Source organism: Antechinus flavipes, chromosome 2, assembly GCF_016432865.1.
Source record: "Antechinus flavipes isolate AdamAnt ecotype Samford, QLD, Australia chromosome 2, AdamAnt_v2, whole genome shotgun sequence".
NCBI lineage: Eukaryota > Metazoa > Chordata > Mammalia > Dasyuromorphia > Dasyuridae > Antechinus > Antechinus flavipes.
In genome coordinates this window covers 464,625,768-464,697,856 of record NC_067399.1, presented here as the reverse complement: position 1 = coordinate 464,697,856, position 72,089 = coordinate 464,625,768, and the positions used below count along the sequence as shown (strand labels likewise).

The following is a 72,089-nucleotide window of genomic DNA, read 5'->3' as shown; positions in this document are numbered from 1 at the left end:
ATAGAGAATGAGATAGGAATCTTTCTGGGAAAGCTCACCCTTTCAAGACCATAAAGAAAACCAAGTTGGAATTAAGGCTAAGGTCATGCATCAGATATCCTAGAAGAGTCGTGCAGCAGTTATTAAAAGACTGATTACTTACCCTACTTCGAAGTTCCTGCTAGTCTGAGTTTTACTTCATTCTGTCCATTTTCAGAAACCCGCCATTGTTCTATGATGAGAAATATACCCATAGAGATCAGTAACCTAGCTCTGAAAAAGGAAAATGTCTACCTAGGGAAAGAATTGAGTGCAAATGAATATAAAATCAATGAGATTCCCGAAGGAGCTGTCCCCTGTCTGGGCTAGAGGAGGTTGGTTCAAAGTGTGCTAAAGCTGAGACTTTCTCAGACATTCCCATTATTTTCCTTAGTGGAAACTCACATAAGTCTTTTTCAGCAACTCCTAGGATTAGACACCCAGAACAGCTGTTTTTTTTACTGACATCATTCATGATCTAGGCAGCTGCTGGTAGCATCCTAGGAGAGAGTGACCACACAGTGGGCATTAAGAATTCAGTCGTAGCCACTTAGAATTTTACTTTGGAATAAGAAAGTAAAGATGCCTTTATTTCACAAATAGTCCTTTGACTCCTCAAATACCCCCAGGGGTTTAGGTGAACATTCCTAAATCTGAGTCCTTAGAGATGTAGACAAAATCTCCTCCTCATTATCTCTCCTGCCATCCCTTGGAATGAAACATTAGCAACCACATTCCAAAGCCAATAATCTTGAACTGAGGGGTCAAACATGCAGGGCACATGAGGACTACCACACTCTGGCTGCCAAACTAAATTAAATATAATTAACAAAATAAATAAAAATACATCGATAGGGTTATTAGCTGGTTTTCAATATGTATCCTTAGGGATCCTTATGCACAGTTTAGTGGCTTTAAAGGATGACAAAACTTTTTCCTTTTTTTTTTTTTTTTTTTTCGCTCTCAATTGGCTTTATTTTTTTATCCAAAACTTTTCTGTAAAAGTCATATTGTGAAAGAAAACAGATTTCTTACCCTAATTAAAATACAAACCCTCAAGAAAAATAAAATTTAAAAAAGAGATAGAGAGAGAGAATGCTTCAATCTACTCAGAACAATCAATTCCTTCTTTAAATATAGATAGGATGTTTCATCATAAGTCATTCAGAGTAGTCATGGATCATTGTATTACTGAGAATAGCAAAGTCATTTACATCTGGTCATCCCAGACCATCACTCTTACTTTGTATACAAAAAACCTTCTTTTCTATGGAGATAATGTGGAATAAAATACAGACTCTAGGTGAAATCACAAGGATCAACAGAAATTGAGTTTAGCTATTACAGCTAAGATCAAAGTTAAGGCTCTCTGCCCTGAAGATCTCTACCTATTTTCCAAATCCAGTGTGCTTTTAAACCAAATTCTTTTCTTTCTGCACCTCAGAGAAGCTGTCTTTCCTCAAAAAAGTGATTTTTCAAGCAGAATTTTATGGATATATAGGTGGCACAGGATATTGAGCATTAAACTGGCAGTCAAAAAGACCTCATTTCAAATACAGATTCAAAAACTTATTAGCTGTGTGACCCTGGGTAAATAATTTAATCTCTATCGACCTCAATTTCCTTATCCATAAAATGGAGATGATAATAGTACCTATCTCCTACAGTAATTAAAATAAAACATTTTTCAATTTATTTGTAAATCTTCAAGCATTATGTAAATGATGATGATGACTATTAACCTATAACACTATAATACTGCCTATAACACATCTGCATTATTCTTCTTTCCCTCCCTGATAATATTATTTTAAAAGAAAGAATTAAAAAAAAAAAGGAAGAGAAAAATATCTGTAAAACTGATCAACACACCACAAACTATAACATCATATGCAGTACTCTATATACACAACTATGCACCCTATCTTCTGCAAAAGCAGTGGGGTTGATGGGAAAATCTTAAATCTCTTCTTTGGGGCCAAACTTGTTCTTTATAATTTTTCAACATGAAATTTTTATTAATCTGTGGTAGTTATTTGCATTTACATTGTTGTAGTCATTGTGGATATTATTTAATAGGGAAGCTCAGAAGAGGGAACGATTAATAATTTCTGTTTCAGAATCTGAGATACCTACAGGACATCTAGTTCAAAAATTCAGTGAGAAGTTGGTGATGTGGAAGTGAAGCTCCTGAAAGACTTGGGCTAGATAAATAGATTTGGGAATAATGTGCATCAAGATGATAGTTGAATCCTCCTCTGAGAGTTTATGAAACCATCAAGTTGGAAAGCACAGAGAAAAGAAAAAAAGGAGCCCAGCACAGAGCCTTGAAGATACCCACATTTAATAATAATAAATTGTATCTAGGCATGACATAGGTGAAGGTCCATCAAGAAAGAAAGAGAACTAATCAGACAGGTATGAGAAGAACCAAAAGAGATCAGAGTCATGAAAAGTCAGAGAAGAGAGCTGATTAAAGGATGCATTGAAGTAAAAGCTTTTCTTGTTGAGTGATTTTTCAGTTGAGTCTGACTCTGTGACCCCATTTAAGATTTTATTGGCAAAGATAGTACAATGGCATGATATTTGCTTCTCCAGCTTATTTTACAGATGAGGAAACTGAGGCAATTGGAGTTAAATGACTTGTTGAGGGTCACATAGCTAGTGAGTATCTCAAACTGGAGTTGAACTCAGGAATAGGGTTTTTCTGACTCTAGGCTTGGCATGCTACCCATTGTACTACCTAGCTGTCCTTTAAGTGATAGAAGTATAGAGTAAGTGTTGTGGGGATTACAAAGAGAAATTGGATAGCTATTTCAAGTACTTTGAATATCAGGCTAAGTAGTTTGGGTTTGATACTGTGAATAATAAATGAGGCTTAATTCAGGATTATTTACAAGGGAAAATTCTTTAAGCCAAAGGTATAGCTCTCTCTAATGGCAGTATCTCAGGCATTAGTAAGCTGAAGAAAGATATTTAGGGAAAGCAGCTGGGCCTTCCAAACAAGCCTTAGATCTTGTGATTTATAGAACAGGCAAAGTGAATTATAGATATAAATATCAAATTTGGGGTTATGATGTCAAATCAGATCTAGACTTGATTTGATTTGATGATTTGAAAGGAGATTATCTCACAACATCTGGAACTCATGAACAAGTCCCTAACTGGGGGGAAGGGCGATGAGTCTACTATGTATCTTTCATCTCCTTTGCATTAACTTTGACTATCATGGTAATATGGTGACAGAGAGACTAAAAAAGAGAAAGATAGAGAAAAACACAGAGGCACAGAGAGAAAGATAAAGTGAGTTGATAAAATATTAGCTGGAGCAGTGGTTAGGAAACAGGACTTCCAAATTGGAAAAAGAGATGTCTATATTGGAAAAATTATCAATTCTTGTTATAAATTTCTGAAAAGAAAATTTGATTTTGGTGAGGCTACATAGAAACAAATATGCTTCTATCATGGTAATTAGACTGTAAGTTTCTAAGATGTTTTTGGAGAATAAGCTTGTAATATACAATAATTTACAAAATTATTTATAATCTTTGTCCCCATATTCTTACTGCTAGGGATATAATCTAAAGGTGCTATTAATAGAGAAAAAGACCAATCTCTACAAAAATATTCATAATAGTTTAATCTGTAATAGCAAAAAAAGGGGGGGATAGCCCATATTTTTGATGATTGAAAAATGGCTAAATAAATGTAGTATGTCAATGCAGCTGAATTTTTTTTGCTGTACCAAATAACAAACATGAATTCTTCATGCATTCAATATGCACTACAGTGTGCATTACAGACATTTAAAATGAAAGAAAGTGAAAAAACAAAATTAAAACAATATATACTGGATATGACAACACATACACTTATGTACATATATGTCTATGTGTATGTATATATGTGTGTGTATGTATATGTGTGTATTGTATATGCATGCATATATGTATGTGATCTGTCCATGGCAACAATATCAATGAATGAAATGAAGGCAGAAAAAAATAAGAATATGTAGGGAAAACATTATGCTTAATTAATTACTTTTTGGATAAAGTTATAATACAGAAGCTGCTAGATGGTATTGTGGATTGGGTTCTGAACTTAAGAAGATTTGAGTTCCAATCCAGCTTCAAATATTTACCAGCTTTGGGATCCTGGGTGAGTCAGTTAACCCCTTTCAAATGCAGTTCACTTATCTATAAAATGAAGATAATAATAGCACCTATCTTACAAGGTTGTTGTAAGAATCAAATGTATGTAAAGCTGATATATGTAAAGCATTTTCAACCCTTAAAGCACCAAAGAAAAATTTAACTACTGGAATCAATAACATTTTTTTTCTTTTTCCTTTTAAAACAAAAAATAAAATAATTTAGATATGTGTGTGTGCGTGTGTATGTGTGTGTGTAAGACCTGTGCTCCATCTAAAATTTTTAGGACCAAGTAAGTATATAGATAATTTTAAAAGCTGGATATGCATAAAGAAAGAATGGGAGGAAGAAGCCTTGATGACAACTTTGTACATTATTATTCTCTGAATCTTTGGACAGGGTTGTAAGATCCAAGACATTTTTGTCCTACAGAAGAAATACCCTATCTCCTCCCTGACTTCCTAGATATTTACCAGTGTAAAAGGGCTTCTTTGAAGTAAAAAAGTGCATTTGAAAAGCCTTGAGGTTCAAAGAGCACAGTTAAGTGATTGCCTAGATGAGACTACAGAAATAGGCATAATAGAGTCCAAACTGCTTTAGGAGAGAACAATGGAAGTGCTCTGGGTTCCTGAATTACTTATACAGAGTACATGAATACTCATTCACTGGGATATTTTGATGCATGTCAAAAGTTTGAATAAATGCTTTATTAGTTGCCCATGCAAGTGACTTAAAGAATTGATAGCTGGTCAGAAAAGGATCATATGGGTTGGAGAAGATCTTGTGTGCATTGATGCTTTTTACTTTATTGAATGAAAACTGTTTTTGTGAAGGTTTTGTATAATATATCAAGTTAGAAGAAAATGATGAGACTCATAGTCAGAAATAAGGAAAGAAAGTTTTCCTAGTAGAATAGAAACTGGACAGCAATTGGGAAATCTATACTGCCAAAGCACAGCCAGAGAATCAGTTAATACTATCCACAAAGGAGCAAAGGTAAGGGAAGAAAGGCAGTGAACTCTCTGAGATCCAAGGAGAACAACGGTATTTTCTGATGTTGACAGGTGGGAATGAGCTTTAGATTAACAATGTTTAATCATTAATATTGAATTGTGTTAGACATTAATTATCATGTGGAATATTTCATTTTAAATGATAATTGAAAATCCAGTTAGAGAAGATTGTTGATTAGTTTTTGAAGTGTTTGATTTTGCTATTTTCATTATTTTCAATGAAATTATCCTTTTGAACAAAATTGTTGTGTTTCATTTTGTCTCTAATTTTTGGCTAAAACTATAAAGTCATGTTCCTTTGTATGATTGTGCGCTTAAGTACTGATATCTGAAATATTGTTCCATACCCTGTGGTCTTGATTTAAGTGAAATGAAACAAAAGAACATTAAATCTTTGGTATTTTAGTGTAAACTTCTGGTAGTGGGTCTACTTCCTGCCACTGAGGAGAAATGGATAATGGATGCCTTTTAATGAATAATGAATGACTGAAGACAGAGGAATGTGAAAAATAAATAACTTATCACATAAAAGTGAAAAGAGCCCTACCTATGTTTGTTTATCAGCTGAAAGTTTAGCACATTCCAGCATCACTAGAAAGATAAAAGCTAGGGTGAGGAATTCCTTGAAATTGATCACTAGACATCCCATCTCTACCACTCCTAAAAAAGAAAGATTGTCTGAAAATACCATAAGATGTATATATAGGAGAGAGATCACACCTGGAATTGCAGAGCAAGCTGGAGATAAACCAGTACAAGGACTCTGCTTTGCCAAGTGACAAACTTTTTCAGGGAAGCCACTATGCTCATCTCGAAGATATTACATAAATGGCAAATGAATTAAATGATGATATGGTTGAGATTAATGGAAAGTCACAAGGGATCAACTTCTGATACATAGTGTGAAATCAGAGGCCCCTAACATAGTTCTAGACTACTTTCAAAGTCTAGAGTAACAATTTGACAGTGTATAAAATATAGCTGTCTTATCTTTGTATTTTTCTGCCATGTGGATCATATTATAACCATTGAACAAGTTGAATGCTGAAAATAACTGGCTTGCATTTGGTCTAGAATACCTTGAACTCAGCACTATGTCCCAGTCCTTCTATTGTTTCTTGTTCAAGTCTCTTAGTATATATATATATATATATATATATATATATATATATATATAGATATAGATATAGATATAGATATAGATATAGATATAGATATAGATATATAGATATATATAGATATATATAGATATATATAGATATATATAGATATATATAGAAATAAAGAGAGAGAGAGAGAGAGAGAGAGAGAGAGAGAGAGAGAGAGAGAGAGAGAAAGAGAGAGAGAGAGAGAAATAGTCTTTGAGTTGGTTTCTGTGCCCTTCCACATCAGACAGATCAGTCTTCCGAGTAAACTCTCAAAATCCACAGACATCTCTTTTTTTATCATATCTCCCTCATGCAGAAAGAATAAGTTAGTCCATTTCTCAGGCACTGGAAAGTCACTAAAGTCAACTTGTCTAGGCCTATTTTCAAAAAAGAGAAAAGTCAATGCATTTTTAACACTCTCTGTCACCATTTGACCTTGTCAATAAAATTCAGGCTATTGCTATCAACATCCACCTAGCTACCAAGGACCTCATTAAAGCCACCAAAGAGTCAACAGGGAACAAGAGTGTTTACAGGACAGTGTAGTTGGGGACTTTGGCCTTGGCTTTGAGCTGGAGAAGAAAGTCCGATTTTGGGTCCTGGGATAGAGCTCAGAAAATAACAGTAAAAAGAACCTGAGTCCTGGGCCAGCATTCCCCACACTTTGTGACTAGAATCATTATAAAAATGAGCTGGTAATAATAAAATAAAACAAAATAAAAATGAGCAAGCAGGGGAAAGATTCCAACATAGACAGATACTATGGGGATAAAGAAGATCTGGATTCATATTTAGAGAAAAATGGTAGAGCTAAAAAAAAAAAAAAAGCCACTCTTTTTAATTAGAAGTACCAGATGGTCAAAAGCCCAAAAAAGAGTTCTTGGAAGAATTTTAAAAAGATTTTAAAAATCAAATAAGAGAAATAAAGAAAAAATTAGGAAAAAAAATAAGAGCTATCCAATAAAATCAAGAAAAAGATGAAAAAATCAACCAACTGGAAAAAAAGAGAATAAAAACTTAGCAAAATAAATAATTCTGCAAAAACTAGAAGTGGGCAAAAGGAAGCTAGAAACATAAGATACCAAGAAATAATAAAAAATATAAAAATGAAAAAGTAGAAGAAAATATGAAACTCCTTATCAGAAAATATATGATCAAAAAAGAATTTTGATACATTACTATGAGAAATTATTATTTTTAATCATGGTTGGTTTTAATATGAAATTAACAATTTACAAGGTTTATCATTTTGATTACAGTTATTAGCTGTAATATTCAATAGAACAACAATGATTATTTAATGTCACTGTGGCAAGTGAAAGGATACATCTATCCCAAAATAAAAAGTGGCAAACATAAGCAATAGTGGAAGGGAAATCAGGCTGTTAAAGCTCAAAACTGGACATAATTCTATGAAAAATATGCTGTCAAGCTCTCAGCACTTACATTAAGTAACAACACAAATTCAGAATAGACATAAAGGCAGATGCTATAATTTACTTTTAAAATGTTACTGAGAAGAGATGACTATAGTTTTAGTAACATTTCACTCTTAGATATCCATGTATGTTTTTAGCCATATATACATATAAACAGTACAGAAGTCACAAAGTATAGAAATAAGATCTAGCACTTGTAGAAAAATCTGAATAGATGACTATGTCACTTAGTTTTTGACCCCCTGACATATATTAAGCAAAACCAAATTGGAAATGTTTCCTCCTTCTTACAATAAGGAATTGTCTCTTTGACACAGACAAAGGATTCACAGTCTTATATACCTCCAATCTAAACATATCACCTTTTTTCTACTACAAGAAATTATTAAGGAAAATTGCCCTGAAGTTCTAGAACAAGAAGGCAAAGCAGAAATAGAAAAAAAAAAAAAAAAAAAAAAAACCTATAATCACTGTCTGAAAGAGATCCTAGGAGGAAAACTTATAGGAATATTATATATTCAAAGCTTTTCAGATTAAATAGAAAATATTGTAAGCAACAAGAAATTATTTTTTATTTTTTGCTGAGGCAATTGAGATTAAGTGACTTGCCCAGGGTCACACAGCTAGGAAATGTTAAGTGTCTGGGGCCAGATTCGAACTGGTGTTTTATCCACTGCACTGCCCCAACAAGAAAAAAATTAAATATCATGGGACTATTGTCTCGTCCACCGAGACTCGTTACTTGTGTGGGCTTCAAGGGGGGATCCAGCCTGAGGAGAAATGGGCGAGAAAGAGGAGGGAGACGAGGCTGATTGTTGCCAAGGTCTCAGTTTATTGCTCTCAGGATACAACTTATATAGGAAAAAGCATGGGAAAGAGAAGTAGGGTGGTCTGGGAAAGGAACATGGGCTATAGCTGGTCCAGTGAGCAGGAACATAGTGTGGTGACAATTCAAGATTGATTCTCAAGACCGTTTTGCCCGATTGCAGTTCTCAGGATTGTTTGACCACCTGCTCGATTCTGTTGCAGCAAGGGGTGGGGAAAAGGCACCTGGGCTAGGGCCATGAGAAAGGCACCTGGGCGGGGGCCTTCGGCTTCCAACAGACTATAGTCAAGATTACACAAGACCTAGCAGCTTACAGACTAAAAAATTATAGATCTTGGAACAAGACAAAGCAAAAGAGCTGGGGTTATGACCATGGATAATTTGCTGAATGGGGAAAATCCTGAATGAAAAAAAAAGACATTTAACAAATTGAAAGAATTTCAAATAATTGTGACAAAAGCAGCAGAACTTAGTGGAAAATTTGACATATAGGATTCAGGAGAGATATAATCTAAACATTAAAAACCATAAGGGACTCAATGAGGTCAAACTGTTTACCTCTTATATATGAAAATATTATTGGTGCTCTATAAGTGTCATAAATATTTGGGTAGATTGAAAGACTTGGGCTAAGCAGTGCATGATTCTAAAAAAATAAAACCGAGTAGGGAGATATAAAAAGGACCGATTATCTCATGCAAATAAGGCATGAAACAAAGAATTGATATAGAAAAAGCAAAGGAGCTGGAGGGCTGATATAGCTGAAAACTTACTCTCTTAGGAAATAGGTTAGGGGATAGGTTAAGGGAGGGAATTTTAGAAAAGTGTGCAGATTAAGAATTAGGAAGGGATGAGCAAAACTACAAAACACTTTCCACACAAATAAAGTCAGATCTAAACAATTGGAAAAATATTAAGTGCTCTTGGATAGGTCGAGCAAATATAAGATGACAGTACTTCCTAAGCTAATTTATTTATTGAGTATACCAATCAGACTCCCAAGAAACTATTTTAATGACCAAGAAAAAAATAACAAAATTCATTTGAAAGAACAAAAGGGCAAGAATTTCAAGGGAACTAAGGGAAATTTCAAGGGAAAAAAAAATCAAATGAAGGTGGCCTCGCTGTACCTGATCTAAAACTATATTATAAAGCATCAGTCACTAAAACCATTTGGTATTGGCTAAGAAATAGACTAGTTGATCAGTGGAATAGGTTAGGTTCACAGGACAAAATAGTCAATAACTTTAGTAATCTAGTGTATGACAAACCCAAAGACCCCAACTTTTGGGATAAGAATTAACCATCTGACAAAAACTGCTGGGAAAATTGGAAACTAGTATGGCAGAAACTAGGCATTGACTCATACTTAACACCATACACCAAGATAATATCTGAATGAGTTCATGATCTAGTATAAAGAATGAGATTATAAATAGTTTAGAAGAACATAGGATAGTTTACCTCTCAGACCTGTGGAAGAGGAAGGAATTTGTGACCCAAGAAGAACTAGAGATTATTATTGATTACAAAATAGAAAAATTTGACTATATTAAGTTAAAAAGCTTTTGTACAAACAAAACTAATGCAGACAAGGTTAGAAGGGAAGCAACAAACTGGGAAAACATTTTTACAGATAAAGGCCTCATTTCTAAAATATATAGAGAATTGACTCTAATTTATAGGAAATCAAGCCATTCTCCAATTGATAAATAGTTCAAAGAACATGAACAGACAATTTTCAGATGAAGAAATTGAAATTATTTCTATTCATGTGAAAAAGTGTTCCAAATCACTATTGATAAGAGAAATGCAAATTAAGACAATTCTGAGATACCACTAAACACCTCTCAGATTGGCTAAGATGACAGGAAAAGATAATGATGAATGTTGGAAGGGATGTGGGAAAATGGGGCACTGATACATTGTTGGTGGACTTGTGAACAAATTCAACCATTCTGGAGATCAATCCAGAAATATGCCCCAAAACTTAGAAAACTGTGCCTACCCTTTGATCCAGCAGTGTTACTACTGGGCTTATAACCCAAAGAGGTGTTAAAGAAGGGAAAGGGACGTGTATGTGCCAAAATGTTTGTGGCAACCCTTTTCATAGTGGCTAGAAACTGGGAATTGAATGGATGCCCATCAATTGGAGAATGGTTGAGTAAATTGGGGTATATGAATGTTATGGAATATTATTGTTCTGTAACAAATGACCAGCAGGATGAATACAGAGAGGGTTGGAGAGATTTACATGAACTGATGCTAAGTGAAATGAGCAGAACCAGGAGATCATTATACACTTCAACCACAATACTATATGAGGATCAATTCTGATGGAAGTGGCTACCTTCAACTATAAGAGGATCCAAATCAGTTCCAATTGATTAGTAATGAACAGAACCAGCTACACCTAATGAAAGAATACTGGGAAATGAGTGTGAACTACAACATAGTATTTCCATGCCTTCTATTATTGCCCGCTTGCATTTTTATTTTTCTTTTCAGGTTATTTTTACCTTCTTTCTAAATCTGATTTTTCTTGTGTAGCAAGATAACTGTATAAATGTGTATACACATATAGTATTTAACATATACTTTAACATGTTTAATATATATTTCTACCTGCCATCTAGGGGAGGGAGTAGAGAAAAGGAGATGAAAAGTTGGAATAGAAGTTTTTGCAAGGGTCAATGCTGAAAAATTACCCATGCATATGTTTTGTCAATAAAAAGCTATAATAAAATGAAAAAACAATTAAAAAAGAATTAGGAATGGGAGAGCATAAAAAGAAACTCTTAGCTAGAGTTTAAGATTAGATTAAGGTAGAGGTTCAGGTGAAAATACAAGGGAGGAGCTCTTACACATGGGGGTTCATTAAGGAATAGGAGAACTAAGTACCGGGTAGCAAGCAGTAAATTAAACAAATGAAGAGGAAAGGATGAAGGAGACTGGAAGGATAGTGAAGAAAAATAGAATGCCTGGAAATTCACAAGTAATTATACCTTACTTCTCAACAATGAGATGGTTCAGAGCAGTTCCAATGACCTTGTGATGAAGAGAGCCATTGACATCCAGAGAGAGGACTATGGGAACTGAGTGTGGATCATAACATTGCATTCTCTCTCTTTTTGTTGTTGTTTGCTTGCATTTTATTCTCTTTCTCATTTTTTCTCCTTTTTGACTTGATTTTTCTTGTGCAGCAAGATAATTGTATAAATATGTATAAATTGTATAATAATATATTCTTAACATATTGTATTTAACATATATTTTTACCATGTTTATTATCTAATGGATTACTTACTATCTAGGGGAGGAGATGGGAAGAAGGGAGAATTGGTGCACAGAGTTTTGCAAGGGTTAATGTTGAAAATTTATCAATGCATATCTTTTGAAAATTAGAAAGTTTTAATAAAAAATTAATTATACCTTAGAATGTGAATGAGATATATTAACCTATAAAATAGAAACAGATAGTAAAATAGATTGAAATCTGAATTTAACATTATGTTGCTTTCAGGAAACACAATAAAAATGAGAGCTATACACTGAGATGAAACAAAAGGCTGGAGTAGAATATTGTAAAAAAACACACACACAAAGATAGTCGTCATGATCTCAGTAAAGTTAAAGCTGAAATAGGTTTAAATAAAAGAGAAAATAGGGAAATTACATTATGTGTCATCAATATTATTCAATATTGTTTTAGACTAAGTAAATAACTAGACAGTATAAAATGTCATACCCCAAAAAATGAATAGTCAAGAGATATGAACAAGTGGTTTTTCTAGGAAAAAAATCAAGACTATATAAAATCCTATGATAAAATGCTCTAAATCATTATTGATTAGATAAAATTAAATTAAAATAACTTTGAGATATTATCTTACATCTATCAGATTGCCTAAAATGAAAAGTGCTCTTTAATTGGGAAATGCCTAAACAAGCTGTGGCATATGATTGTGATTGAATATTGCTGTGATAAAAAAAAAATGATGGACTGATTGATTTAGAAAAATATAGAAATACTTGGATCTGAGAAGGAAGATGAGAAAGAATAGATGAATAGAAATATGTATAGTATGGTCTTAGGTAATTATATCTATATAAAGATAGATACACATGCATACATTCAAATCTTTACATACATACATAGATGTGTGTTTGTGTATGTGTTTTATTATAACCTTTAGTAAATGGGAAGGGAGAAGGGAGAAAAAAATTAAATTAAATTAAATTAAAAATTAACAACAGAGGACAAAATAAAATTGAGAAGGAAGCACAGAAAATCTGGGTTGCTTTTAAAACAATATAAGGTTTATTACATATGGTTTTGTGAAATAGAAATTTATAATTTAATATTGAATTCTTTCGTTAACATGGACATGTTCTTTTTTCTTTTCTCATTTTGTGTTAAATTTAAAATGAACAAAAAATTTAAAACTGCATTGCTTCTTTGTTTTATATCATTTATTTTATATCACTTATATAGTTTTATCATTTGTTTTTATATCATTTAAAATTTAAAATAAATTGAAATTAGGTACACCCTTAACTCTGCTTTATCCCAGAGAGCCATCCATTTTATAAGAAAGAATTTTCTTAATGAGAAAAGAGTGAAAATGTCTTTTTTCTCAAAACTCAAGTAATAAAACTAATAAGTATAACAAAAAATCTGAAAATATATTCAGAGTTCCAGACATATGGGCCTTTAAGCACTGAAAAATAGTAAAAGTGGAAGATAGAAGAAGATATCTTCTCAAATCTCCCATTTAGGGACATACTCATTATTTGTATTTTTTCCTCATTCAGTTTTGATTATTTGGCCATTATTATTATCTCAAATTTACATTGTTGTAGTCATTTTGTATATTATTCTCTTGGCTTTGTTTACTTCACATTCTATCAGTTCACTAAAGTCTTTCCATATTTTTCTGTATTTATCATATTCATCATTTTTATAGCATAATAATATTTCATTTTATTCCATTTATTTAACTATGCCCCAAATCTATGAGCATCTATTTTGTTTCTAGTTCTTTATTACCACTCTTCCCCAAATACTACTGCAAATATTTTTCTATGTATGGGGATTGTTTTTTGCCAACAATCTCTTTGTAGTACATATGCATAGAAGTAGAATTTCTGATTCAAAGGGTATATAAATATTTTAATGACTTAATTTGCACAATTCTTCATGGCTTCCCAAAATTTCATTAAATTTTATTAATCACCATTTTTGGATGACTAAACTTTCATCTGTTATAATTTCATTCCCTAGTAGACCATGCTTATCTCAAACATATCATAGTTCAGTGAAATAAAGTAGGGCTTTTGTTTGAACCTGAACTAAGGGAGATAAGACTGAACCTGGATGTTCCAGACTATGGCTGTTAGCAACGAATGAGACTTACAGGTATCTTTTAGAGTTTGGGGATGAAGTTGTTCCTGGCTTCCCAAGCTTTACATAGGCCCAAGGGAAAAAAGAACATTAACAAATCTTCCCCTGTGATCCCACAGCCTCACCTTCTCCAACTTCTGAAAGAAACACTCCATTCTGCATTATATCCATCCCAGAAAGGTCTGTGGGGGAATTAGGCAATTGTTCTAACAAGAAACTGGGGACATTGTCCCTCCCCAATAACACCCCTTGAGTCCTTTCCTTAGCTAGCACAATAAAAAAAGTATTACTTGTATGTTCTCTGTTGTGAATGGAAGCTAAACAGAATCTACTCAGTCTAAGAGGTAAAAATTGCCACCTCTTTCCCAGCAAAAAATTTTGGACTAATAATGCTTCAACCTATCTTATTCTTATCAAATTCTGGGGTTTTTTTGGGAGAGAGACAGGTCTATTTCCCAAAGCGCTAATCATCTCAATTAATCACAGATGAGCACAGTTCAGAAGAAATTGGGAAAAGTCATTCAAGGAATGGAAATATTATGGACATGTATATGTATGTATGGGTGGGTGTTTTAATGTATTTTTGTGTGTAACTTTCAATTTATCTTCTCTCTTGTTCAAATCCTTCTCATCTGGATCTTCAGGTTCTTTGAATAATAGAATGCTGGAATAATCAATAATGAAATAAGTACCAGTGATGTGCCAGGCAATGTGGTAAGTACAAGTACATGTGCCTTTCCCAGAAGATACAGCATGAGAAAGAAAATAAAGAGTTGGACTGAGGGTTTGGAAGAACTTGGTTAAAGAAACACCTGTGACATATACCATGTGAGTGGATAAGTCACTTAACCCTCCAGACAACTCTCTGAAATTACAATTTGTAGAGGAGTTTCTCATAGACATAGGGAATATTTCCATTAAGATATCCTAAGTCAGTTAAGTCACAGGGTCAGGCAAAACAAATGCACAGACTAATGCAGGTTGTTAGAACTAGAAACAACCTTAGAATATAAAGAAGGTAGAGAGGAAGAAATATTGGATTTGGATTCAGAGAACTTGGTTTATAATTGGTTTCTGCCACTTATTATATGTATGACATGAGAGACATCACTTAATCTCTCTTGAGTCTCAGTTTTCTTGTCTCCAAAATGAGTGGGTTACACTAGATTCCAGATATATCATCAGTTCATACTAATGTTAAAGCTGGAAAATGTCATAGTAAATTAAATATGAGAATGTAGAATAGAAATTGACAAGGTATTGGAAAGAACATGAGATTTGGCAGTAGAAGACATGAATTCTAGTCATCCTTCTGCCCATTTGAGAGTGAGCAAATCACTTCATTTTCTTTTCATTTCAATTTCTTTATCTGAATAATGGGGTAATAAAAACTATACTATTTACTGTATCTAGGTTTTGGGAAATCCTCTCTGGATGCTGGGAAAACTCTCTGAGAATAGGAAATAATTAGATAATGAAAGCTATTATTATATGAAAACTGGAAGGACATTTAGAACATTAGAGATAGAAGGGATAACAATCATGCAAACCTTAATTTTTACATGTAATGAAACTAAAGTTCAAAGGCACAAAGGGACACCTAACCAGAGCCAGATTTTCTTATTCTAATCTGGTGTCCTTGGCATTGCACCAGATTGCCTTCTCCACGTCTTTCTCAGAAACTGAATTACTAAGGAACCTAGAATCTCCAGAAGCTCTTACAATTTCTTCACTGATAGGGCTTTCCAAGATCCCCTCTCTGTCTCTCTGTCTCTCTGTCTCTGTCTCTGTCTCTGTCTCTGTCTCTGTCTCTGTCTCTCTCTCTCTCTGTCTGTCTCTCTCTCTCTTTCTCTCTTACTCTCCTTTTTTTCCTTGCTCTCCATCTCTGTTTTTCTGCCTCTGCGTGTGTGTGTTTTTTATCTTTGTCTCTGTGTCTTTCTGTCTCTGTCTGTCTCTCTGTGTTTGCTTTTGTCTCTCTGTCTCTTTCCTGCTCCCTCTCCATCCTTATCTTTGTCTCTGTCTCCGTGTTTGTCTCTGTCTGTTATATATACTGGAAGGCAGTATATTCCCTTCTTCCCCTTTTCTTCAGTTAATCTGACTCAAAATCAAATGTTTATGCAATGGTGACATTTTATCATTCCGAAATACATTTGTATTTTACCATGTCCCTTTGATGTCTTAATCTAAAGAAGAGAATCATGTGAAGATTTCATGAAATATATCCGGACAGAGAAAGATAATCTGAGTATGTGTTTGGGGTAGAGTGGAGGGATGATTTTCAAACCAAAACCTCTCTACACCTAGAATTCGCTCTATAAAAAGATCCTGTGATATATAATCCACTGTTTACCTATTTTCTTCTATCTCATATTGTAGACAAGAATAATCTTTTTATATTTAGTATAAATGAAAGGGTTTCAGTATTAAAGAAATTGTTTAGTTACCTTAGCTAATCAATTCACAAACATTTATTAAGAACCTACTGTATGCCAGACCTGCACATAGTGTTAAACACTTCTTGCTCTCAAGGAACTCACATTCTGAGAGAGCAAATTATGAATATGAATATAGTTTCAGGTTGAAGGTGAGATAATAGCATCGGGGAGTGAGTATTAGAAAAGACCTTATCTGGGATTTGTCACCTGAATTAAGCTTTGAAGAAAGCTAGGATTGTGAGACAGATGTGAGGAATGAATGAATTCCAAGTCTAGGGGATAACTTTTGCAAATACATGGAGATGAGAGATGGAACTTTACGTATAGGGATTAGCATGAAGGTTGATTTGGCTGGACCGTAGAGTGCATGAAATGAATTAATATATAATAAACACTACCCTCAAAAAGGGATTTGAAGTCACCTTCTGATACAAATATGGAAGGGATGATAGTTGATTCTTTAGGTAATAGTGAGCCATGAGAACTTCTTAAGGAGGGGAGTGAGGTGATCAGACATTTAAAAAAATTATTACTTGAGAAATTATGTAGAGCATTGATTGGGTATAGGAGATATCTGGTACAAAGACTAACAAAAAGGATATTGTAATCATCTCAGTGAAAAAAGATAATGATTTAATGAGTGGAGAGAGGAGTAAAGTTGTGAAAAAATGTTTTCAAGTATGATAAACAAGACTTGAAAACTGATTCGATATGGAGATATTGAAAGAGTCAAGATGGACTCCAAAATTGCAAATGTGTTTAACAGGAAACATGATAGTGTCTTTGACAGAAACAGGTAACTATAAGGAAGGTTATTTTGAGTGTGTATGATTATTCTGTTTTGAACATGTTAACCTTGAGATGGTTTGAGGATACATAGGGGAAAATTTCCAATTGGAGATGTGGAACTGGGACTCACAAGAGAGACTAGATCTCCTCTATCTCATGTGTTTGACATAAATCAAAGGTTTTTATAAATGGTGATTTATTTAAAATTGATGAATAGAAAATACAACAGAAGAAAAACCATTTAATTCTGACTAGGGGAAAAATTGTGAGTGACAAGAGAATATATTCAATGATTCTCTTGGCTTCATTTCTAGGATTCTTGTATAAATAGTAAAGTCTGTGATGAATTGCCAAGAACAGGTTAGCAAGAACAAAGAGAAGAGTCAGAAAGCAGGTTGGGAAAAGAAAGGGAGAGGGAAGAAAAATTCTAAAAGTTAAACACTAGAGGAGCCCAAGAGGAGGCTGCTTTTAACTCCAGTCATATCCTTTGTTTCTTCTTTATATTTCTTCTTTGATTCTCTAGTCTTTCATCTCTCATTCTTTTCACTAGCTCTTTTGAAGAAAAACATTCTTTGTATCAGTGTTAAGCTCCTTCCTCCAACACATATCAACATCCTATGGTTCACTAGAGGATTTTAATGCTCTGTGCTATAGCACAAAGATTCAACTCCCCAAGTCCAACAAGGTGATGATACTCTCCATATTCATTTAAACTTGGACTTGATATAGTCATTCTGGAAGCCTTTCCAGTGCAACAAAACTTTCCAGAACTTGTATTCCATAATCTCAGAGACTACAGAAACCCCTTTACTTCATGTAGATGCATTAGAACCTCAGGAAAGAAACAAGCCATTTATATTGAACAAAATCCAATTTTTTCCACCAAAAAGAATTTATCATTCCATTGGAGAGTGGTTTAGAAATATGTTCATTGAAAATTTTGTCTCTCTATTCTGTCCAATTCATGCTACTCAGAATAGAGATGGTCATGGCAGAATGATTATTACTAAGAGTAAGAACAATCAATCAACAAGCATTTAGTGTATGTTGATTATATACCTAAAATGATACTGTTCTCTAGGGATACAAAGCCAAAAGTGAAATAGTATCTGCTCTTGAGGGACTTATATTCTGACAGAAATCATCTATAGCGATATCTAAAAAGTCTCAATGTTATTTCATGCTGTTAAAGCTCTGTAAGTATAAAGTGTGTAAGTGTGTACAGAAAATATAGGAATAGGATGTGGACTTGAGATTTTATTGGTGTAGGGAATTCCTGGTGAGGACAGCAATGTCTTTGAAACATATAGTCTTAGAAAATTGCCCCCAACACTGAGGTTGTGACTTAACAAGGTTCACACAACCAATATTTGTCAGAGGTGAAACTTGCACCCAGATATTTCAGGATCTGAAGCGTGCATGTTAGCCATTGCTACATATGTATATATATGTGTGTGTTTACATCTACCTATTTATATACATATGTACCCACACATATAGCTCAATTTCAAAAAAAAAAATTAGGAGGGCTAAGAGAATAAAGAGTTAAACAAGGGTAACATTGGTAGTGTAGAGACACAGCATGGTACAGAAAAATGGGCACTGGGCATGAGGTTTGACTTTTCATATTCTGGTTCTTGAATCCTTTTAAGTCTCTAATATTATAGGTTTTCATAAAACATGAGTTTCATATACTCTTTCAGCCCCAATTCTGTACATGCCTAAGGAAAACGTTAGAAGGTATCTAGTCTTTTATATTGATGAAGAATGGAGTTCCGAAGAAGTAATTATACAGTGTTGTAAGGATGATAACAAAGTTTTGATTTGAGCACAGGTCATCTGAATCCAAATTAAATGCTTTCTACTTCTTCTTTAAGCAAATAAATGAGCAGAATGGAGAAGGAGAATAAGACAGGTATTTCTGAATTCCTCCTCCTTGGATTTCCTATCAGGCCACAGCATCATGTACTGTTCTACATTATCTTCCTGAGCATGTATCTCACCACATTGTTTGGGAACCTGCTTATTATCTTGCTGATCAGACTGGACTCTCACCTTCACAGTCCAATGTATTTCTTCCTCAGTCACTTGGCCTTTACTGATGTCTGTTTCTCATCAGTGACTACCCCAAAAATGCTGTTGAACATGCAATCAGGAAGCCAGACCATTACCTACAATGGCTGCATCTCACAGACATATTTCTTCATATTCTTTACTGATCTGGACAGCTTCCTGCTCACTGCAATGGCTTATGATCGCTATGTTGCCATCTGCCACCCTCTCTACTATACCACTGTCATGAGCCAGAATCTCTGCATTCTATTAGTAGTTGGATCCTGGATTTTCTCCTGTGCCAGCTCCTTAACCCATACTCTTCTACTGACCAGACTGTCCTTTTGTGCAGATAACATCATAGCTCACTACTTCTGTGACTTGGCTGCTTTGCTCAAGCTATCCTGTTCAGATAGCTCCCTCAATGAACTAGTGATATTCACTGTAGGGGCAGCAGTCGTTACACTGCCACTTATATGTGTCCTTGCTTCTTATATCCGTATTGTTGCCACTGTCCTGAAGATCCCTTCTACCAAGGGGCTCTGCAAAGCCTTGTCCACCTGTGGCTCCCATCTATCTGTAGTATCTTTATATTATGGGACAATTATTGGCCAGTACTTTTTCCCTTCCTCTGGTAATTCTAACATCAAAGACATCATTTCTGCTATGATGTATACAGTGGTGACACCCATGCTGAATCCCTTCATCTACAGTCTGAGAAACAGAGATATGAAGGGTGCTTTGAAAAGGATCCTCAATAGAACAATGTTCTCCTCTCAGTGATAGTAACTCAAACTTCTAAACTATCCTGATGACCCCAATTTGATAGTCTCTATTGTAAAATGAAAATTTTAATAATCACATCTTACATTTCTTTATTGTTTCAATTGGTTTTCATATATGTTTTCTCATTTGATACCTCACCATAACCCTTTGAAGGAAGATGGTGGAAATTAGTTTCATTTTCCAAATATGGAAACTGAATCCCAAAGACTGTTTTATTGAATAAAATCCATGTTGCTTACTTCTATTCTGACTGTAACCCCATAATGATATTTAGTTATTGCTAATGACACTATTTCTACTACCTTTGGTACCAAAGACATTATATCAGGTTCAAATGTTAGGTATATATATACACACACACACACACACACACACATGCACACATACACATATACACATGTGTGAATGCAGAGCCCAAATTGAGAGATTAAGAAAAATTTATTCAATAAGGCAGTCTGAGACTTAAAGGAATTTAGGATTTACTGGATTATGAAGGGAATGAAGCTTGTGTTTGGCACTAGTTTCTTGTTTTCCCTTTTCATGATGGATGCTCTGGGCTTTAAACTCCTAACCACTGCTGTTTTGTCTGCTGCTGCAACCTGAGGTCTCAGGGGCTACTTTTCAAGTTGTTGGAGACATGGTTCTTCACTCTTCGTTTATTTAAGTCTAAACCCCTCTTATTTCCAGTGCCTTCTGTCTCTTAACTATCTCCTTTTTGCCCTTTATATACTTTGTTTGTATGGTTTTTTTTTTTTGATTGATGTGTCCCCCAATAAACTCTGAGTTATGTAAGGGTAGAGATTATCTTTTGCCTTTTTAATATCCCCAGCACTTATTACAGTGCCTGACGCATGGCAAGTGCTTAATAAATGTTTAATGACTGATTGACTTTCCATGTCCTTGACTATTTTAACTGAAAAGACAATAGTTACTAATGCCTTTTCCCACCTTATCTTTTCTATTTCAAGTGATTGCCATTAGTCCTGAAAGTATCATCTCTCATAGATAAGGACAAAAGTAAAGCAGTACTGCTCTTAAGGAGTTTATATTCTAATGGGAGAATTGACAAAAACATGAATATATATGCATATATATAATAACATATGTATATATAATATATATTACATATATTATAACATATATAACATATGCATATATATATAATAAACTGAATAAAGGTAGTTTGGGGAAGTCATACTATCATCTGGGAGTATCAGAAAAGATTTGGTACAGAAAGAGATACATGAATTATCTAAATAAATAGTACTTTGAGAGTATAAGATGAGTCCTGTAGCACAGAGGCACTGGAGATGGAGAATCATTTGTGCTCTAAAGCAAGTAGGCAAGTATGACTATTTTGAATATCTTTAAAAAAATTAGAACCATTTTCCAGTTGATAAATGATCAAAGGATATGAAGAAACTATTTTCAGAGGAAGAAATCAAAGCTATCAATACTCATATGAAAAGTACTCTAAATCACTATTGATTAGAGAAATGAAGATTAAAACAAATCCGAGATACCATCCCTCACCTATCAGCTTGGCTAATATGAAAAAACAAGGAAAAGGACAAATAATGGAGAAGATATGGAAATGTTGGGAAACATATTGTGAGTGAATTTATGAATTAGTACAATCATTCTGGAAAATAATTTAAAGGAATGCTCAAAGAACTATAAAACATTTGACCCAGTAATATCCCTATTAGGTCTGTATCCCAGAGAGATCAAAATAAAGGGAAAAGGAACTACTTGTTCAAAAATTGTGTGTGTCTATGTGTCTATGTGTGTATATGATGAACAATGCTATCCACCTCTAGAGAACTGATGAATTCTAAATATACATCGAAGCATACTTTTTAAACTTTTTTATTGTTTTGTTTTTTGTTTTCTTTTTTATCATGGCTAATACAAGGAGACATTTTGCACGATTTCACATGTATGATATACATGTGAAGGCATGTGCCTGCCTTCTCAAAGGGGTAGAGAAGTGGTGGGAGGAAGATAATTTAGAACTCCAAATTTAAAAAATGATTGTTAAACATTTTTCACCTATGATTGGGATGTATTTAACAAAACAAACAAAATAAGTTTTAAAATAAAATTATTTAGTTACACTGTGATGAAGTAATAAAGACTAAGCTAAGATTATATTAAACAGGGGTTTTAACACCTAGGGATAAGCACATAGTTTATGTGGTATATGTTTTCATAAAACCATAAAATATCAGAGTAAAATAATAGAGAAGGAAAGTATCTAAGAAATCATTTTTGTCTTATTGATTCATTTTACAGATAAATTAGAACCCAAGAGATTCAAGGAATTTCTCAAGACTACCCAGGTATAAAGTCACAAAGTTCATAGCCCAGCCCAGATGTGCTGATTCCATCTCCAATGCTTTTTCCATTACATAAGCTTACTTACGACTTCATAATCTTAATAAGTCTGTATTTCATAGGATAGTATTAGCATAGTCAAATGAACACTAACCTAGTAGTCCGAAAATTTGGTTTCCGATAACATAAATTGTAGAAGCATGGCTCACATACAGTGAGATTTTATACCATAAAGTCCAGTGCATTCTTGTCTGTAGTGGAAGCCTAAAAGTAATTTACATAGGAATAGTCTTAGCTCTTTATTTATTTTTATGGACTTAATCATATTCTATTTTATATTGTAATTATTTACAACCTAATCTTATACCACACTAAGATCTCTACAAGGTCAGGAACTGTTCAGGTAGGAGTAGGAAGATTCAGGACTCTAGAATTCTAAAAAAATTTAAATCTCATTTTTTATGTACTGTGTATTGTTTTGTAGCTTTGAGTTATGGAATTCTACAGTCTCCCAAAGAATTAAAAATTGGTATTAGCCAAAAGTCATTTGAAATGTTCATGATGTGTGTAAGAATGCTGCAACATATGACAAATAAGAATTTTTAAAAACTGAAACAAATATCAGCAGGGAAATTTATGAGCAAAAAAAAAAAAAAAAAGGATTGTTGTAGGAATGAGGGAATATGGCAGATAGAGTATACTAAGGTTATGCCAGAATTTTCTCCTGAATGATAGAACCTAACATATGAAGTGGAATATAGAGAAAAACTTATGGAAATACATGGATAAAAATCTCAAAGGATGGGTAGGCACAGAAAGACTGTTCTTTGCAGCACTGAAGGGAAATATCCAGAAATATCAGTGGGATCATGGGTGTATTTGAATATCCTTAAAGCATAGTTTATGTGGGAGGATTCTGGTTAAGATGAAGGAATAGGTTGGTAAATTTCTAGCTCTCCTGATTTTCCCCACAAATAAAACAAATCATGTGCCTCAGGGCAAACATAGATGTGAAAAATCAAGAAGACCAGGGACAGAACAGGGACGATCTGAAGAAAGACCTTGGCTAGGGATTAACCTGTCTGAAGTGAAACATCTCCAGGCTAGCTCCACAGAAACACCAAGTGGGGACCCTTTGGGCTAGCTGGTTGTGGCTGAAATCTCAGCAGGAATCACAGGGATTTTAAACTTCTGAACTGTTTTTGAAGTTGGGGTTTGAGCCTGGAAAGACTGAGTGAACTTTGGCTGTTTGAGAATGCAGGGTCTAGCTGTGCTGCTGAGACATGGCCCTGGGCCAGAAGGAATCCAACACTGAGTGAGTGCAGAGGTAGCGGGGAAGGAATTCTGCTTGCTGTGAGCACTTTCAAGAAAGTGGATCTCTTAGTTTGGGTTCCTGGTCAGAGTGGAAAGCTGAAGGGAAGCTTGAGGAACCATAACCTCATCTAGTGATTCCAGGTGTTTACACTAATATCTCTTATTTAAAAAAAATGAATTAGCAAAAAAGAAAAAACCCACCATTGAAACATATTATGAGAACAGGGAAGACCAGGATTCATCTTCAGAGTCTATGTTAGTTAAAAAAAAGTTTTACCCCAAAGAGTAATGTGAAATGGCTCTCTGTCCAGAAAGAATTCATAGAACTCTAAAAAGAATTAAAAAATCATATGAGAAAGATGTTGAGGAAAAACAAAGATAAATAAATAAAACCATTCAGGAAAAACAAGAAGCTTATGAAAAAAAAGTTAACTCGAAAAAGAGATAGAGTTTCTTTTTTTAAATTTATTTTATTATTAGAGCTTTTTTATTTTCAAAACATGAATGGATAATTTTTCAACATTGATCCTTGCATACATAGCTTTGTATTCCAAATTTTCCACTTCTTTCCCCAATCCCCTCCCCTAAATGACAAGTAATCTAATATATGTTATACACGTTAAAATATATATTAGTTCCATCATATGTAAACATATTTCTACAACTTTTCTGATTGTACAAGAAAGATCAGATCAAAAAAGAAAGAAAATGAATAAGAAAACAAAATGCAAACAAACAACAACAAAAAGACTGAGAAAGTTATATTATGATCCACACTCAGTTCTCGCAGTTCTCTCTTTGGGTGTAGATGGCTATCTTCATCACAAGATCATTGAAACTGGCCTTAATCATCTTATTGTTGGTAAGAGTCACGTCCATCAGAACTGATCGTCCTATAATATTGTTGTTGTCTTGTACAATGTTCTGTACAATGCCTTGTACAATCTTCTGGTTCTCATTTCATTTATCATCAGTTCAAGTAAGTCTCTCCAGGCCTCTCTAAACTCATCCTGCTGATCATTTCTTATAGAACAATAATATTTGTTAACATTCATATACCATAACTTATTTAATCATTCTCCAACTGATGGAAATCCACTCAGTTTCCAGTTTCTTGCCACTATAGAAAGGGCAAACATTTTTGCATATGTGAGTGCCTTTCCTTCCTTTAACATTTCTTTGGGATATAAGCCCAGTAGAAACGCTGGATCAAAGGGAATGTAGTTTTATAATTTTTTGAGAATACCTCCAAATTGCTCTCCAGAATGGCTAGATCCATTCACAGTTTCACCAAAAATGATACAGAGCTTCAAAGATGAAAATCATGCTTTTAAAATTGGGCAAGGGGAAGCCATGAAGCTATGAGAGATCAAAAAATAACAAAGCAGATTATAAAGAATGAGAAAACAGATCCAAACATAAAAGATCTTATAAGAAAAATGACAGATCTGAAGAATAAATCAAGAAGAGAAAATATAATAATAATTGCACTGCCAGAAAGTTCTAATCAAAAGGAAAACCTTGATACAATAATGCAGGAATAATCCTGAAGTGATAGAACATGATGGGAAAGTAGAAATAGAAAAAAATCCATTAATCACCACCTCTAAGAGATCCTGTATGGAAAACACATAGGAATATTATTGCTAAATTTGAAAACTCCCAAATTAAAGAGAAAATTTTGCAAGAAGCAAGGAAAGAAAATGAAAATATGTTGGAGTTTCGATTAGAATTGTATAAGACTTATCAGCAGCTACAATGAAAGATCACAAGTCCTGGAATTATATCTACTGACAATCAAAAGAACTAGGGATCCTTGGCTGGGAAGAGGTTAAGTAATAGCAAGGCAAGTTATGGAACAGATTTTAATTAAAGAGGCAGCAAGGATAGGAAAGACGTGTGTCTATGTGGAGTAGGTGTGGGTTTGAGTGTGTGTATATATTATTTTAATCTGTATATGTGTACATAAATATAGCTTGCTTGGGAATGGAGGGAAGTATGAAAGGGGGGAAAAGAATAAAATAAATAAGGTAAACAACAGAGAACCGAAGGACAATTTACAAGGAAATAAAGAAAAAATGGGCATTCATGAATATAATTTCTTCTACAAATATATCTATATATCTATATCTATATCTATATATATTTTCTTGATCTGACAATATGTTGCTATATATTTTGAATCCTCCCTGATGTTCTGCTGGGCATATGACAATTTATTTTTTAAAAAAAGCATAGCTTATACTCTTGAAAATAATAGCTACTTAATAGTGAATACATGTATTCTTTGAATGAATGAACAATGTCCCCTGAGTGACCACTTTCTGAGCTGCTCTTGATACTGATGCAGTGAACAGAATACTATGCTATAACTTTGTTCTGGGGAAGGCAATGAATTCCATCTATAAAATAAGGGTAGACATTTATTACCTAACTCACAGAACTGTTTTGATGGAAGAGACTATAAACTCTAAAGTACTAAAGCATTGCCATTTATTTTTAAATTTTAGCTTATTATTCCATCAGCAAATATTTATTAGTTGCCTATACTGGACTTAGGTTGTACTAAGCTCTGGGAATACAAATATAAGTGAAACAATGCCTACTCTCACAGAGTTTATGTGTTTCCTTCATAACATAGCAAAGTATTTTAACTCCCAAACATGTCAAAACTAAAATGAAGATGAAGATTCTTGTCTAAATCTGTATAAGTCTGAATCCTAGTTGATCATGGATGTCCTAGGGGCTGGGCCAAGAGTGATTGCATTAGATAAATGAAGTGAGGGTTGCAGGAGAAGCAGCTTTGAGCTGAAAAAGAAGAAACTATTTTCCATATCCCATGATCATTTCTTTACACTGGCTCAGAGGAGAGAGGTGGACACCCCAAAGGTATTTTTCCCAGTGCCCCACAGCATTAACTTCTCTAATCCCTGGCACAAACATTCTTCTCCCTCCAGTGTATTTATTTCATAAGGAGCCTATGGGGGAATCAGGCAATTACTCTTTGTTTATTTCTAATCAGAATCTTGGGAGCATTTTCTTCCACTTCCGGATTCCTTCCTTGGCTGATAAATCAGGAGCCCTTTGATAGTGGAGTGGAATGAAGTTCTTTCCGACATAAATCATGCTTCATCCAGCTCCTCATCCTCTGTGAGCAACCCAGAATTCTGAAGACTTAGATTATCTTGTTCCTTCAGATTTCCATGTGTCCTGGTGAGAAGCTTAATGCTCTGAAGCTGAGAGCATCTGATTTTATCCTATGCAGGAAAAGATCATATGGATTTGAGAATTCTTACTCAAGTAATGTGTGTTTGTGTATTTATGTGGCATATATGTGTGTGCATGTGTGCATGTGTGTGTATATGTGAGACAGAAACAGTGAGGGGGAAGAAAAATAGAAAGAGAGAAAGAAAGAGAGAAAGAGAAAGAGAGAGAGAGAGAGAGAGAGAGAGAGAGAGAGACAGAGACAGAGACAGAGACAGAGACAGAGACAGAGACAGAGACAGAAAGACGCACACACAAAGACAGAGACAGAAACAGAGAAAGAGACACAGGGAGAAACAGGGACAGAGACAAAGATACTCAGAGAGATAGAGACAGAAAAAGAGACAAAGACAGAGACAGAGAGACACACAGAGAGACAGAAAGAGGCAGAGACACAAAGACACATAGAGAGACAGAGAAACAGAGAGACAGGGAAACAGATACACACACACATACAGAGAGAGATAGAGATAGATATATTAATAATATTTTCTGTTTCCTCATATTTAACAAAGACTCATGCCTAATAATAGCTTGCATCTTATAGCACTTTTAGATGTGCATACGGTTTTACAAATATTATCTATTTGATTCTCATAATAATGCTATGAGGTAGTTGATACCTTTATTTTTCAAATGAGCCAACAAAATTGAAAAATCTTAAGTGACTTGCACAATGTCACCCAGCAAGCAAGTTTTTGAGGCTGGATTTGAATCATGTTTTCTGATTCTAGATCCAATACTCTATTCACTGAGCCATTGAGCTGCCTAAAATTTTCCAAAGCAAATTTTATGTTTATTTGAATCACTATGTTACATCATAAACTGTTAGAACATGGAATATGGGTTACTAAAGATGAAAAAGATTTTTGAATCAATAAACTTTTATCAAGTACCTATGTTATGCCAAGCACTTTTTGCTAAAGGTTGAAGTTATAAAAAGTAGCAAAAGACGTTTTCTATTCTTAAGGAAATGAAAATTGAATGGGAAAGGTAATATACAAATAAATATATAGGAAAAATAGAAAATAATTTAACACAGAGAGGACACTAGATTAATAGGAGTTGGGAAAGACTTCCTATGAAAGATGGGATTTTGTTGGGACTTAAAGACTGGCAAAGAAGTCAGTATGCAGAGATGAGGGAAGACTTTCAAAGCATGGGGGCTAGACAAAGAAAAGTCCCCTAGCTGAGAGATGAAGTATTTTGTTTCTGGAATTCCCAGAAGGCAATTTCACTGGATCAAAGAGTACATGTAAGGTATAGGAAGACTGAAAACATAGGAAGAGTCTAGGTTATGAAAGATTTTGAATGTCAAGAAAAGCATTTTATTTTTGATACTTGGAGATAACAGGAAGCCACTGGGGTTTAATGAATACATATGAGTAGATATGTGGATTTGACATGATTGGCTTTAGGAAAATCACTTTGGTTAACATAAGACATGGAACATAGAATTTTAGTACAGTTTGGACTATGTTTCTTGACAGTTCAAAAGGCTCCTCATTGCCTGTAATTTTTTTTTTAAAGCAAATAAACAAACTAGAAACCTTTTTTATTTAGCATGAAAACCATCCATAATCTAGCACCACTCCCTCTGTCCAGACTAACTAAATATTAGCTCCCCTCAGGTATGCCATTCTTCAACCAAATTGATTTACTTGGATTTTTTCTATACACACATGAAATGAAACCCTCCCCTGCTGAGCCTTTGCCTGGGCTTTGCCTCATGCTTCCATTTCTCTTATTCCTTACTTCTGCTTTTTGGCTCCTTCACTCTTTTCAAATCCCAGCTGTAATATAGCCATTTGCAAAATATCTCTCCTAATTCATCCAGTTGCTTTTGGAACCCCCTTCTCCAATTGTTTTGCATTTATTTTAATGTATTTTTGCATTGGTATCTATGTTATTTCTATAAATTTTTGTGTCTTCAGTATGTGGCACCATGCCAGGCCATAATAAATGTTTATTGGATTTCATTAAATTGAATTAGAACTGAAAGAAACTTTAAGACCATATAGGATAAAATCTTGGCAATAGAAAGAGCTTTATAGGAAATATTAAAACATCAGAAATCAAAGGAACCAAAGAATATAAAATGGTAAGACCTAAAAAATGTAATGGAGAGGTAGCATCATTTAGTGGAAAGACTACCATATTGGCACCAGGAAACCTGAGTTTTAGTCCCATCTTGTTCAATTATTTAATCATTCAACTTTGGGGAATCACTTGACATTTTGAACTTTAATTTCTTTATGTGAAAAGAGGAGTCAATAATACTTTATTAGGATACCAGACAATAAGACAATAAGGCTCTATAAAAATGTAAGCTACTTGGAACCTTCAAACTGGAAAGAACCTTAAAATATTAGAAAGGGAAGAAATCATAAGAAAAATGATCTAATTGAAATGACCCATTAAACAGAGAAGAAGGCTGAAGCCAAGAAAGATGAGATTGAAATCAATGTCAATAAATGAATTTGTCACAAACCCAAGACTGGTATTCAGTTCTTCTGATTCTTAATACAGTCTTCTCTGTGCCACATCTCCTGACCTCCTTTATCCCTTTTCTTAGAAATTTAATAACTGATTGCCCCAGCTCTCTCACACTGAAACATGTCTGACAGCAAAGCCTAGGATTCCATGGCTTCTGTGCTCTCTTCAGGAAGTTAAATGAAAATAAATTAAGAGTCTTCAGTCACATGAATAGCTCTTTCAATGAAAGGAAATCTAGTGAGTGGGAGAAAGGACAGACTTCAGGAAATATTCATTGCAATATAAATTCTTTACCAAAATAAGACTTATTGAAGAGGGAGATGGGATACTTAAGGAAACAGTATGTACCCTCTCCATTTGGAGTGTTCAAATAGAGACTAAAAGACCACTGTCAGGGATGCTATATAATTGATTCCCATTCTTAGTGTTAGTGTGGACTAAATTGATTTTGAGGTTTCTTTCAATACTAAAGCCCTATTATATTAATTCTGAGATTCTGGTAAATTGAGATTATATGATTCTATATCTCCTTGACTTCATGACTTGATTACTCTTTGATATAAAATTCATAATATGTTCCAGTATTCTTTTCATGAATTTGGATTGTCATAAATTTAAAAAAAAACATATTTTTGAAATTTGCAGATAACAGATTTAGAAGGAAGAGCTAGCATGTTGAATGACAGAGTTAGGATTCAAAAATATTAGAAAAAAGTTTACAAAAATAGGTGAAAGCTAATACTTTGTATTAGCTTAACTTAATTTAACCTTGAAAAATCAGCTTGATCAGTTTAAGATGAAGAAGGCATAGTTAGGCAATCCTTTGTATGAGAAAAGGGTCTAGGATATTTTGTAGATTATAAACTCAAAGTGAATCAAAGTGTGTTATGGAAGCCAATAAAGCTATGTTAAGATGGTTGGGCTACATTAAGAGAAGCAACATCCAGAGCAAAGATTGAAATAGCGCTGCAATGTTCTGGCCCACATCTGTGGCCTTTCCTTCAGTATTTGATGCCTCATTGATATGCTAGATTATGGCCATAGGAAAGCCACAATGGAGAGCAAGACTGGAGACCATTCCATCCAAGGATTAATTGAAGGAGCTAAAAATGTTCATACTAAAGAAAAGAAAACTTTGGGAAGCTTCACAGCTGTTTTTATATAGTTGTAAGATTATCATGTGGAAAAGGAATTTGGTTTATTTTACTTGGTCTCAAAGTGCAGAATTGGGAACAATGAGTGAAAGTTGTAGTGATATGGCAGATGAATTCAATGTAAAGAAAAATTTCTTAATAATTAGAACTGTCCTAAAGTGAAATGGGGTGCCTCTGAATTTAGTGGATTCTTCCTCACTAGAGAATTTCAAGGGAAAGCTGAGAAGTCATTTGTTTGGCATGTGGAAGACATACTTTTTTAGGGATGAGTTCAACTAGAAAACTTGTGGGTTCCCTTTATATCCTTAATTTTAATGATTTTGGGACATCTGCTTAGCTACATAAATTTGTTGATTTGTTGTTCAAGTAATTGTAATATTGAAGAAATTTATCTTTGAGAAGATGTAGATGGAGCATAATTGTTTCTTTTAAATATTTTTAAGGTTTTAATGTTAAAGAAAAACTTTTTTTTTTTTTTTTGCTGAGGCAGTTGGGGTTATATTGAGAAGCTTTAGATTTCAATTATAGATTAGATAATACAGATTAGATAGTATGACTTTTGAGTTCCCTTCTAAGACTTAAACACACACACCCACACACACAGTTACATATGTTATATATGTGTGTGTATGTAGACACATATAGATATTAAATATATATATATATAAAGAGAGAGAGAGAGAGATATGTGTATGTATGTGCCTGTGCCTATTTGTGGATATATGAAGGGAGATCTTTTAATGAATAGTCCAAATATACATATATTATTGTATCCTTATTTTGAAAATAATATATGAATATATGAATAATTTCATTAACATTTTTGTAGTTACATATATATATTATATATCTGTATATATATTATATATATACATAAGTGCTATTAAAAAGCATAGAAGTAAAGAAATTCATCTAAGTTTTGGCCCAAACATTTATATTTGAGTTGTTTGGAGTTGTACACTATTGAAAATCAAAGAGTATAACAGAAGTAAAGAGTAGAGCAACTATATTCAATCCGGCAGGAAGAATAATTTAAGTCATTTCTGCACTGCCTATTATATTTCTGAACCTTAGTCATATTGGCCCATCCCATCAGTAAAGCATAGGAAAGAGAGGAAGTAAACTTTAGATGAGGTTCCAAGAAGCCTATGGTGATTTGTTAGTTGTGGTCTGTGATTTTACTCTCCAATCTTTTCTGATCTGCTATTTCTCTGAAGAAGATGGCAATATAAGAGTCTATTTGCTGTTTCCTCTGGCAATGGTATGGTCACTCTAGGGTCTTGTAAAGACTGGGAGCTAGGATATAATACATCTAAGAAGATATTTAAGTGGTGATAAATTGTCCTAAAGATTCAACTAAAATGCAATATATCTGATCCCATACTAACTAACTCAGTCCTCCTCCCATAGGAAAGATTTCTGTCAGAATTGAATAGTGTTTGTGGTACAGTTGAGAATACTAGGCAAGTTTAGCATTAAAACTGGTGGATAGCAGTGAAGTCATTCTGAGAGGCTGCATTGCACTGACTGATATTAGCAAACATATTCAGGAAGAAAAGAAAGACTTATTGAATTCAGTACGTTTTATAAGTCTGATTCAGTTTTGGGAGATTAAGGCTAGGTGTAATCTCTAGATTACAGGAAAGGTGCTTTTCCACTGTGAATTTTCGAGGAAAACACTTCCTTGTTTTAGAATTATTTGAGGCCTCTTTTCTTGTGGAATCAAGGAAGCAATTAAGGGAGAGTATCTATCTGGATGTTTCTTTCCCAATTATTTAGAAACTATCCTTGTGCTTGATACTATCTCTGTGTGGCAAAATGTCAGTGTTCCAATAAAGATTGAGTTGCTTATCAGGAGACCTTTCAGAGATGACTCTGCATAAATCTTTTATGCAGCATCAGCAATGAGACTATACCCAATCATATTAAATATGAGCTTGGAATCTAAATATAATGACTGCCTAATAGGAAGCAACTTATGACCCGTTTTAGTACCACAGGCAGAATCTATGCATGAATCAAAGTATAGAAAGTGAAAGCAAATCCTGCTAGAGTTCATCAAAGGTAAAGAAAGGGAACTTGGGGACCAAGATCTCCCTTGCTACATTAAGTATCACAGTGGAAATTCCCAGAGAGAGGCAAAATAAAAACATGATTCTGATTAGTTGGGAAGTATTAATCAGAATATGGTGAGAAAAGAGGATTGTTCTCTGCAGAAAGCTATATTCAGATTATATGGTAACTGTGGAATGTATTTCTCTGGCTAAAAAGGCTGATATAGTACCAACCCCAAAATGCAGCAATCAGATGAAAGTACAGGAAAAATAATTCTAGTAGCCATTGCTGTGAAGGTTTGGTTTGCCATATTTAAGACAGCTCAATCTCTACAATGAATGGGATGCATGCTAATGTAATTTCCCCATGTAGAGTTCCTTCTCACTTTAAGTCAGAAACAACCCAGGCCTGCTATCCACAATTAAAGACTAAAGGGCTCAGGTACCTTCTGAGGATTAGGATTTGCTAGATGTCTTTATTAAAGGCAAAGTAGATCATTTGTTTTCCCCACCAAGATTATAATTGACTCATGGAACTTCTCAGAATATCACTCTCTTATGGGTGGAATTATGACCTTCTTTAGCAAGAGAGGTCAGCTTTATTGACTTATATAGATGAACATATAGAGAGATTTATTTCCATATAAGATTTCATATTTAGAGTTAGAAGAGATCTTAGATACCATCTATTTCCATTTACTTTTAGAGAGTCCAAGGCCCACATTTTAAATATTAGGAAGCTGAATCTTAGAGATGTTAAATGATTTAACACAGGTAGCTAACTGTTGGAGTTCAACCTCTGACTTTTATCTCCAATACTGGAGTGATTTCTTCTTAAGAAACAATGTTTACTGTGACCATATATTGACTTTTACATAATGATTTTAGATCCATTGGAAACTAGACACAAAAGAGGTCTTCTTGGCTTCAAGTTCCAAATTTAGATTTTTCATGGTAATAGGAAGAGGCATAGTTCCCCCTCTTCATTAAACTGTTTTTATACAAGATTTATGAAGGAAGAAAGTAAATTTGATACCTATATCTTCATCTCATCACACTAATTTACACCTACAGAAATAAGATATAATAGACTGGAAGGGAAGGGAAGGGATTGGCATTTATTAGCCCTTCATGCATGGTAGCTACTGGAAGGGGATTGACACCTGGCAATGGTTATAAAATCATATGATGTTAAGGATAGACATGATCTTGGATATCAATTACTTCACTTCCTGCATTTTATGGATGAGAAAACCAAGATATATATAGGTTGAGCACTGCTCAAGGTCACATAGCAGAGTAGTGAACAAGTGGACCTAGACCACAGGATTTGTATGTGTGTGTGTGTGTGTGTGTGTGTGTGTGTGTGTGATCTGGGTTTATTGTCTTTTATCCTCCCTCTTGTCATTCTTTTGTAAAGTCCTATTATGTTTCATCACAGCAAAGGGTTGACCTTGAGTTCTCAAAGACTTTAAATGAGAACAATCTCTGACATATCCTACCACAATGGAAACATTTCAAATAAAACTTAGCATATGATTGTTTATCAGTCATCCATACAGTTTAGGAAGACTCATTACTGCATTGAATCCAGGATGAAGAATTTTTCTTCTAGGCAATCTACTAGAATATCAAATGGTTACACTTTGCATCAGTGGAAGATTATCCAATGAAGAAATCTCAGATAATCCTGTTATTATATAAACAGAAACTTAATTCAACAAACAGCATTCAATTTTAAACTCACACTGATAAACATCTGAACATTTGGAAATCAGAATATTTCATTCAAAATGTTTGAGAAATAGGTTGAATAGTACCTTAAATTATGACAGCTATAAAGAAGAAATGCTATTCTGATTTAAATTATTATTTTTTGCCTCAATTTCATCCCAATTTATTAAGCCATTTGAGTCACAACCTTAAAACAAAAAATCAAAGTACATGTAGCTTTTCTGGACAACTGCATTTAGGGTTAAATTGTGAAACTGAAAAACATCAGTGTGGAAGCTATGTAATGTAATGGATAGAATACAGGATTTAGAATCAGGGAAAGTTGAGTTCAAACCCACTTTTGAAAAAACATACTAGTTATGTAACTTTGTAACTTTTAAATGCTTCAGGTAATTAAATCACATATAAGTTGTAAGTTGGGGTGATAAAATTTTCACACAGGATCATCATGCTTAAAAAAATTCACAAATTCTTTATGTGCCTTTTTGTAGTTGAGGACGAAGATATTTTTAAAGGATTTAAGAAAATAAAGCATTAAAAAAGTAAATAGGAAAGACTTGTTTTACTTAGCAGCATAATGGAAATCCTATGATATAAATGAAATTTCTAGAAATTGAAAACCTTACTCCTTTAGACAAAATTTTTAATTTTAGTCATTTTAATATAAATTTTCTGCAGATTATCGCCATGATTTATTTTTTTCTTTCTTCTGGAACTGAATATACTGCAGAACAATCCATGATTTCTTCTATTAGATATTCCCTCCATCGATAGCCACCAGTATCTGGTGGCTTTATGAGTTTGCTGAGCCAAAAATTGTGAGAAAACTTTCAGTCATTATCCTTTCCTCACTTAGCTTGATAGCTTCTTGGAAACCCCTATCTCAAGGTCCAGCCAAAACTCAAAGTCAGAGAGTTCATCATCAATGTCCATAGCATTTTACATATTGGCTACTACCACTCTGGAGTCTAATACTTCTTACTGTTTTAACACTTTATGTTTGAAGGTTCCTTTTAACTCTAAACATTTGTGACTTTATGACTTTTATGTCTATGAAGCCAATATTCAATATTTTATGATTTTTATGACTCATATTTCTGATTTCTCTTTCCTCCAGCAGTTAGCAAAACAACATGGAAAGAGACAACAAGACGAGTGTCTCTGAATTTTTCCTTTTGGGACTTCCCATCAGACCACAGCAACAGGTCTTGTTCTACATCTTATTCTTGAGTATGTATCTCATCACACTGTTTGGGAACCTGCTTATCATCTTGCTGATCAGATTAGACTCTCGTCTTCGTACCCCTATGTATTTCTTCCTCAGTAACTTGGCCTTTACTGATGTCTGTTTCTCATCAGTGACTACCCCAAAGATGTTGTTGAACATGCAGACAAGAAGTCAAACCATTACCTACAATGGATGCATCTCACAGATGTATTTCTTCATATTTTTTACTGTTCTGGACAGCTTCCTGCTCACTGCAATGGCTTATGATCGCTATGTTGCCATCTGCCACCCTCTCCACTATACCACTGTCATGAGCCAGAATCTCTGCATTCTATTAGTAGTTGGATGCTGGATTTTCTCCTGTGCCAGCTCCTTAACCCATACTCTTCTACTGACCAGACTATCCTTTTGTGCAGATAACATCATAGCTCACTACTTCTGTGACTTGGCTGCTTTGCTCAAGCTATCCTGTTCAGATATCTCCCTCAATGAACTAGTGATATTCACTGTAGGGACAGCAGTCGTTACACTGCCACTTATATATGTCCTTGCTTCTTATATCCGTATTGTTGCCACTGTCCTAAAGATCCCTTCTACCAAGGGGCTCTGCAAAGCCTTGTCCACCTGTGGCTCCCATCTATCTGTAGTATCTTTATATTATGGGACAATTATTGGCCAGTACTTTTTCCCTTCCTCTGGTAATTCTAACATCAAAGACATCATTTCTGCTATGATTTATACAGTGGTGACACCCATGCTGAATCCCTTCATCTACAGTCTGAGAAACAAAGATATTGATGGGGCTCTGAAGAAAGTTTTTAGGAGGGGAATGTTTTCTTGTCCTTCATAGCCAGATCATGATCTAATTTTATAAATTATCTCTATTCATTTAATAATCCATAACAATAAAGATAATTTAAACTAATTTTCCCATTTCTCCATAAATTTTCCATAGAGAATCTATCAAATATTGATAAGAAATGCCTACAATGAGAAGGAGTAGAATTTGTTGAGCTCCTTATTGCTAGACAGAACAGTCACATGAATGATCTGTAAAAACTTCAAAGAAAACTACATTGGCTTATTGTTCAGAGGGCACCATTTATGGACTTTATGGTATTTCTGTAAGAGAATCATATAGGAATTCATTAGAGATGAGAAAATGTAATTGTTGAACAGTTCACATAATTTACGCAAAGTTAATTTAGTTTAACAAATATTTTTAGCATCCATTATTTCAAGGATGCTTTATTCAAGGCACTATTATGTACTAGGGTTATAAAGACAAGCATATAAAATAGTCCTTTGCTCTTAAGCATATGATATTCTTCAAATAGAAAGTGCTAGGTCTCTGAAAATAAGTCAAAGATTCTTCTTAAAATCCCTCACTGATTTCCACATATTAACCCAGAAAAAATGCAACAGGATTTTTTTTTTAAACTAGAGACAATATAATACAGGGGAAAGAGCAGTAGATCTGGAAAGGTTCAAAATCCAGTTCTCCCAATTACTTTCTATGTGATCTTGAGCAAATTACTCAATTTCTCTGAGCCTCAGTTTCCTCTTTTGTAAAATGAGGGAGTTAGACTGGATGACCTGTTTGGGCCCTTTTAGCTTTAATTCCATGAATTTGTCAAGAGTTGGCTTTCTTTTACATTTTGGTTGGGTGTAGCTCATAGAAGGTCTGGGTTCAAATTGTGAGGGCACAAGGACAGTGAGAACCACCCTACCATAGCAAAAATAATTTTTATTTCTTCTGGATGCATTCACATTTTCAGCAGCAAGAAGAGGCCTTAGTAGAGACCCTATGCTATGAAAGACTACAAGGAAAATCTGTAAGTATCAACAACTTTATCCTGATAGAGGAGCCAAAGATTGTAAGGAGGATAGTATATAACCTAGAGAGTCACTTCTGACTCTTCTATCTATCTTCTGATAGAAGATCTTACAGAAGATAGATAAGACTAGATAGGAGTCTTATCACAAATAATGGAATTTATCTGGCCAACAGGGTTCAAGTCAGAAACATTACATGGTTCAAGAGGATACTGAAAATTCCATGTGTGTTGAGGTGTGGGAGAGGAGATAAAGATGATGATTCCAACAGTTATTATGATCATAGCTAAAAACCAAAAAGTGACTTTTTTGTTTATCCTGACTTTCTGCTTTAAAAACTTCACAACTTCCCTGCTTCCTACAATGAGGAGTTAGTAACAAAGTTAGTATTAGGAAATTGAAGGAGAAAATGTGACATGGAAATTCTAAAAGACAATTTTAGAGCTAAGGTTCAGTAAGACTATGAGTTGGGTAAAGCCTACCAGTGATACCATCTAATTATTCTCTTCCTTGGTTGTGGCCCTTGAGGGTATTGTATAAGTTGAGAATAGCACACTAACTCTCAATCTTGTGATTCAATTCTGGATCTAGCTCAGTTCCCTTTCTTTTCAATTATATGTTTAGTCCAATTTTTGTCTTTTAAGAAAACTTCTTTCAATTATGAGAAAACTTTATTGTATTGTTTGCACCTAACCTTGAATGACTGGGAAGCTGGACCACCTCTACCAAAAGACCTAGGTTATGCTTATCAGAAATCCAGTCAGATCTAAATATTGAAGCAAGAAGTTTTCTTACAATTATACATCTCAAGCATTCTATTTGAAAATTATTATTTCTGAAAGTTATTGTTCCCATGTTCTTTTGTTTGAATACAGACAATTGCGGGGCGGGGGGGGGGGGCGAAGATGAGGCACTTCTTTTTCTGATTTCAGAGAATTTCATCTGTTTGCTCTTTACTTCTCAACTTTGAACATCCCTAGTTTTTCCTCCAATTAGAAACTAGACTAATTATACTTGCTTTTATTTTATTCATGGCAATCTTTTAATACATAAAAATCTGTCTCCCTCTATATTCAGGGTCCACTGCCAAGTTAAGAAGATCTGAAACATTTTTGTTACATGATTGACTGTATTGCTTAATAAATAAATGTATATGTATGCATATATGTATGTATGCTTGGAAGCTTGAAGCTTTGTTTCCTCAGTTTTTTCTTTTTTTTTTCAGATTTCACTTATGACCCTTTCCACTTTTATCTAGCCATCATGTGATCTCAGCCAGCCACACTGGTGAGGTCTCAATATTCCCCCAAATATCACAGTAATTCAAGAAAATTGTGATTTAAAGTTAACTGCTGGACTCTATTCAAGGTCCTTTATGGAAAGTGTAAGTAGCAATCGAGCATATAATCCATAACTGATATATAATTATTTAGAATAATATGGTAATTGATATATAATATAACAAAGGAAGATACAAAAAATGGAGTATAACTGTTTCCAGGAAACAAGTCTGACTTAGAAATTTCTAAATCCTAAGTGGTGAATAGATTAGGTACGCAAGACAGTAATAAATGACCACAGCAATCTTACGTTTGATAGATCCAAAGACCTCAGCTTCTGAAATAAGTGTTCATTACTTGCAACACTGCTAAGAAATCCAGAAAACAGTATGGAATAAACTAAGTATGGATAAACATCTTACACCAAATACTGAGATAAGGTCAAAATGAATACATGATTTAGACATAAAGAGTGATCCCATAAACAAATTAGGAAAGCAGGAATAGTCTTATCTGTCAGATCAATGGAGAAGGGGAGAATTGTTGACCAAACAAGAGTTAAAGAGCATTACAAGATGTAAAATGGATAATTTTGATTATATTAAATTAAAATTTTTTTTGCACAAACATAATATTAGAAGAAAACCAGAAAGCTTAGAAACAATTCTTACAGAAAATGTCTTTGATAAAAGCCATATTTCTCAAATATAGAGAGAATTGGGTCAAATTTGTAAGCATACAAAAATTTTCCCAGCTGATAAATGGTCAAAGGCTGGAGAAATCAAGGCTATCTTTATGTCACATGATAAAATGCAATAAATAAATTTTGATTAGAGAAATGAAAATTAAAGCAAATCTGAGGTTCTATCAAGCCCATCAGTTTGGATAATATGACAGAAATGGAAAATGATAAATGTTGAAAGGTATATGGAAAAAATTGAGACACTAATGTGCTATTGGTGGAATTATGAATTGATCCAACCATTCTAGAAAGCAATATGGAATTATGCTCAAAGGGTTATAAAACCATGCCTAATCTTTGACACAATACAAGCATTACTATATCTGAATCTCAAAAAGATCTTTTTTAAAAGGGAAATGGGTTTATATACATAAAATATTTATAGTAGATCTTTTTGTGACGGCAATGAATTGAAAACTGAAGAGATGCTCATCATTTGGGAATGGCTAGACAAGTCATGGGATATGAATGTGATAGAATACTCTTATTCTATTAAAATAATGAGCAGGTGGATATTATAAAACCCTGTAAAAACTAACATGAACTGATATTGACTGAAGTGGGCATAACCATTAATAATTGTTTTTCAGCAAAACAATGATCCAAGAGAATTTCAAAGGATTCATGAAGAAAAATACTATTTGCATCAAAAACTGGTGGAATGGGAATGCAAATTGAAAGCATACTATTTTCATTTTCTTTAATTTTTTTGTTTTTTGTGTTTTCTTTTACAATGTTACTAATATAGAATTATGTCTTACATGATTGCACATATATACCCTGTATCAAATTGCTTACCATTTTAGGGAAGCTAGAGACAAAGGAGGGAGAGAGAAAATTTGGAACTCAAAAGTTTTTAAGAGTGAATGTTAAAAATTGCATTTACATATAATTTTAAATATATATTTTTTCTCAATAATTTTCAACATTTATTTTTGTAAGATTTTTGAGTTCCAGTTTTTCCCTCCATTGCTGTCTTATATCCTTCCTCCCAAAGACAACAAATAATCTGATATACATTACAGATGTACAATCATTTTAAACCTGTTTCCATATTTGTCATGTTGTGAAAGAAAAATCAGAACAAAAGAGAAAAACACAAAAAAGAAAAAGCAAACAACAAAAAAGATGAAAATAATACGATTTGACCTGTATTCAGTCTCTGCAATTCTTTTTCTGAATGCGGATGGCATTTTCCATCCCAAGTCTATTGGAATGGTCTTGGATCAATGTATTGCTGAGAAGAGTTAAGTCTATCATAATTGATCATCACATTATTTTGTTGTTACTCTGTACAATGTCCTTCTGTGTAGTGTTTTGGTCGGTTTTCTGGAGGTCTCTGGAGCAGCTTTCTTTCAATTGAATAATCACACAAGAACAGCCAAATGTTAAAGTTACAATTCTTTATTGTCTCCTTGTCTGGGGCCCAGTTAGCTTTCTTGAGAACCTTTCAGACTGGCCTTGGTCTCAGTGGGGGAAGCAGGAGGACAGGCCAACCACCACGAGGCTGATGAAGATGGAAATGAATCTGTCGCTCCTTGGTTCTGAGAGCTTGAGGTCCTGCTTCCAGTCCTCTGATTCTAGCTGAGTTTGTCCCAGCTTTATATGCTCTATTTAATTACATTATCATAGGTGTGAATCTTGGGGAACTATATTAAGTACTAAGTACATGTAGTGAACAAGGATTATTAATCACCATGCTAAACTAGATAACCATTGTCTTATCAATTCCACTGAGTTAGCAACTTGTAAGAAACCTTGTTTCAAATACAGAGTTCTGGCCCATAACACTTCTGGTTCTGCTTACTTTCCTTAGCATCAGTTCATGTAAATCTCCCCAGGTTTTTTCTGAAATCAGCCTGCTTATCATTTCTTATAGAACAATAATATTCTATTACATTTGTATACAATAACTTGTTCAGTCATTCCTGAATTGATGGGCATTCATTCAATTGTCACTACAAAAGAACTGCTACAAATATTTTTGCACATGTGGGTCCTTTTCCCCTTTGTGATCATTTTGGGATACTGACCCAGTAGTGACACTGTTGGATTAAAAGGTACACCCAATTTTTTTTTTTTTTTAGTACTTTGGGCATCGTTCCAAATTGCTCTACAGAATGGCTGGATCAATCACAACTCTACCAACAATGTATTAATGTTCCAGTTTTCCCATATCCCCTCCAATATTTATCAAAATAAAATACTATTTTAACAAGAAATTTCTCAATTTTAAATTATTTCTGTTGTTTCACACTCCCTGAAAAGTTTATATTTTCTGTCTGTTTCTCTCTATTTCTGATCATGGAGACTTTAGTGGACTGAAAATACAGTATGAATGACAGTATGATATGGAAGCAAAAAAAAAAAAAAGCTAATATGATCTAATGGTTTGAAGCTATACTATCAAAGGCAGTGTCCAAAAAGTAGGTGGAAATAATCCTTCCAGCCTAAGCCCAACTTGAACTACACATGGAATACTGTATCCTCATTAAGTGAAATAATGAATGTAGAGTGCTTTGCCAATCTTAATATAGTATATATAAAACTATGATTATTAATATAAAAATAGCTTGAAGTTGACCTTGTTGAAGTTGAACATTGGTGAGATGATCAACCCTTTTCTACCTACTATTGTAAAACAACATATTTTATTTAATTCTTCATTAATTGTCTCTGTCTCTCTGTCCATACATTTGTCTGTCTGTCTGTCTGTCTCTCCTCACACAAACACATGTGTATGTATCTATATGCTCTCTAATATCCCTAACTATAAGATCTATATAATTTATCAATAATGCAACAAGCAATAAAATAAAGACAAATAATTATTTACAAAATCAACTATGAAAAAAATCACAATTACCTTTAATCATCACTGGAACTGTTGAGTTCTTAATTTTGAAATCTCATTACTATGATTCAGTTCTGCCAAGATATCAATTAAAATCCAATTCTTTTCATATTTCTTCACAAGATAAAATGTAATTCTTCAGGGTAAATTATTCTCCTTATCCTCTTTCTCTTTATACCTCACTTTATATCTCTTCATGATTGTTTAGCCTTCATTCTTTTAACATTGTATTGCTCCCTAGAGACCTAGTGATAGTAATTGTAATCTGGATGAGAGGGGCTATTAAAGTTAGTGTTACTTTTTTCCATTGGCTAAAAAATGACTCTGAAAATAATTTGATGATACGAAATATATATGTTGCAAAATAGCTCTTGATTGAGTTACTATAAATAAGGAGAAAACAATTCAATATTAGCATAAATAATAAGTTATGCATAATACTATATGTACATAGCAAAAGTGTAAGGTAATAAAGATAATACACCATGACCAAGTAGGGTTTGTACCAGGAAGGCAAGATTGGTTCAATATTAGGAAAACTATTAGCATAATTGGCTGTATCAATAACCAAACTAACACAAACCATATATTATCTCAATATATGTATAAAAAGCATTTGACAAAATCCTAAACCCATTCTTATTAAAAACACTAGAGAGTATAAGAATAAATAGATGATCATCACACATTTTTGCTGTTATTGTGTACAGTGTATTCCTGTTTCACTCAGTTCATACATATCTTTCCAGGCCTTTCTAAAGTCAGCTTGTTAACCATTTTTATAGAACAATAATAACCCATTATCTTCATATACCATAACCCCCTGCTCTTATTAGAAATGCTTCTCTCCATTACAGATATGCTTGCTGTTGGTTTTAGATAGGTAGTCCTTATTATTTTAAGGAAAGCTTCCTTTATTCCTATGCTATCTAGTGTTTTTAATAAGAATGGGTATTGGGTCGTGTGCTGTATTTTGTTTAAAAGTTCTACATCTATTGAGATTATCATAAAATTTCTGTTGGTTTTGTTATTGATATGGTCAATTATGGTAATCCTTTTCCTGACATTGAACCAACCCTGCTTTCCTGCTATAAATCCCACTTGGTCATAGTGTATTATCCTGCAGAAAAGTGACTGTAGTCTCTTTGCTAATATTTTATTTAAAATTTTTGCATCAAGTGTTTCTATTGGGCCTATATCCCAAAGAGATCTTAAAGGAAGGAAAGAGACCTATATGGGCAAAAATGTTTGTGACAGCTCTTTTCATAGTGGCAAGAAACTGGAAACGGAGTGATTGCCCATCAATTGGAGAATGGCTGAATAAGTTATAGTATATGAATGTTATCAGATATTATTGTTTTATAAGAAACAATCAGGAGGATGATTTTAGAGAGGTCTATGAGAGAGTTATATGAACTGATGCTAAGTGAAATGAGCAGAACCAGGAGATCACTATACATGGCAACATCACTATTATACAACAATCAATTCTGATGAATGTGACTCTTTTCAACAATGATATGATTGATGCCAGAAGGTCTCATTTCTAAAATATATAAAGAACCGTGTCAAATTTATAAGACTACAAGTGATTCTTCAATTGATAAATGGTCAAAGGATGTGAACAGATAATTTTCAGATGACAAAATTAAAGTCATCTATAATTATATTAAAAAAATCTAAATCATTATTGATTGAAGAAATGCAAATTAAAGCAACTCTGAGATACTACCTTATACCTCTCAGATTGGCTAAGATGACAGGAAAAGATAATGATAAATGTTGGGGAGATTTGGGAAAACTGGGACACTAATGCATTGTTGATGGAATTGTGAAATGATCCAACCATTCTGTAATCTAGAATTATACTCAAAGGGCTATAAAACTGTGCATACCTTTTGATTCATTACTCGGTTTGTGTCCCAAGGAAATCATAAAAAAGGGAAAAGGGCCCACAAGTGCAAAGATGTTTTTAGCAGCTATTTTTGTGGTAGCAAAGAATTGGAAAATGAGTAGATGCTCATCAATTGGGAAATGGCTGAACAAGTTGTGATATCTATGAAGATAATGGGGGTATTATTGTCTATAAAAATAATGAACAAGCTGATTTTAGAAAGGCCTGGAAAGATTTACATGAACTGATATTGAGTGAAACAAGCAGAACATGTAAACAATACAGAACATGTATTGTGTACGTGGTACACAATAACAGCAAGAATGTATGATCAACTATAAAAAAGTTGGTTCTTAGTGATTTAGTGATCAAAACAATCCCAATATACTTTGAATAGAAAATGCCATCCACATTCAGGAAAAAAAAAACAACAACTAAGGAGACTGAATGTATAACAATACATGCTATATTCACTTCACTTTTTAAAAAAATCTTTCCCATAACTTTTCCTTTTTGCTCTGATTTTTCTCTCCCAAAATGATTCATAAATAATGTATATTAAAAATAAATAAATTCACTGAAGACAAAAAAGAAAGTGCAATGCTCTATGAGTGAAGCAGAATTGCATGGCTCATAAGAAAAGTGAGATGTATAAATTTAGAGATATCTCTATTCTAAAAATTGACATGGATTATTTGTGCATAATTTGTGATAGTCTTTCTACCTTATATTGGTCTGCTTAGTCACTGTTGGAAACACCTTACCTTGATCCCAACATAGTGATGTCATTTTTGCTCCTTTTCAAGCACAAAGAACAACAACAAACCAAATGGATGATTAGATCCTGTGTTCTCTTCTTTATATTCATTGTATCTATATGTCTCATCAACTTCCATACATTTAATTATCATCCCTATGCAAATAATTCTCAGATCTCTATACTCAGTTTTCATCTTTTTCCTGAGGTCCAGTCTTGTATCATTGACTGCTTAGTAAACATTCCCAGCAGGATCCCATTCTCATAGATACCTCAAGCTATAGAATTAAATGTCTTTCTCCTTATAATAAAAATTGTTTTCTGAATTCCCTATTTAGTAAAAATAATAACTACCATTCATGTAGTTTTGCTTTAAACTTTGAAAATACTACATATATATACACATATATGGTTATGTCACATTTGGTTCTTCTTTTACAAGAACAGCTTACTTTTTTTTCAAACAAGCATTTTATCCCATGACCCCTAGAAATTAATAAAAAAAATTTTAAAGTGAAAAAACAAGGACTTTAGTATATAGCTGCATTATCCAGTAATGCAAATTCAACATTAGCCATGTTTGAAAATGTATGGTTCTTTCTCGTTTTAAGTTCATCATTTCTCAAAAGCAAAGCATTCCATTTTAAAATAGATTTGATTGCAGCCTGATCTAATGGCCAGAAACTTAAGACTTGTAGTCAGAGGACCTAGGAATGTGAATGTTCTTTTATGTGTATTGCAATTTATTCTGGTCATGGTGTATATCTGTGCCACAGTTTCTGAAGAATTTATTGTGAGTTTAAATGAAAAACAATGGACAGATGCATTGTGGGTATGAATACATGGCAACTCTTTTCAGATAAATTTTTTAAAAAACAGGGGCATATATGTGACAGCAGAGAGATACAAAATCTGAAAAGGAGATAAAAATTGGGAAATAACCAAGGGATTTCACATCTGTTCCATTAATACTCATGTAATGGCAAGAGATATAAAGGAAACTCCTTAGGACATTGGGTGTACCTACTATAGAGGACTTGTGGAAAGACAAATAGCACAAGCCAATAAATTGTGATCTGTACCACTGGAGGAAGTACTTATATTAGTGCATTCATAGCTCATCAAAAATGTATTATTTTTTTGACATAGTCAATAATCATTTATTAAACACTTACAATTTGCTTAATATGAGAGATGCAAAGAGTCTCCCAACATTTTGCTTCTTGACATTCTGAAGATATTACCTATGTATTCTACAGTACAAGATTCAGAAGACCAAGTTATTAAGAATGAACTGCTGGGTAAAAAATGTATTATTGCTATTACAATGAAGATGAAATAAAACTACAAATTTGAAGGAAAAATTTGGAAACAGCAAAGATATCACTTTAAACTCAAATATTTCAGGAATTTTTATATTTCTTTTTTTTTTCAAATTACAAGTAAAAGTAAATTTAAATTTTTTTTCTAAATTTGACGTTTCAAATACTCACCTACCCACTCATGGCAATCAGTTATGGATTATGCATTGCAATCATGTTAAAGATGTTTCCATAGTAGCCATGTTGTAAAAAAAAAAACCACAGATGTCCCATGCCCCTTTCTCCCAAAAAACGTTCTAATCTGCATTCAGATTTCATCTATTCTTTATATGAATACAATTTTTTGTCATAAATCCTTTGAAATTATCCTGGATCATTGTATTTCTGAGAATAGCTAAGTCATTCTCACTTGATCATTATAGAATATCACTGTGTATAATATTCTCCTGTTTCTACTCACTTCTTTTGTATCACTTCATGTAAGTCTTTAAAACCTGGAATTTTTCATTTCTTATAGAAAAAAACAGTATTTCTTCACACTCATATAGCACAACTCATTCAATCACTGTTCAATTCATGGGAATCCCTTCAATTTTCTTTTCTTTTCTTTTTTTTTTTTTGTTTTGGTCACCATAAAAAAGCTGCATAAATAAGTTTGTACTAATTGTCTTTGATCTCTTTGAGATAAAGCCTAGAATAGTATTACTGATTCAAGATATCTTGAGGTTTACCAGATAGATTACTTCTTAAGGACAGTGCCTTAAACCCATTAATTGGCTCTGACTGTCATTAATTGATCAATAATAGTTTCCAGGCCAAGGAACAATTGGTTTGTTTGGACCCTGCTTGCAGACTTAGAGTGAATGTAAAATATCAACTGTTTCTGTTTTCCAGAGAAATTCTGAGTGTCTTTCCCTCCCAGATTGGATTTTTTTGACTAGATAAAAGAGTTGACTAGGTAAGAGTGAATTCTTAATGGAGGCTTCGAGGGAGGCTAAGAAAGAAAATCTAGAACTCAAATTTTATCTACCCTTAATCACTGAATGGGCATTGTATCAATCAAGCTGAGATCTGTTAAAGATCTTAGTTTAAAAAGCTCAAGATCAATACAGTTAGAAATAGTAATAGTAATAAAATTTTGAAGCAAGTTTCTCTAATAAGGCTTCATTTCTCAAACTGAGTCAAGTTTATAAAAAATAAGATCAAAAGATATGAACTATGTCCAAAGAACTATAAAATCATGCATATCCCTTGACCTAACATTACCACAATTAGGCATGAATTCCAAAAATGATTTTTAAAAAGGAAAAGGGCCTACATGTATAACAATATTTATATCAGTTCTCTCATCAGAGTAAAAAATTGGAAACTGAGAGGAAGCACATCAATTGGGGAATAACTGGATAAATTGTTACATAATTATGATGAAACATCATTGTTTTGGAAGAGGTGATGATCAGAATACTCTCAGAAAACCTGGAAAGTCCTCCATGAACTCAAGCAAAGTAGAATGTACTGTGTACAAAGTAATATCAATGCTGTGGGATGATCAGTTGTGAATGGCTTTGCTGTTCTTAGCAGTACAATGATCCATGACTACTCTGAAGGACTTATGATGAAAAATCCTATCCATACCCAGAAAAAGAATTGACTGTGTCTGAATGCATATTGAAGAATATTCTCTGTCTGTCTTGTCTGTCTGTCTCTTTCTCTATGTCTCTCTGTGTCTCTCTCTTTTATTTTTCTTGAGAGTTTTTAAAGGGATGGGATATCTATATTTTCTTTCACAACATGATTTATGGAACTGTTTGGCATAACTTCAAGTGTGAATTCTTAATGGAGGCTTTGAGGGAGGCTAAGAAAGAAAATCTAGAACTCAAAGTTTAAAAACAAATGTAAAAATGTTTTAAATATAGGTGGGAAAAATAAAAATATTTAATAAGAATAATAAAAAATTGAAGGTATTTGACTGCATTCAGGATCGTCCCTAGTTATCTCTTTTCAAATCTTGCTACTGAACCCAGCTGGCTCAGAATAGAAAGTGAGGCTAGTGATTTTACACAGTTCACTCTCACTTACATCCAACTCAAGTGTGTGTCATGGCCTCACTTCCCTGATGTTATGGTCCTTTTTGAGAATGAAGGACAATCAAGTTCTATTAATGTTTAAAGGAAGTTATCTTGGCCTCTGTACAAGTTTTCTCTTCTTTAGATTATACAATCCCAGTTTTCTGATAGTGAATATAAAAGGATGATCTTAAAGGAACATTAGAGGCCCTGTAGTCCAACCCTTTCATGCTCCAAGTGAGAAAACTGAGACCCAGTAAGATTAGTTGACTTGACCAAGATCACATAGACAAGTACATTCAGAAATGGAAAGAGTAATAGAGATCCTTTTTTTTTTTTTTTCATTTTAGATACAAGGGAACTAAATGCAGAACAAATATGTACTGGAGCTGGAATTTAAACTCAGGTTCTTTGCTTTCAAAGTTGTGAGTTTGCATTTTATAAGCTAGTTTAGTCTCCCAGAATTCTGGTGCTCTGCCTCTGAACTTAGTCCAGCTTGTCATTGTTTCTCCTCAAGTAAAGAATTAAAAAATTTCTATATAATGAAATAGCTGAGATCTTCCCTTCATTGGTCTCTTCATGCTACTAAACTTGCTCCATTAACCAAGATCACCTAGCCAATATTTGGGGAGCATAAAATGGAAAGAATGTTAGAGATCATCTAGTCCAATCCCTTCATTTTAGAGAGGAGTAAGTTAAAGCTCAGAGAGGTCTTTCTCTAGTGATTGAACAGAGTCCACAGAGGAGTTCCTCTGGAACGCAAGAAAACAATTCCCTTCAACCTTACTCCCTCTCAAAAGGAAACCAAATGAACGATTGCACTCTCATTGTCTAAGAATCCTTTGGGATCCAACCAGGGCTATCTGGAGCTGAGTATGAGGAATTACTTTTTGTCCTTAATGAGGAGTTTAGAGGATTAAGCTCTAAAGAGACATTTTAATCCAGGGAGACATTCCTAATTTGCATTACATTGTGACCCAGAGTCTGCTCCAAAAGAAAGCTTCTGTGTCCATATTCCAGATTCATAGTCTGTCTCCTCTGTGGCTGCACAGGAGATTCTCTGGATCTTCATTGTGAGTTTACCATTATTTTCAGGAGATACATGAAAGTGACTGAGGCAGCTTCTTCTGTCAGAGCTCATGCAGACCAATCTGGTAAGAGATGAGGGAGGGAAGAAGGATGGCTGAAATACAAACATGCTGATCTTTAGCACTCCTTCCATTCAGCCAGTTAAGGGCTAAGAAAGAATAATAAAAAGAGGCTGATTTTCACTCTGAGATTTCTCTCTCTCCTTCCCACTAGAATAATCCCAGACTAGCAACTTCTAAGGTTTATGTGAGAAATGTCTCTTAAGCAATCTCAGCCAAACCCATGATTAGTATCTAGGTCACAGAGACCATTGATGTGACTAGAGACCAAGCAGACTTCAGTCTCTTTGTCTTCTTCCCAGTGTTGAATTCTTTCTGGATTTTCTAGTATCATTTTATTACTGCTTGTCCCCTTCAAAGGACATGAAAATCCTAAAGGTGTCTGGGTAATGGAATCATAATAGTACTAGTCAAGGAGACAGGGTGAAAAACTTAGGAAAAGACCAATAGAAAGGAAAAAATCAGGGCCAAGAATAGAGCAATGATAAAATGAAAGCTTAGAGGATGGAGAAAAAAAATACATTTTTATTTTTACTAGCTTCTATTTGAAACTTAGCTCTTCTTTCCATAACTAATAATAACAGAAAAAATCATTTTTAGAAGTGATTCAATATGTTTCACTAGACTGTCAAAGAGGTTCATGATACAAAAAAGGCAAGAATTCTTTAGATAGATAGATAGATAGATAGATAGAGTCAAGGGTGTGATAGAGCCACATTGTAAAGACTTGTGAAAACAAACTTTTAAATTTTCAGTGTGAAAATACCTTAGATATATTAAAAAAAAAAACCAAGCCTTGATTTATTTTTTTTCTTGATTATCTAACACAAAAAAGTGATGAAGAAAGGGTTAATAATACAAATTAAACTTAGAAATGTTCTTGTGTACATTTTTAGGGACCTAGTTGTTAAATATTTACTGGAACATTGTTGAATATAATCTTCCCCTAACATATGCTGCCATACCCACAAAATATATTTGAAAGAAAAATGGCCCTAGAGAACTGGAAGAAAGTTTTTTTCCATTTCTTCATTCTCATTAGTCAGTTTAGGAAGAAAAATCAATGGTTCCTCAATTAGAACTGATCCACCAGAGTCACCAATAAATGAGGTACTAGAACTCAAAGTCATACTGGTTTTCTTAGAATTAGGCCAATAATCTTTCCATTCTATTATTCTCTGAACTTTCAGAATATGTAATTATATACTTATTTAAACACTTTAGTGATTTATGGAGTTGTAACTTCCTTGTTGTGAGTATTCCCTTCACTTGGTGCTAATTATAACTTCATCTCCCTTAATGAAAGGCCTTTGTGAGATACTATAGGAAAAAACCCCTTTTCATCCTTTTGCAAATCTTTTGGTTACAAAACTCTAGTTCACCTCCTAATGAGGCTGGCCTTCAAACATAAGTGGAGGATCCATTGACAAACATACTTAAAACTTCATTAGTTTGGGGCGGCTAGGTGGCTTAGTAGATAGAGTATCAGCCCTGAAGTTTGGAAGACCTAAGTTCAAATCTGACCTTCAGACACTTAACATTTCCTAGCTCTGTGAACCTGGTCAAGTCACTTACCTCAAATTACCTCAGGGGGGAAAAAAACTTCACTAGTTTGAACAAGTCTTCCCCAGAGTTTGTGCCCTGCTGGTACAAATTTCTAGAGGTCAAGTTCACATGTCATAATGAAGAATCAGAGCACAATAGCTCAGAGGACAACCCCATTTTGGAAACAAAAAAATATTCATAAAGTGTAGAGTTTTAGAACTGGAAGAGATTTCTAAAACATGTACTATAAATCATTCATTTTACAGATTAGGAAGTTAAGGTCAAAAAGGTTAAGTGACTTACTTAAAATCACTGAACTAATATAGATGGAACTGAAAATCAAGTTTTCTGATTTTAAATCCATATATTAAAAGTACATAGCTTTTATCTATAAGTGGGGAAAAGAGTAACATAGATTACTCATTTGCCACTTAATGTCATTGTTGAATGGTACTTCACTTTGTTTCAAAGCTTTGAAACTACTACTATGAATTCAATTATATCTGTCTCCTGTTCTGGTTCTTGATAGTGAACTACAGAGAATCTTATAGCTTTTGAGCATAGATTATAGGAGATAAATGGATCCCCAACAAGGCCTAGAGTTCAACACTTCTGGGGAGTTTGGGGTGAAGTTTTCTCCTACTACCTATGCCTAAGAAATCTCTAGCCTCAGAGTTGAAGAGGATAAAGAGCAAATGAATAGTTTTGTGATTAATTCCCATCTCTAAAGGAGTAGAAGGATAAACTGTAATCTACCTGTCTTCTCTTGAAGCACCAACATTAAGGGTATCTCCAGCAGGATCTCCAGCACACACCAATACACACACACACACACACACACACACACACACACACACACACGCACACGCACATGCTAGTGGGGAAGCTACAGTCATTCCTTTTGCTGTTGTTGCTTAATTAAGCTTAAACTACTCTTCTAGTATATTTTTATTTCCTTCAATGTCCAAATGTACACTACACTCAGGTTTTATAATGATTAGAATAAGTATCTTAGAAGTGTGTTAATTCATCACAACAATCCCATGAGGTCAGCCGAGCAAGGATATTAATATTTTATTGATGAAAGAGCAGAATCACAGAGAGATAATATGATTTGTTCAGAGTCACATAGCCAGGATCTTGAGTCTTCAATACCACACTGCACACATTTCATATCTAGGGACAAGAGATATAGGATAGTAGAATATGACCTATATTTGTACCAATTAGGCAATAATCCATTCCTGATCTATGAGACTAATTTATTAAATATTGTCAATCAATTAGGGTCCAGGTCAAGTCCTTTTTCCTCTTGAAAGCTTATCCTAGTTCTTCCAGCCTCGACTGGTCTCTTTTTTCTTTGAGCTATCCCATTTAGACTGTACTAACCAATCTAGTACTTGCTTAAAAGTAGTCCTCAATTGTTCACTATATACTCATATATAGTAGTCTTAGCTCCTCTAATTTTAATAGTAGCTCATATTTTATAGTGTTTTTATTACAAAACTTTGAGGTATAGAGTATAAGTTTGAAGCCCTATTTCATAGATGAGAAAACTGAGTCACAGAGAGAAAAAAGCAGTTTTCCCTGATTCCACCACTAAAAGCAGACTTAGCTAAGACTCAAATTCAGCTCTTCAGATCCTAAATTCAATGTTATCTTTATTAAGCCATCCTTTTATTCGGAACAGAGATTATTCTTCTTCCTTCTCTTAACCAAGGACCATAGCACAAATCTAGGTGTCAAAAGGGAACTCAGTAAAAATTGACTCAAAGAATATTTTCATTTTCACAGACAGTGAGAGACACATGGGACAAGAAAATAAAACAAGCATCTCTGAATTTATCCTCTTGGGACTATCTGAACAGCCTGATAATCAGAGACTGCTATTCGGGTTATTCCTGGCCATGTACTTGATCACTGTGGTGGGGAACCTTCTCATCATATTAGCCATTGGCTCTGACTCTCATCTCCAAAGTCCCATGTATTTCTTCTTGGCCAACCTGTCCTTTGCAGACATCTGTTTCACATCAGCTTCTATTCCCAAGATGCTGGTGAACATTGATACCCAGGATCAGACCATTTCCTATGTTGGATGTATTACCCAGCTATATTTCCTTCTTGCATTTGGGGGTTTAGACAACTTACTTCTGGCTGCAATGGCCTATGACCGCTATGTGGCCATTTGCCGTCCCCTTCACTATGCCACAATTATGAGTTCTCAGCACTGTGTGCTGATGCTGAGTGTCTGTTGGGCTCTGACCAATATTCCTGCCCTGACACATAGCATTCTGTTGGCCCACCTGGACTTCTGTACCCATCATGCCATCCCCCACTTCTATTGTGATATTAGTCCCCTGCTAAAATTGGCGTGCTCTGATACTCACTTAAATGAACTGATGGTAATCATCATGGGAGCAATATTCCTCACTCTTCCCCTTGCTCTCATTGTCCTCTCCTATGCCCATATCACATCTGCTATCCTTAGTTTCTCCTCTCTTGAAGGGAGATGGAAAGCCTTCTCCACCTGTGGGTCCCACCTCACTGTAGTCTTACTCTTTTATGGTTCCCTAATGGGTGTGTATTTATTTCCTTCATCAAGTTACTCTGCCCAAAGGGAAAGTACAGCTTCTGTTCTCTATATGGTGGTGACCCCCATGATGAACCCATTCATCTATAGCCTGAGGAACAGAGACATGAAAGGGGCATTGGGGAGGCTTCTTGGCAATGGGAAAACGCTCTCTTCTCCATAACAGCAATGGCTGCTCCTGATGTCAATTTCATCCTATTGCAGTCTATCCAAGCTTATCCCATTCTACCCCACTTTCTCTAATCCTAAGAATTCCAGTATCAATTACTTTGGGCTATCGTATCTGAGAAATCTGCACTGGGTGAAACTTAAGACTAGCCAAACCCTCCATGGGGAATTAGAAGAATGTGATCTTTTTTTCATTTTCCCCTTCATTAACTTACTTATTCAACAAATCTAAATTTATCAGAAAAGCTTAGATAAGTCATGGTACTTATCTTCATGGTGTTTATAACTGTGGTTCCAGTGTTCCACAAAGCAGTACAACTTTAGCAGTGCATCAGAATCACATAGGGAGAAGACCCTATGCTTTTCCCCTGCCAATGTACTATCAGCCCAGACTCAAAATAACCTAGGGTTGCTAGAGACCCAGCGTATTCAAAGGGAACAGATTTTAAAGGTGTTTTGAATAGAGGAATGATGAGGTAGTAGGGAGTGGAATGAGTGTGGAAAATAGAGAAGAAAGAGTTGCATACATACAAAAACCTCCTCCTTTACCTTTTTTTGCCATTATTCTGACATTTTGTCTGCCAATTCAATTTATTTTTGCTACCAATCATGTTTCTATTGTTTTGAATAAAAAGGGGCTATTTTTCAAAATAAAAAAAGGTGCAGTTATAAAGTTCAAAATGTGTTCACACTCCAGATGGTATTTGAGTTTCATATCTGTAGAAGCAAAGTGATTATTCCAATTCATGTGTGTGAATAATAAGATAGATTACATAGTTTACTAGCCATTAAGACTAGGTGGGAAGAGTTCTGAAATTATATGGCACTGTCCTTTTTTTCCCCAAGATTTTGCCTTATTGGAAGAAACCTTTTCTAGTTCTGCTTAATCTTAGCATTATCATTCTGACATTACCCTATGCCCTACATTTACTCTGAATATCTTGTTTATACATACTTGTTTGTATCTTGCTTGTACATACTTGTATTCATGTTGTCTCTCCATTAAATTTTTGTGAGCTCTTTGAGAACAGAGACTATCTTTTACTTTTCTTTATATTCCTAACATTTAGTCCAATGTGTGGCACATAGTAGCTGCTTAATAAACATTAATGGACTATAATCATCTTTCTTGTTTCATTCATAACTTCATCTGCTTTAATGAAGACCACTTTTTTGTAAGAAAAAATATAAGGAAAGTGGGCTTTCTGTGCATTGTATAATCTTACCAAAAGTGATTTGAGTAAAATTTTTTCCTTTTTAGTTTGTTTTTTCTTTTTGATGCTTAATTCTACCTTCTGGGATTCAGTTTTTCTCTGTATAATAAAGCATTTAATTAAATAACCTCAAGGTCTATGCCAATCTTAAAACTGTATATATTCCAACCCTGTGTTCTAATGCCTCCTGCAATCTGGCAGCTTAAGTACCTTTTAAGCACCAACATTCTATTTTCTCAAGCAAATCATATTTAAGTAACAAGGCAGTATATCACTTAGTAACCTGGTGATAGCAAAGACTAATTCACTTTTCAAAAGTGAATAGATTTCTATAGGTTCATAGAAGTTAGGACTAAGAAAGACTATGGGATCTATTCATTCCTACCTTTTTTTGGTATAAAGACTCATTTTCCCAAAATAATAATATGGTTCCCCATATGATACTTTTAGTATCTATTGATTAAGAAAATACGTGAATTCTATACTACTTTCAAATTGATTTATATTTTATTAATCACAAAAGCATTAGCATACAGTTGAAAACACTAATTTGCAGACATCTGAGATATGTTATTCGTTCAGTTTTCAGAGAAAAATTTTGCATATTTATTATACTGAGTTATTTTATGACACTGACTTGAAAAAACTTAATGGTCCAGCAAGGGTCCACAGCTTGAAGTGTACTAGGACCCACTTAAATTGGCTAATGACAATCCTTTGTTAAGTTTTCAGCATGAGCATTTATATCTCAGAAACCAGCAAATTCTACAAATGAAGGTGGTATTTCTTATTTTATTGATTATTTAGATCTAAGAAAGTATTAGAAAAAAATTTTAATAATTGAAATTCAATGTAATTTAATGTACACATTTTCCCAGAGAGCTGACTGTTAAATATTTACCAGTACACTTTTGTGACCACAAGTAACAGATTAAGAGCCACTGATCCAATCCAAATCTTACATTTTACAGATAAGGAAAATATAATTCAAAGAAATCTTCTCCCCTATCACCCATAGAGTCTCCAGAATAAATGGCAGAGCTAACAATAAAATCCCCATTTCCTCAATGCAGATTCAGGGCTTTCTTCCACTGAAAACTGTTGACAATTGAATTTGACCAATGTAACAAGATAGAGGAGAATATGAAGGTAGTGGATAAAGGCAGCCAATAGACATGAGCAGTGGAAGTAGGGTAGAGATAAGAGCTACTGTTGAGGGAGATGTGATCGGAGGTCCTGAACTAAGGAGAGAAGATAATTCCATCCTGAGCACTTTTCCTTGAAAATATCAGTCAACCACAGAAGAATTCTTCTTCCTGATGAATAGTAGAGGCTATCTACATCATACTAAGGTATTTTATTCAAGGACCTCAATTGGGATATTAACTTGCTTCTCCTAATATGAAATTCATTCAATTTATTAAATGCCTATAAAATGCAAGGCTCAAGATAATAAATGGCATTTATTTAGCTCTCTAAATTTGGCAAAGTGTTTTACATCTATGATCTTATTTAAACTTTATAACAAGCCTATTAAATATATAGTACTAATCAACAAGAAGCATTTATCAAATGTTTACTTTATGTCAAGCACTTTACTGGGGTCTAGGAATACAAATATAAAATCTTTTTCTTTTTCTTTTTTTCTTTTTATTATTATTACAGTTTTTTTTATTTACAAAACATAGGAATGGGTAATTTTTCAACACTGACCCTTGCAAAACCTTCTGTTCCAATTTTTCCCCTCCTTCCTCCCACTCCCTCCCCTAGATGGCAGGTAGTCCAAAAAATATTAAATATGTTAAAATATATGTTAAATCCAATATATGTATACATATTTATACAGTTATCTTGCCTCACAAGAAAAATAGGATCTAGAAAGAAAGAAAAAATCTGACAAGGAAAACAAAAATACAAGCAAACAATAACAGAAAGTGGAAATGCTATATTGTGGTTCATACTCATTTCCCATAGTTCTCTCTCTGAATGTAATTGACTCTCTTCAATACTAAACAATTGGAACTGGTTTGAATCATCTCATTGTTGAAGAGAACCACATGCATAAGAATTGGTCATCCCATAATTTTGTTGTTGTCATGTATAATCATTTCCTGATTCTGCTCATTTCACTCAGTATCAATTCATGTAAGTTTCTCCAGGCCTTTTTGAAATCATCCTGCTGGTCTTTTCTTACAGAACAATAATATTCCATAACATTCATATACCACAATTTATTCAGCCATTCTCCAAATGATGTGCATCCATTCAGTTTCTGGTTTCTAACCACTATAGAAAGAGCAGTCATAAATATTTTTACATATATGGGTTCCTTTCCCTTCTTTAAGATCTCTTTGTGATATAAGCCCAGTAGTAACACTGCTGGATCAAAGGGTATGCACAATTTGATGACTTTTTGAGAATAGTTCCAAACTGCTCTCCAAAATGGTGGGATTTGTTCTCAATTCCACCAACAATGAATCAGTGTCCTAGTTTCCTACATCCCCTGCAATATTCATCATTATCTTTTCCTGTCATCTTAGCCAATCTGAGAGATGAGTAGTGGTATCTCAGAGTTGTCTTAATTTGCATTTCTCTGATCAATAGTGACTTAGAGCACCTTTTCATATGACTAGAAATAGTTTCATTTTCTTTATCTGAAAATTGTCTGTTCATAGCGTTTGACCATTTATCAATTGGAGAATGGCTTGATTTCTTATAAATTAGAGTCAATTCTCTATATAATTTGGAAATGAGGCCTTTATCAGAACCTTTAAATGACAAAATGTTTTCCCAGTTTATTGCTTCCTTTCACATCTTGTCTATATTAGTTTTGTTTGTACAAAAACTTTTTAACATAATATAATCAAAGTTATCTATTTTGTGATCAATAATGATCTCTAGTTCTTCTTTGGTCACAAATTCCTTCCTCCTCCATAGGTCTGAGAGATAAATTATCCTATGTTCTTCTAATTTATTTATAATCTTATTCTTTATGTCTAGATCTTATCCCCATTTTGACCTTATCTTGGTATACAGTGTTAAATGTGGATCAATGCCTAGTTTCTGCCATACTAGTTTCCAATTTATCCAGCAGTTTTTGTCAAATAGTGAATTCTTATTCCAAAAGTAGGGTTCTTTGGGTTTGTCAAACACTAGATTGCTATAGTTATTGACTGTTTTGTCCTGTAAACCTAACCTATTCCATTGATCAACTAGTCTATTTCTTAGCCAGTACCAAATGTTTTTGATGACCACTGCTTTATAATATAGTTTTAGATCAGGTACAGCTAGGCTACCTTCATTTGATTTTTTTTTTTCATTGGTTCCCTTGAAATTCTTGACCTTTTGTGCTTCCAGATGAATTTTGTTGTTATTTTTTCTAGGTCAGTAAAATAGTTTCTTGGGAGTTTGATTGATAGAACACTAAAATAGATTAGTTTAGGTTGTATTGTCATCTTTATTATATTTATTCAACCTATCCATTAGCACTTAATATTTTCCCAATTGTTTAGATCTGACTTTATTTGTGTGGAAAGTATTCTGTAGTTTTCCCCTCATATAGTACCTGACTTTTGCTTGGCAGATAGATTCCCAAAAATTTTATACTATCTACAGTTATTTTGAATGGCATTTCTCTTTGTATCCATTGCCATCAGATTTTATTAGTCATGTATAAAAATGTTGATGATTTATGTGGATTTATTTTGTATCCTGCAACTTTGCTAAAGTTGTGGATTATTTCTAATAGCTTTTTAGTAGATTCTCTGGGGTTCTCTAAATATACCACCATTTCATCTGCAAGAAGTGATAATATAGTTTCCTTATTACCTACTCTAATTCCTTTAATATCGTTTTTTCCTTCTTTTAATACAATATTGAATAATAATGGTGATAGTGGGTGACCTTGTTTCACCCCTGATCTTAATGGCAATGGTTCCAGTTTATCCTCATTATATATGATGCTTGCTGATGGTTTTACATAGATGCTACTAACTATTTTAAAGAAAAAGACCATTTATTCCTCTATTTTCTAGTGTTTTTAATAGGAATGGATGTAGGATTTTATCAAATGCTTTTTCTGCATCTATTGAGATAATCATTTTTTTTGTTAATTTGGTTATTGATAAAGTTAATTATGCTAATAGTTTTCCTAATATTGAGCCAGCCCTATAAATCCCTACTTGGTCATGATGTATAATTCTGGGATCATTTTCTGTAATCTCTTTGTAATATTTTAATTAATATTTTTGCATCAATATTCATTAGGGAAATTGGTCTATAATTTTCTTTCTCTGTTTTTGTCCTACCTGGTTTAGGTATCAGTACTATGTCTGTGTCATAAAAGGAATTTGTTAGGAATCTTTCATTCCCTATTTTTTCAAATAGTTTATATAATATTGGAGTTAATTGTTCTTTAAATGTTTGGTAGAATTCATATGTAAATCCATCTGGTCCTGGGGATTTTTTCTTAAGGAGTTGATCAATAGCTTGTTCTATTTCCTTTTCTGAAATGGGACTATTTAAGCAATTTACTTCCTCTTCTGTTAATATGGGCAACTTATATTTTTGTAGGTATTCCTCCATTTCACTTAGGTTATCAAATTTATTGGCATAAATTTGGGCAAAGTAACTCCTGATTATTGCTCTGATTTCCTCTTCCTTGGTGGATAATTCTTCCTTTTCATTTTTGAGACTAACAATTTGATTTTCCTCCTTCCTTTTTCTAATCAAGTTTAGTAAAGTTTTATCTTTTTGTTGTTTTTTTCATAAAACCAATTCTTAGTTTTATTTATTAATTCAACCATTTTTTACTTTCAATTTTATTAATCCTTCCTTTTATTTTTAGAATTTCAAGTTTACTATTTGATTGGGGGTTTATAATCGACTTTTTTCCCTAGCTTTTTTAGTTGCAAGCCCAATTTATTGATCTTTTCTTTCTCTATTTCATGCAACTAAGCATCTAAATATATAAAATTTCAACTTAATACTGCTTTGGCTGCATTCCACAAATTTTGGTATGTTGTCTCATTATTGTCATTCTCTTGGATGAAATTGTTAATTTTGTTTATGATTTGCTGTTTCATTCTTTAGGATGAGATTATTTAGTTTCCAATTACTTTTTGGTCTATTTTCCCTTGGCTTTTTATTTAATATACTTTTTATTGCATTGTGATCTGAAAAGAATGCATTTACTATTTCTGCCTTTCTACATTTGATTTTGAGGTCTTTATGTCCTAACACATGATCAATTTTTGTATAAGTTCCATGAACTGCTAAGAAAAAAGTAAGCTCCTTTCTGTCTCCATTCAATTTTCTCCAATTTTCTCTACCATATCTAACTTTTCTAACATTTTGTTTACCTCCTTAACTTCTTTCTTATTTATTTTGTGGTTTCATTTGTCTAGTTCTGAGAGTGCAAGGTTGAGATCTCCCACTATTATAGTTTTGCTGTCTATTTCTTCTTGCAGCTCTCTTAGCTTCTCCTTTAGGAATTTAGATACTATACCACTTGGTGCATATATGTTTAATCTTAATATTGCTTCTTTATCTATGCTACCCTTTGGGAAGATATAGTTTCCTTCCTTATCTCTTTTAATTAGATCAATTTTTGCTTTTGCTTAATCTGAGATCAGGAAGGCTGCCCCTGCTTTTTTACTTTAACTAAAGCATAATAGATTCTGCTCCAGCTTTTTACCTTTACTTTGTTTGTATCACCCTGCTTTAAATGTGTTTCTTGTAAACAACATATTGCAGGATTCTGGCTTTTAATCCAGTCTGCTATCCATTTCTGCTTTATGGGAGAGTTCATCCTATTCACATTTGTGGTTAAAACTACTAATTCTGTATTTCCTGCCATCTTATTATCCCTAGATTATACTTTTCTCTTTTCTTTTTCCCTTACTCCCCTCTCCAATATTTAACTTATGGGCACTACTTTCCTCTCCCTTTAGAATCCTTTCCCCTTTAGAGTCCCTCCTCCTTTCTTATTCCTTTCCTCCACTATTTCTGTATTCCCTTCTATTTAGCCTATCCTTTCCCTTTTTGCTTGCCCCACCCACCCACTTTTCAATAAGGTAAGAGAAGTTTCTCTATAAACCAAATATGTCTAATATTTTCTCTTTGAGCCAAATCTGATGAGAGTAAGATTCACACAATGTTCATTCCCCTCCCTTTTTTTCCCTCAAATACAATAGGTTTCCTTTGCCTCTTCATGAGATGTAATTTCCCTCTTTTTACCTCCACTTCTCATTTCACATATTCTGTTTTTCAGGGAATTGTTTTCTTTTTCCAATCTATCTTTTAATGAATTATATGCCTTTCCCAAACCCTCTTACAAAGTTTTCTTTTCTTTTCCCTATTTTTCTTCTAGCTCTCTTTTAAGATCCTTTTTAATTTCTTCTAGGAGAGCCTTGTGTGATGGGAATAGGTTATATCACCCTTTGGGGCTTCATCTGGAGGCAATCAGCTTTTAGTCTCCTCAGGGTTTGAAATCTGTTCTTCTCTTTCACTATAGAAGCTATCTATAGTTAGAGCTTGTTTTGTCTTTTTACTCATTTTTTAAAATGTTGGGATCTGCGTTTAGGGCAAGGAGGTTTCAAGTTTCCTCCCCAGACACCAGAAAGGGGCAATGGCTGTACTGGGATCACACTGAGTCACTCCTGATGGTGAGTGGGTGTGGCCAGGTCCATGAGACTCAGGTGCTTTGGGGTACACTCTTTACCTTTTGTATTTCTGTTGGATATTTTATAACTTCTCTGCTACTCTACTGGTTTGCAACCAGGGCAGAGTAACCAATACCATGGTAGAGCTCACCCTGTGGAAACCACATCTTACCCTGGGTCTGCTCAGTGGGACCTGGCCTCCATGCTCTGTCTCCTTGCCTGCGCCTGGCTATCTCCTCTCCTGCCCCACCAAAACAGATCTTTTCTGGCATTTTTTGAAATTATCTTCTGCTGGTAATTTGCTGTACTCCCAATATTCATGGATTCTGCCAGTCCATCACTATTTCAGAGGCTGAATTTTGTAATTAGTGTGAGGGTAGTAGAAGAGCTCAGAAATGTGTGTCCTCTCCACCATCTTGGCTTTGCCTCCTCTACAAATATAAAGTCAAAGGAGTTCCTGCCCTCAAGAAGTTTCTACCAGGGTAAGATAACATGTTCTTAGGTAAGCAAATACAGAATATTAGAACACACATACTTTTGCATACAGGCTATTTTGCCCATATAGATTACATATATGTCCACATGGGTTTTTTCAAATATGGCTGTCAGGTTTGGAATCTTATCAAAGTTGTTCCAATGGAGACTTTGATGCTTGTTTTTAGGAAAGCAGGCAATTAGGTACAAGAAGAAAACCTGTGCTGCTCTCTTCATAAAGGATATTTGGGATTAAAATGATATCTACCTAGTCTTGTAGATAGTCCTTATCCAGGAGAAATTATTTTTACGTTTGAGCTACTTTCCAAGTTAATAAAAATAAAAATAACTAGCCTTTATAAAGTGCCTTTAGTTTTCCAAAGTACCTAACCAATATTGTTTAATTGATCCTCAGTACAACTCAGTATAGTAGGATTTATTCCCATTTTACAGATAGAAGAATTGTGGCAGACAGAGGTTAAATTATATTTGAGCTTAAAAGAGATCTGAACTCAGGTCTTCCTGACTCCAGGTCCAGTGTTCTATCCTCTGCACCATCTAATATTCTATTCCTTTATAGGGAAGGATTACCCCCAAGTTGTATTCAAAGATTTAATTCCCTTCTCATTAATATCAAAAAATGAAAAATATAATTTATCCATGCAAGTAGCAAACAGAAACCAGAGAAATCATATTGATTAGAATATGCTAGATGTTATATAGCATAAATTAATTTTGCCACTAGGAGTTTCCTCAATTCAACTGCTAGAGTTAGTGCACAGTCTCAATCAAGAAAAATCAAAGGAAAATTTCCCTGTTTCTAAAGCAAGAAGCTAGAACTCAAGGATATGAAAAGGCACTAATTCCTTTATTTTTCATTTGACTCTTGAACTATTTCACTCATTTCGGGGACTTGTACCTGAATTTCTTGAAAGATTTCTTGAATAGACGCTGTCCAGGTCCTCCTTTTGATTATGGCTTTCGGGAAGTTCAATGATTCTAACCTTGTCTCTCCTGGATCTATTTTCCAGGACAATTAAAAAACAAAACTCAAAAAATGAGGCAGCTAGATGGCACAGTGAATAGAGTCCTAGAATCAGGAGACCTGAGTTCAAATTTGGTCCTGGACACTTAACACTTCCTACTTGTGTGACCCTGGGCAAGTCATATAACCCCAATTACTTTGCAAAAAAAATTTTTTTTTAATTCAAAATCCAGGGAAGTTGTTTCGTCAATAATGAATTTTACATTTTCTTCTTTTTTTCATTGTTTTGAATTTGTTTGATGTTTTTGATGTCTTATAGAGCCATTAGCTGTCCCTTGTCCAATTCTAACTTTTAGGATATTGTTACCTTTTATGCTTTCTTCTCCATTTGGCTAATCATACTTTTAAAGTTGGTTTCCCCCTCCCTTCTCTCCTCCCCCCCCCCCCCATGGATTTTTGTATCTCCTTTTCTATTTGGTCAATTCTACTTTTAAGCACTTATTTTTTTTCTAAGTTATTGATGCTTCTTTTCCATGATTCTTATATCACTTTCACGTCTTTTCCCAATTTTTCTTTTATCTTTCTTATATGATTTTTAGTTCCTTTTTGAGCTCTTCCATGAGTTCTTTTTGGCCTTGATGTTTTGACATTGTTGTCCTCTTCTGGCTTTATGTCCCTGTCACCACAATAACTTTCTATGGTCAGATTCCTTTTTTTTTTTTTTAATTTTATGCTCATCTTTTTTTGGCCTTTTTCTTTTTTTTTTTAAATTTGAACTCTCATCCTAGGGTAGAAGGGGCATTATCTCAAGCTTTTTGTCCCAGGATCTGCAAGCCCTGGCTTTTTACCTAGTCCTCCAAGATGTTGCCCTGAACTTAACAGGGATGTCTGGTACTGAGCTGAGGGGGTGAAGTGAAGGTAGAATTGTCACTGATAGGCAATAGGGGTCTGGCAACTTACTCAGTGCTAAGCTGGGATACTAGAGCTGGCATCTTATAAATTTGACTCATGCAACCTTTTAAAAGAATCCTTTCCTGAATCTCCTAGTTATTCAGGCCCCAAATTAATGCTCCCAAATTACATATTTTCCATGTAACCTGAAGTTCAAGTCTAGACAGTTTCCTAAGACTCTCTTTATTGGTGGAGAGAATGATTACTTGGTAATATATACCTGCATGGAAGGCAGAATTGGAAAGAGAATGAAAAAAGAGGATTCTGCCAAAATGTTTGTGTCAGCCCTGTTTGTAGTGGCTAGAAGCTGGAAAATGAATGGATGCCCATCAGTTGGAGAATGGTTGAGTAAATTGTGGTATATGAATGTTATGGAATATTATTGTTCTGTAAGAAATGACCAGGAGGATGAATACAGAGAGGATTGGCGAGACTTATATCAACTGATGCTAAGTGAAGTGAGCAGAACCAGGAGATCATTACATACCTCAACAAAGATACTGTATGAGGATGTATTCTGATGGAAGTGGATTTCTTTGACAAAGAGAAGATCTAACTCAGTTTCAATTGATCAAGGATAGACAGAAGCAGCTACACCCAAAGAAAGAACACTGGGAAATGAATGTAAACTGCTTGCATTTTTTGTCTTTCTTCCCAGGTTATTTTTACCTTCTGAATCCAATTCTTCCTGTGCAATAAGAGAACTGTTTGGTTCTGCACACATATATTATATCTAGGATACACTGCGACATATTTAACTTGTATAGGACTGCTTGCCATCTAGGGAGAGGGTGAAAGGAGGGAGAAGAAAAGTCGGAACAGAAGTGAGTGCAAAGGATAATGTTGTAAAAAAAAAATTATCCAGGCATAGGCTGTCAATAAAAAGTTATTTAAAAAAAAAAAGAAAAAAGAAAAAAGAGGATTCTTCTGGCTTCTAGTTTTGACAAAGAACAGAGTTCCAATTCTCTTCAAAAACAAATCCCTGGAAATGCATCTTCTGGGAGCCATGATATAAGTTAGGATTTAGCTTAAACTAGGAAACTTTGATATTTTTAAAAATCTTGCTTAACACTTTTTTAAAACAGCAATAGAAATGTTTGATTCTAAGTTCATTTTATTTCAATACTTACTCATAAATGTTTTCTCACATAGATTTCCCATAGATATATATGTGTACATATACATATGTGTATATGTATGTATGTATGTTTATATATATATATATATATATATATATATATCCAAATAAAAAAGTGCATATTTAAATATGGTAACTAAGCCATAAGTCTATCCCCCCCCATCTCATCCATTATTCAAAAGGTTTTGTTATGTAATTTAGCTATTGAATTTCCATCTGCTTTGATGTCAGTTTGTCCTTACAAACTAAGAAAACATTCAGGGTTGTTTTGTTAAACAAATGGATTCAAAATTCACTGGTGTTCTTCATCTGTAAGATTTTTAAAAGGTTAGAAAATTCTGTTTATAAATATTCCTGTGTGCCAATGAATGTTTTTATAGCTGATACAGATCATTTTAAACAGGAAAAGCTAAGTTTTTACATGTTTTACAAATAGCTAAGGATTCAATGTATCTCTAACTGATATATTAAGGCACAATATACACTGAGAATAAAGTTTGTCATTGGATATATTTGTAAGTTAAATAATATTAAAAAATTTCAAATGATTTTCACTAACTTCTGCTCAGATATAATTATAATTGGGTTTTTACTTTTCAGTGTGGCTGATGAAGAATTTATTCTAGAGATAGGAGAAGCATCAGATCTGTCATCATTTCATCATTATTTTATTGCTTCAATTTTGGATTTTTTGCAGACATTTTGAAACCACTTGTTCACTCTGTAATTTAGTTAAAACTAAACAACAAATCTGGGTGATTCACTTACCTGGGCATGCATAAATTTTTGCAGCTTGCACAAAATAGGTTAAAAGTAAATGAACTAATGAGCATGCTATTCTCATCAATTCCAAGTTGTATTGAATATTTAGAAAGATTAACTTCTTTCACATTTTAGATAAAATAGCCAATAAACATTTATTTTCTACTTTGTGCCAGATGCTGTGCTAAGCTCTGTGGGTATACAAATAAGAAAAAGGAAGACAAGTTCTCAGATCAAGGAACTTACAATTTAATAGAGGAAGACAAAGTACAAAAGAAATGGAAAAGGGGTGGGGTGGGAAGTGCCAGAGGGCATTCATGGAAAAACACATGATATTCTAGACTTAAAATCAAATGGAATAACTCCAAAGAAAATGAAGTTAACTAGAAAGTTCTAAGCCCACTATAAGTGGAAGGATTTGGGAGGAGTTCATTGCTTTGCTTTCCAGCCTTCTACTCAGGGAAGAAAGCCAACTGAGGATGCTGCAAATGTATTATAATTGGATCTGTGCTGATAAGATTTCAGATATTGAACTTATGCTAAGGAAAAGATATTTTTGGAGTTGACACCAAATAAAACAGGTAATGGAGAATAAAGTAACCATGTGTATGTGTGTATGTGTGTGTGTCCATGCACGCACATGAGAGCACACATGTATGTAAGTTCTAGTATTTTCTTTCAAAGGCCTAATGGTTCACTGTAGAGAGCCAGAACTCTGGAGAAGTATACCTGAAAGACCTATACTTGAAACAAGGTGTGAACTCAGAGGAATTGATGAGACAATGGTTATCTAGTTTAGATATATATTTAGTACTTAGCATGGTAATGTAATGGTTCTCTAAGTTCACACATAATCAGTATGCTGTAATGATGTAATTACAATAAGGTATATAAGAGTCAACAAGGACTGGAAGAGAGACATTCCATCTGCCACCATCCTTATAGCTTTCCTGCCTCCTGCATTCCTCCACTAAAAAGACCAAGCCCATCTGAAGGTCTCCTAGAAAGCTAGCTCAGGTCCAGGCAAGGGAGACAGACTGTAAAGGAGATATTCTTGTGGTGATTATTCTGCTGAAACCAAGGCCCATTTGGAGGACATCCAGAGAGCTAATTTGAACCATTACAATTCATATTATATATATCTTGTATGAATACCTTATTTTCAAGACCATTGATGTGGTGAGCTTTTTCTTCTCAAAGCGCAGCCAGGTGATCAAAGTTCAGATCTTTTATTATCTCCAATATAGCCCGGTTAGCTTAGAGGCCTATCTCTCTACTTGGTTCCAAGAGCTCTTGCCGCTTTGTCCTTTGCTTCTGCCTCTGCTTTCTTCAGCCTCCAGAGCCAGTACCAAGTTGAATCTGTCTTGCCTTGAAGAGAGGGCTTCTGGCGTAATTCTGCTGAAATCCCGACTTGTAGCTTCTTCACTCTGAAGAACTTCCTTGACTGGCCCATTGAAGCTCTATTTATGCTCAAGAGAGGGATTGTGGGTTTTCTCCCATAGTGCTCTCTGGCCCAAAGAGCTTCAAGGGAGGTGTGAACTCATTGAACTCCAATGAGTAAAGGTGTGAACACAAGCCTTGTACTCATTAGTTCTACTTAGTACCTTGTTTCAGGTTCTGCCCAAAACATCTTCTTGTAAGATTAGATCAACTCTAATTAGTTAGCAGTTTGTAAGGATTCCAACAATTGACATAAAGAAGAGCTACAGTACAGTTAAAAGATGAGTAGTAGAAATGCCTAGAAATTGGTTCACTTATATTTTATTTTTCAACAATCAAGTATTTACTTTTTCTCCTTACTCCTTCCAACTTAAGGGAAAAGAAAATCTTTTTTTTTTTGGCAAACTTACATAAACAAGAGAAACAAATTTATACATTGCCCATGGCAATCAAACATGAAATTTTGTCCATGACCAAAATAGGAACATCTGAAAAATTGCTTTTGTCATATAAGAAATTTTATATGATTCTTTCTCTTTCTATTTTTGCAAATAGTTTGTATAATATTGAAATTAATTATTATTTAAAATTCATAGAATTCCCTTGTGAATCCATTTTTTATCACATTTCTTTTGCTTTGGAAATTCATTTATGTATTGTTCAACTTCTTTTTCTGAGATCAAATCATTTTAATTCTGTATTTCTTGTTCTGCTAATCTGAGCATTTTATATTTTTATAAGTGTTCATCATTTCAATAAACTTATATCATTCAGAAAATAGTTTTTAATGATGCCCTTTATTTTTCCACTTGTAAATTCTTTTCAATTTTAGAGATAGATAATTTGGTATCTGTTTCTAATAAATTAAATTAGCTAATATCTATCATTTTATTGTAGTTTTGTTAAAACAATGAAGTTTTAATTATTAATTCAATGGATTTTATATGAGTTTACTTTTACTAATTTCTTCTTTGATTTTCAGAAACTTTCTTTTAGTTTTTAATTATTTTTTATTGATTTTTAAAATCAATTTATTTGTATGATCAATTCATCGATCTATTCTTTCTTTTTGGTGAAAATATTTTTAAAAAGACATTTTCTCCTAATACTTTGATTGCATTTCAAATTTTTCATGTCATCCTTATCTTTAATAAAATTATCCATCTTTCCTAGCATTTGTTTTTTGATTTGTCAATTTTTAGGATGAAATTTAGTCTGCAATTAGTTCTATTAATTCTTAATTACATTAGAGGTGCCAACTGGCCCAGTCACTGGCCAAAGATTAAAGCAGACACCTACACCAGACATGTAGGGTCAATAGCAGTTGAAGTTAGTGTTGCCCCTATGAGATGGACTTTTGAAGGCAAAACAGGAGTTTTTACTCCTTTTATAATTGAAAAAAATCCCCATCAATCTGTGGGGAAAAGACATTTTACAATTAGGGTTAAAAATGAGTACTTCGGTTTTTTTAGGCAGGGCTGCTGTTGAAGGCCTGCCAATACTTTCACCTGTTCCTATCCAATGGAAAACTGATACACCAGTATGGAAAGAACAGTGGCCCTTAGGTGTAATGGGCTGAAGCTCGAGTTGATGCACTGAGGTCCCAAGCACGTGAGGTTAAATAGTAATTGGACCATACTCTATTAATATATATGCTTGGAGAAAGATTGGCCCCTGCCCACTATTTGTGCAAGTCCTGATGTGTTGTATAGGAAATGATGATTTTGGTGGGTGGAGGCAGAGGGATGGAGAGAGAAGCGGAGAGAAGCTGGCTTCTTGTCACAGCTGCTCACAGTGCTATCGCAATCTCCCTTTACCTCTGCTGGCTGAGTCCTGTTGCAGCTGCTCACATTGCTAATCCCCCTTCACCTCAAAAAGAATAAAGATTGAAGATTTTCTCTTAACGTTAATTCCTGACTCTGGCTGATTTTAAAATACGCAGTTATCACACTTAGATAGTGATAAAATTCAGGCCTTATTAGATATAATACAGGAGCAACTTGACCAAGGACACTTACAACCTTCTCTAAGTTCTTGGAATTCCCCAGTATTTGTTGTAAAAAAGAAATCTGGAAAATGGAGGATGTTGACTGATTTAAGAAAAGTAAATGAACAGATGGAAACTATGGGAACTCTTCAGCCTGGACTTCCATCTCCTACTCAATTACTTTGAGAATGGCCAATAAGGATTGTTTCTATTCTATCCCTCTGGATAAGAAGGATGAGAAAAGATTTTCCTTTTCAGTGTTCAGTGTTAACTTAGCTGAGCCTTATAAAAGATATGAATGGACAGTTCTGCCACAGGGAATGAAAAACAGCCCCACTATATGTCAAATGTATGTTTCTGCTTCTCTGTTAAAAATTTCACTTTTGGGGAGGGTACATATGCACAGTTGAGAAATATACACACTGTTTTCTATTCCCATTTGATAATTACCAGAGATCTATTATATCTAACATTCCAGAAATTCTAATCATGCTCTTAACTTCTTTCTTTCTTTTTCAGTGTTATATTTGTCAGCTCTAAATAGGAAATATTGAGACCACCCACTATTACAATTTGCTCTCATGTATTTAGATAAAATGCTTTTTGGTGCTTTTTCCTTTTTTTGAATGTAAATATTTCATTCGTATGTAGCCATTTCCTAATTCCTCATACATATTTACCTTTTTTATATTTTTCTTTATTCCTCTCCATGCATTTCCTGGTATCTGTTTATTTCTTGTCTTTTTATCAAGAATACTTGGGATGCAGGGCAGCTAATTGGTGTAGTGGATAGAGCACCAGTCATGAAGTCAGGAAGACCTGAGTTCAAATCTGGCCTCAGACACAACACTTCCTAGCTGTGTGACCCTGGGCAAGTCACTTAATTCCAATTGCCTCAGGGGGGATAAAAGAATACTTGGAAGCTTTGATTTTCATTAAAGATCTATTTCCTACCCTGTAGAACTAGAATTAATTTTGATAAGTAAATTTTTCTTGGTTGTAACTCTGTATTTCTTGCCTATTGCAATTTCAAATACCCAGTTTTCTGCTCCTTTAGAGAGGTAGCTGCTAAATCCTGTGTAATCCTATCTGTGACTTTTTTGGTATTCGTCCTCCTTCTTTTTGTCAGCTTTCATTTTTAAATAATATTTTATATTTTAAATATATTTTATTTAAATTATTTTAAATGATATTTTATTTCTCTCCAATTGCAATTTTTAACATTCTTTTTAAAAACTTTGAGTTCCCGATTCTTTCCCTTTCTCTCTGAGGCAGTAAGTCATCTAATGAAGATTATACATGTACCATCATAAGAATCATATTTTTTAATTAAAGCTTTTTATTTACAAAACATATGCATGGGTAAATCTTTTGTTGTTTTTTTTAATTGTTAATTTTTTTTAATTTCTTTTTTTATTATAGCTTTTTATTTACAATTTATATGTATGGGTAATTTTACAGCATTGACAATTGCCAAACCTTTTGTTCCAATTTTTCCCCTCCTTCCCCTCACCCTTTCCCCTAGATGGCAGGGTGACCAGTAGATGTTAAATATATTAAAGTATAAATTAGATACACAATAAGTATACATGACCAAACCGTTATTTTGCTGTACAAAAAGAATCAGACTGAACTATTGTACAATTAGCCTGTGAAGGAAATCCAAAATGCAGGCAGGCAAAAATATAGGGATTGGGAATTCAATGTAATGGGTCTTAGTCATCTCCCAGAGTTCTTTCACTGGGTGTAGCTGGTTCAGTTCATTACTGCTCCATTGGAACTGATTTGGTTCATCTCATTGCTGAAGATGGCCAGGTCCATCAGAATTGATCATCATATATTACTGTTGTTGAAGTATATAATGATCTCCTGGCCCTGCTTGTTTCACTCAGCATCAGTTCGTGTAAGTCTCTCCAGGCCTTTCTGAAATCATCCTGTTGGTCATTTCTTACCGAACATTAATATTCCATAATATTGCATAGGTAAATTTTCAACATTGACCTTTGCAAAACCTTCTGTTCCAAATTACCCTTCTTTCCCCACACCCCCTCCCATAGATGTCAGGTAGACCAATCGACTGACTCTTTAAAATGACTCATTATGGTAATGATGATCCTCTATGAATGACTGATATTTTCAGCAATATAATAATCCACAACTATTCTGAAGGCTCTGTGATGAAAAATAATATCTATACCCAGAAAAAGAACTGATTGTGTCTAATTACAGATTGAAGCATACTCTTTTTGTAAAAAAAAAAAAAAAAAAAAAAAAAACAAAAAAAAAAAAAAAAAAACTTTATTTTATTTGAAGTTTTTTTGGGAGGTGGGGAAATAAATGTTTTCTTTTGCAAGATGTTTTTTTATGGAAATGTTTTGCATAACTTCATATGTGTCTTCTTGAAGGGGTGGAGATGGGAATGAAGGGAGAGAATCTGAAACTCGATTTAAAAAAATGTTTAAAAATGTCTTCTATGTAACTGGGAGAAAAATATTAAATAAAAATAAATAAATGTAATGACCTATTTTCTCCTTGGATTTCTTCAATCTTTGTTAGAGTAATTGGAGGGAGAATTAGTTCATGTTGCTTGCCCATCATAGCAATTCTGCTTACAGAGATGCACGGGAGA

The 72,089-nt window shown here is 34.0% G+C and overlaps 3 protein-coding genes across 3 annotated transcripts; all 3 read left to right on the top strand.

Annotated features, from left to right (window-relative positions):
• Positions 1 to 19,110: 19,110 nt before the first annotated feature.
• LOC127547032 (olfactory receptor 1J4-like) lies at positions 19,111 to 20,061 on the top strand. The gene has a single exon (XM_051973888.1). It carries the CDS (start codon positions 19,111 to 19,113, stop codon positions 20,059 to 20,061), a length of 951 nt encoding a protein of 316 aa, XP_051829848.1.
• A 15,489-nt stretch (positions 20,062 to 35,550) lies between these two features.
• On the top strand, positions 35,551 to 36,495 carry LOC127546794 (olfactory receptor 1J4-like). Its single transcript, XM_051973736.1, has one exon. It carries the CDS (start codon positions 35,551 to 35,553, stop codon positions 36,493 to 36,495), a length of 945 nt encoding a protein of 314 aa, XP_051829696.1.
• Positions 36,496 to 52,897: 16,402 nt separating this feature from the next.
• LOC127546793 (olfactory receptor 1N2-like) lies at positions 52,898 to 53,842 on the top strand. The gene has a single exon (XM_051973735.1). It carries the CDS (start codon positions 52,898 to 52,900, stop codon positions 53,840 to 53,842), a length of 945 nt encoding a protein of 314 aa, XP_051829695.1.
• Positions 53,843 to 72,089: the final 18,247 nt, after the last annotated feature.

Excerpts from the sequence above, each read along its gene's own strand:
- LOC127547032 (XM_051973888.1), top strand. The coding sequence starts at position 19,111 with ATGAGCAGAATGGAGAAGGAGAATAAGACAGGTATTTCTGAATTCCTC.
- LOC127546794 (XM_051973736.1), top strand. The coding sequence starts at position 35,551 with ATGGAAAGAGACAACAAGACGAGTGTCTCTGAATTTTTCCTTTTGGGA.
- LOC127546793 (XM_051973735.1), top strand. The coding sequence starts at position 52,898 with ATGGGACAAGAAAATAAAACAAGCATCTCTGAATTTATCCTCTTGGGA.